The sequence below is a fragment of the Leptosomus discolor genome, chromosome 14 (assembly GCF_034619465.1).
Source record: "Leptosomus discolor isolate bLepDis1 chromosome 14, bLepDis1.hap2, whole genome shotgun sequence".
In the NCBI taxonomy this organism is placed as follows: Eukaryota; Metazoa; Chordata; class Aves; order Leptosomiformes; family Leptosomidae; genus Leptosomus; species Leptosomus discolor.
Genome location: NC_141404.1, coordinates 5,677,109 through 5,746,919, shown reverse-complemented (window position 1 = coordinate 5,746,919; position 69,811 = coordinate 5,677,109). Strand labels below are relative to the sequence as shown.

General features: G+C 47.1%; 4 protein-coding genes across 4 annotated transcripts in view; 3 read left to right on the top strand and 1 right to left on the bottom strand.

The window, feature by feature from the left end:
* Nucleotides 1-7,021, top strand: part of EIF3B (eukaryotic translation initiation factor 3 subunit B) — a 19,552-nt gene extending 12,531 nt beyond the window's left edge. The window contains exons 11-19 of the mRNA XM_086472779.1: nt 509-581; nt 1,033-1,155; nt 1,674-1,752; nt 2,590-2,728; nt 3,367-3,492; nt 3,979-4,056; nt 4,559-4,667; nt 5,191-5,308; nt 6,447-7,021. Coding sequence (XP_086328905.1) covers nt 509-581; nt 1,033-1,155; nt 1,674-1,752; nt 2,590-2,728; nt 3,367-3,492; nt 3,979-4,056; nt 4,559-4,667; nt 5,191-5,294 — 831 coding nt within the window. The 3' untranslated portion in view covers nt 5,295-5,308; nt 6,447-7,021. The remainder of the gene's footprint in view (nt 1-508; nt 582-1,032; nt 1,156-1,673; nt 1,753-2,589; nt 2,729-3,366; nt 3,493-3,978; nt 4,057-4,558; nt 4,668-5,190; nt 5,309-6,446) is intronic.
* A 7,051-nt stretch (nt 7,022-14,072) lies between these two features.
* On the top strand, nt 14,073-31,664 carry LOC104354484 (kinesin-like protein KIF19). Its single transcript, XM_086472825.1, is given in 18 exon segments — nt 14,073-14,174; nt 15,095-15,182; nt 15,773-15,909; nt 16,058-16,192; nt 16,812-16,997; nt 17,785-17,812; nt 17,815-17,841; nt 17,844-17,884; nt 17,887-17,934; nt 18,835-18,907; nt 18,910-18,956; nt 19,639-19,792; nt 20,754-20,928; nt 22,401-22,428; nt 22,692-22,962; nt 23,134-23,255; nt 30,674-31,025; nt 31,585-31,664. Coding segments are annotated over 18 exon segments (2,091 nt in total). The 5' UTR covers nt 14,073-14,075.
* Nucleotides 31,665-36,648: 4,984 nt separating this feature from the next.
* On the top strand, nt 36,649-37,908 carry CHST12 (carbohydrate sulfotransferase 12). The gene has a single exon (XM_009949235.2). The coding sequence runs from the start codon at nt 36,649-36,651 to the stop codon at nt 37,906-37,908; it is 1,260 nt and encodes a 419-aa protein (XP_009947537.1).
* Nucleotides 37,909-69,165: 31,257 nt separating this feature from the next.
* The window catches only part of LOC104352630 (galanin receptor type 1), a 1,329-nt gene continuing 683 nt past the window's right edge, over nt 69,166-69,811 (bottom strand). Inside the window, exon 1 of the mRNA XM_009959016.2 lies at nt 69,166-69,811. This exon is cut by the window's right edge and continues 683 nt beyond it. Coding sequence (XP_009957318.2) covers nt 69,166-69,811 — 646 coding nt within the window.

Sequence of the window (69,811 nt, the reverse complement as noted above, 5' to 3'; positions counted from 1 at the left end):
CACCTCATTGTTTTACAGTACTGCCTTTTAATATAGCCAGTGTAAATTATGTGATGTCAAAGCTATTTTTCATTTTTCCATTTGGATTTGAGGCATGTGGAGAGCGAAACGTACGTAACGTTTGTGTCCAAGGTTGACTTTAGAGGCGTCTGGGACTTGGGTGAGAGCTGCAGGCCTCACCTCTCTTCCTACTCCCTGATAAACAGTTGTTGAACAACCCGTAGGTCATGTGGCTCAATGTGCCATATGTCTGTCTGCCTTAATTAAATTCTATCATAGTCTGAAAAGAAACAAATGCTTCAGTTATTTATTTTTTTTTTCCAGAATAGAAAAATTTAGAATGTGTTGGGTAATGAGGTATACTGTATTTATCTGCTCTCATTAAAGACACAAATGTTGACTGTCATCCTGACAGGCTAATTGTGTAGTTGTCCTTCTATGCCTAGTGATAAAATTGTTTGCTCACCTGCTTCTGTGCTGGATAATGAGCTGACGTTGGCCTTTGCAGGGAGTAGTGACCAACTTTGAAATATTCCGAATGAGAGAGAAACAGGTGCCAGTGGATGTGGTGGAAATGAAAGGTAATGCCAAGTATTTCCTTATTTTTGAACTTTAACTTTGAGTAGGGACTTGTGTGTTTCTTAGAAATTCCTGTCAACATGTGACATGATTGGGAAATTAACTCTTTTGATAGGGGCTGTAGTATTCATGTTGCAGGCCATCTAATGTAAAAATGAGAAATCAAAACTTCTGTTGCTGTTCATGCTTGTGATGGACTCGAAAAATGATAGAGGTGAAAATCTGTTATTAATAAAGATGGTAGGGCTGATAATGTGAGTGTATTTGGAGCTATTGTTTGAAACACTCCCTGCATTTGCCTTATCAACCTGTGTTTTAAAAGATAGTCTGTACAGCAGAGTCTGACTGATGGGTTCCCTCTCTTCAGCATCTTGGTTTTCTTTTGTAACTGCTTGAAATCAAACCTTTTTTATTGGCTTGAGTAGAGTTTTGACCCATCTCTTGTTGTTACAGAAAGCATCATAGCCTTTGCTTGGGAACCAAATGGAAGCAAGTTTGCTGTGTTGCATGGAGAAACTCCACGAATTTCAGTTTCCTTTTACCATGTTAAAAACAATGGGAAAATAGAACTCATAAGTAAGTGACTGAAAAACAAGTGAAAAGTGCGGATACTAAGCATTTTGCATGGCAATAGATGCCGTAAACACAAAATTGTGGCTGTTTGTGGTGGATAGTATGGCAATAGGTGCTATGCCTGCCACGGTGTTCTAGAAGTGTAGCTTTCTGGTGACAGCTAAGCTGTTCTCACTTCGAATCGGTCCAGGGTCTGGGAATAAAAGGCCTACAAGCCAGAATAATTTTGTGGCCTTGGGAAGTTCCTGTAAGGTGATAGCACAGACTTGGCTCACTGTAGATAAAATGTATTTCCAAGTGGATGTTGGGCTCCCCTGATCTCCCTCCCTTTCTTTAGCTAGCTTTGGATGTTCTGGTGCTACGGGGTTTTGTCTTTAGAAGTGTAGAGCTAAGGGCTGCTGTTAGGACTTGTTTGCAGAGCTCAGAAACATCTTGAGGAGTGGATGGAGTTGATAGCTTGTAAGCTGATTGATGGCATGGGATTGAGATCTTTTTCTCATTTTTATCTTGTTTCTTTCCAGAAACGTTTGATAAACAGCAGGCAAACACGATATTCTGGAGTCCTCAAGGGCAATTTGTAGTGTTGGCTGGCCTCAGAAGGTGAGTATTGCACAGGTTACTGAAAGCTACGTTCATTTTAAGGAGGAAAAAGGCTGGAGTATCTCATCAAGAAGTGTTTGGTATCTCAAGGAATGTTGCGTTGTTGTGTAATCTTGGTACAGCTTTGCAAAAGCAAAGGAAAAGCAGAGATGCACATTCATGATGTAACTTAGTCCTTTGTAACTTTTACTTGCTATTTTCCACATCAAATGAAGAATGCATTTTTCAACAGAAAAGTGGATATTTAGAAACACTCCTCGGCTGTTTAGGTTAAATGCTGATGCTCAGCTAATCCAGTTTGCATGGTGCATGTGCCTTCTCATGCGCAATACCTCTTGATGACAAAGCTGTTCTGTAAAAGAGTTAGTACCAAGAAAGTTTCATATTAGAGCAAGGGAAAATAATTTTTATTAACTAGATGAGTAGTATTTGCCTTTACATGCTTTCAGACAAGCACTGCTGTTCTGTTTTTCTTCTTTAATCTTGTCTTCACTACTTAAATATGTCTAAGCGTATGATTGTTAAGCTTTGGCTGTAACTCGCCTATAGTATGTTTTCACTGTTACTTTAAGAACAGAAATAAAATGGGTTAAGGGCCACTGAACATAGAAACAGAAGTGTCATTCTTGGATTCTTCTGGTTTTATTCATTGCATTGCTTTCTAGCCACGGAGACTGATACAAGCCTGTCTCTTGGTTGCTGTGAAAATTTATAGTAGTTTATATATAGAAATTTGTAGTGAGGAGTTGTAAAGATGCAGCTTGTGAAATGCTTTTTAAAAAAAAAAAACAGGCTGTACTAGAGTGTAAATCAATCTGTCTTGTTTTGTCTTTGCAGCATGAACGGTGCCTTAGCGTTTGTTGATACATCTGACTGCACCATGATGAACATTGCCGAACACTACACGGCTTCAGATGTGGAGTGGGATCCTACGGGCAGATACATTGTGACTTCTGTGTCTTGGTGGAGCCACAAGGTACTAATGCTTTCTTTTTTCTTCTTCTTTCTCTTCCAGAGGTGTTGGAAAGGGCTGTTGGTTAGGGAGAGAAAATGGACACCTGTCACTGGCTGTATGACCTAAAACCTGCACCATAGTTTTAGACGTTAATTTCTGAACATCAGTATTTATTTGGGCTGTTAGCTTCACTGGTTGTCCAAAATAAGTTCTGGAGGGGCAGTTCATGAGTCTAAACTGAGTGTCCTCTTTCTGAATTTTCATTATGTCTTTAGCAGTCTGAAACTTGATCTCCTTATGGTCCGCACAGAACAGCAGGATTTATTGTTGCTGTCACTACTCGTGCATGGTTCCAGCTGTTGCACTGTAATCCTTTCCTGTACAAGCATAGAATCTGAGACTTAAGAATATAATAGAAGGGCTGGCTTAGTTTCAAACTGTTGTGATCCTCCAGAAAGTAACTTATTGCAAAGCTTCAGTGGAACAAAGATTTTGCTGAGGAATTTGACTTGTGCAAGGAAGGCACTAACAAAAAGAGCACCCTGGTTCTGTTGACTAATGATGTTTGAGTTTATAAAAAACACCCTTAAGACATGGAGTCAGGACTGGAGTGTTAAGTTATAGCTCCTCTTGACTGAGATGGTGCACTGCTCTTCCAGGTGGACAATGCATATTGGTTATGGACCTTCCAAGGCCGTCTACTTCAGAAGAACAATAAAGACAGGTTCTGTCAGCTTCTCTGGAGACCACGACCAGCTACCTTGCTCAGTGAGGATCAGATAAAGGTAGTGTATTCCAGACTCTTTCGGCTGACGTGGATTTGGTGTATAAGTGTACTTGGTTTGTTTCCTCTTCTTGAGGATGAAGCTTGAGCTGTTGCAGAGTTACACAACTGCCTTTCACCCTGAATTTGTGGGAAAAACATGTGGCCTTAGGGGACCTCACTTCCGGGAAGGACTGTAAATATTAACTGTTCTTTAAGCTCAGAATAGAAATGGTTACCAGCTGTTCTTACAGTTAGAGTACAGTGAAAGAGTATAAAGAATAATAAAAATGAATTTAGCTGTCCAGACTTCACTGACTGCATGTGTACAGAAGCATTTACATGATCTGTAAGCCAGGAAGAACAAACAAAACTATAGCAAAGGGAAATGGCCTAGAAGAGAGACGTTTTTAAAAAATCCATAGCCTGCTTAGGAGTTCTTACAGAGTACAATGGTTGTGATTGCTAGTCTGATGTCCCAGTTGAAATAAAATTCCCTGGTTTACAGCAAATCAAGAAGGACCTGAAGAAATACTCCAAGATATTTGAGCAGAAGGATCGCCTGAGCCAGTCCAAAGCTTCAAAGGCAAGACACTTTTGGAATACAATAATGTAGACAAAACTCTTGTAACCTGGTCTTAGTTACTTTGTCATGGTGTTAAGGTAAGGTCAGTTAAACTTCTTTTATAACAAACATCTGTGTTCATTTGAATCCAGATGGTTGGAGTTAATTCCAGTAGGTGGTTTAGACAGATGCTACTAAGCTGTCAGGTTAAACAGTAATGAATCTGGAGAGGCACTGGTGTTACCTCATTAAGCAAAGGTGGTAAAATTTTGGAGTTCTTAGTGAGCTGCTGCATGAGCGGGTCTTTAAATTAAGAAAAACTTTTTTTTAAAAAAAAAAAAACAAAACCCACAACCAAAAACCTCACCAAAGTGGCTTTTTGGTTATGTAAGAGAAAGATCTTCCTTCTTTTGTTTAAGTCAGTAGAAAATATGTTCGTGAGAAAGTGTGACTTGCTAACAAATGCATTGCATGTGGATTTGACTTCCTGAGGAGGTTTAATGACCTCTTCCTGCCTCCGCAGGAGCTAGTGGAAAGGAGACGTACAATGATGGAAGAGTTCAGAAAGTACCGCAAGATGGCACAAGAGTTGTACATGGAGCAGAGGAACGAGCGTTTGGAGCTTCGAGGAGGTAAGCCCCACGCTACTCGTAAGGGCTTGCTGCCAGATAACTGCTGCTTCTCACCAAGTAACTACCCTGTTCTGGGGATTCTTCCGCTGCTTTTCTCGTTCCATTTCCTGTCAAATCTAGTCCCTTGTTTTCTGAAGGTTTATACTTTTTGTCCTGTATCAAAACAGGATTTTTCTATTTTTATTTTAATGTGAGAAAGCTCAAATATTTCTGGCTGACAGAAATCTGGTATCTGTGTTTTACCTCACCTCTTCATGCTTCAAGGCAAGCATTAGCTTGACCTTGGGATAAGACTGTGAAGGGTTCTGGGTGTTGCATTTAACCAGAAAATCCGCAGAAGCCCTGTGGTGGGAGACAGTGATGCCTTGGCTGTCCCTTTATGGATTTAGCACGTACTTATTATGATTTAAAGCACCAAATACCTCTTCACTGCTGGTTTAAGGACTGTTTCTGCCAAGAGCATCGAATCTTTCCATTGCTGCCTTTTTTGATGCATTCGGTGTTAATGTTTTCTCTGTTCCAGGGGTAGACACAGATGAGCTGGACAGCAATGTTGATGACTGGGAGGAGGAGACTGTTGAATTTTTTATCAATGAAGAAATTATTACCCTTGCAGAACCAGAGTAATTAATAAAACTGTGGTAAGATAGCATACCTCTTGGTAGAGAGAAACTTTTGCTTTCAGCTATTGCTGTAGATTTAATAATTGCTTGAGAAAGTTAGGTCTGTTTGTGCATGGAATGTGGTGTTCTCTGAGTTGGTTTGTTTTCTCTGTGGCTAGCGGGGACAGAAGCTTTTTTAAAAAGTAATGGCAGATGGTCAGGTTTATGAGTTGCACTGAGCAGAATACCGCGTATGTCCTGTCTTGCCAGAGTGATCAAACCCCCAACAGAGCCAGGGCCAACTTCTAAACACAGTGTATTGCGGGCTCTGAAATTCCTGTCAGTAGGAGGAATTGTAGTTACTGTGAGAGAGGAGTGTTGCCTTTTGGAAGAATTGCATGTTAGTTCAAGGCTGGACGGAGTTTCAATACTGTACTAAAGATGATACAGCAAGTTGACTGTGGGCTGATAAAACTTTGAGTAGATGTTTAAATAGCCACGTGAACTCTGCTATCGCTTCCTAGAAATGCTGAGTAGAATGCAGGTAGCAGCAGATTTTTGTGTACTGACTGCCACTGCTTGTTACTGAAATCTTCTATTTAATGCGGTGCTTTTCCCAGTTCCTTTTTGTGAATTCATATTGTATATTTATACGTTGACAATAGAGGCTACTTTCAGCCCCTGATGTAGGAAATGTCCTTTAGGGAGCTTGATGTTGTATTGAGGAGGGAAAAGGTATTTTGATAGTGAAGGCACTCACATAGAACTTAAAACCTGTAATGGGTTCCTGCTCTGTCCTAAACGTGACTTCATTTAAGGAAGAGGAGACTGGAAGTGTGCCTTTTGCAGCTGTAAGTTGCCCTACAGCTCTTTAGCCTCCAAATATCTAAGGAGCTCAAGTAAAACATGAGCAGTATACCTCTTGGACCAGTCTAGCCTCGATACTTTTTAATATATTTGGATCTGGCTGATCTCTGTCCCATACATGGGAGATCATTTTATGGAAGAAAGAGACAGAGAGAGGCTGCTTAGGGGTGGTGGATTTAGACAAACACCGGTTTAAGAACAGGTGAAACGCACGTCTGTGCAGCCTTTCACCCGCTACCATCTGTGGTGGGGTTGAGCTGTTGGTATAAAAGCACGGTGACTAACTCGCCTCTCTTGTCCTTTTCTGCAGCACCACCGTATCTTGTGCCGAAAAGAAGTTCCTTCATTTTCAGAAAGCCTACATCAGCTTCGGAGTTTTTAATCCATATTCTTACACTCTGGAAGGGTGGATGCACCAGATTTTCTCCATTCTGACATACTGTAGTGCCTTTAAGTCTTGCTGCCTGCTGCAGTGAGATACTGGAAAGGCGCTGCTTTTAAATTTTTATTCTTTTTTTTTTCCAGGATTTAACTATTATTTTGTTTTTCCTTTTTAAACCCACTACTACCAGTATTTACTTCCTGATCCCCGTGCAGTTCTTACCAACTGGCAGTTCTTGACTATTGCCAGTGAGGTGAGGTTCATCAGTGCACCCCTCTCTCACACACGCACGATGTTTCTGTTTCAGGACTCTTTCTATGTCCCGAGTGCATGGACAGGTGTTCATTTTGTGTGGGGAAAAGTCAACGAAACCATTTTTCGTATGATGTGTTTTAGTGTGCTGAAGCAGCACTACAGTGGGCTATACCCTCCTCCTTTCAGATTGTGAAAGGATGTCTCCCTCAAAGAGCTGAATATGGAAATAAAAGCAGACCTATACTAAACCCAGGCTGGCTACGCGTTGTTTGTAGGGAATCTTTCCCTCGATGAAAATCGAAGATATCCACAGTAGTAAGAGTGTGTTTGCTATATTGACTATATGGTTCCTCTGAATTATTATTTTTTTTGATCTCAGTTCCTCATGGCTCTTCTGGTTTTGTGTTGTGGTTGGTTTGTTTGTCACAGTGATGGTACGGCTCATTAATCTGACAAGTTGACCTTTTCACTAAAGCGGAGTGACTAGAAAATGAGTGGGTTTCTTAAACGAGTTGGAAAGTGATACTAGCCTCAGGAATTACTGGATTAGTCTCAAGTCTTAGAGTGAACATTGCAAACTTTCAGAGAAGTGCTCTGTATACCCATGCCTTATGCTCCCTGTTAAGAGTACCTAGTCTCATTTCTAAAGCCCTCTGTGCTCCGAGGGGAAAAGTGTACTTGAAGCTGGTGAAGCAACTTCTCTGTATTTGTGAGTAGAAACTATTTTCTGTCTGTTGTCAGAGCAGTGAGAGAGATTGGCCTGCTGCTTGCCCTTTGAGGGCCAGAGGACAATGAGGATGTTCTGTCTCCTCTCCATATATACAGATATATAGATGATTAAAGTGTTGTCCACAGTATTTACCGAGCTTGTCTCTCAGCTGTACTGGAAAAAAGACACTTTCTGGCAAAACAATGCAGAAGAACTTCTACCACATCAAAGTTCTCCAGTAATGGCTTGAACTTCTTCTATAGCAGTAATCATTGTATTTGCCCTTCGATTGTGAAGAGCTGACTTACTGCTTCCTTGCTATGAATTGAGTTGAAAAGTTTTTCGCATGTTTCCATGCAACAAAGTTTTAATAGGCTGCTGTGTTTTATTCCTGGCCGTTGTCAGAGTAAAGAAATGTAATGCCAATGTTAAACGATTTGAGTTCTCTTCTAAGGTGCTTCTCTCCGTGGGGAGAAAAAACAACAAACAACAAAAAAACCCCACCCAAAACATGATGCTTCTGTAGGAGCTTTGGAAGCTGGCAAGATACTGTCCTGACCAGCAGCTAAGGCCTCTTCTCATCTGTAGTGCTGGCATTTCTGACACTGCTCCCTTCAGTTACTGTGTCTTTTCTGTAGTGTTTCTTTCTTCAAATGCTTTTTGCAAATTATGTGCTACTGGAATTGCTTTATGGGTACCTATGTGGTAATTGGGCTGTTTGGCATATTTCGGAGTAACGCTAGGAGTTGTAGTAGGGAGGAAGGGTCTTGCTGGATTTAATCTGTGTTGGTGTGTAGCTTCGAGTCCTGTGACACTGGTTTTCAGCCTGTGGTCCTGGTAAGGGCTTCTGAAGGATGGTCAGAACAGAAGTAGGTGGGGGAAAAGGCTTCCAAGAGCAGTTGTAGCTCCACTGAATGCCTTCAAGGAATACCTTGGGTGGAGGAGGGAAACAAACCTTAAGCATTAAGTAGGATAGTATCTCTCATTGTGTTTGTTAAAGTATTAAGTATTTTTAATGATCGCTTTTAAATAGCAAGTAACTGGAACAATTCATACAATCCTGGGCTAGTCTTCACTTTCACAGTTTTTATTTTGAATTTGTAATAAATTCTCATGACCTTTTAACCATCTGCAGTCCTTATGAAGACTTCATGGAACAAGTTTTGTTCGCTTGCTAGACTTAAGTTTTAACTTCTTAAATTCTAATATTTTTTAATAAAGCCTTACTGTAACTTTTATGAGCTTTGACTCGTTTACTGTAAATAAATAATGAAGACAAAAGGTGATCTTGTGGGGTTTTTAATAGGCTGTTGTAATGCATGGACTGACACTGGATTGCCTTTCTGAGCATAGGGTCCTGAAATGCCACTGTGGGAAGTGACAATGCAGTGGAAATGTGCTCTCGGAGGTGGCAAACAGTGTCCTGACTGCCTCGGCGGCTGTTGTCAGGTCTTGGGCGAGACGGGAGGGGCCAGGGGGCTCCTTGCTCAGCTTTGGGTGGAGCTGTGGGCTCCTGTGCCTGGTCGTGCTGCATGTTCGATCCTCGGGGAAGGAGAAACCTGGTGTCCTAGAGGGTGGAAAATGAAGGCTGCTCGCCAAGGGTGCGTGCAGATGGATTTGCATGTCAAGAGCTGATTTGGGCTTGCAGGTGGGTCATTTTGCTTATCCTGACCCCTTTCACTGTGTCCTGTGCAAGGTGCAGTGGTGGCAACCTGCTGCCTGGAGTAGCAGGGAGCTGCTGCAGCCCCTTCCTGCCCTGGGGCTCGTATTTCACAGCTCCTGCCTCCTGCAGTCATCTCCCCCCGGAGCAGCGCAGGGGTTGCCTCTCTCTTCCTTCCCTGGGGTGATTGCTGCTGCCTCTGAACTCTTCAGTCTCCTGGAGGGCTCCAACTTGCTGTGCACCTCCCTGGGCAGATCACCCAGCCCTGACCTGGTGGTGTCTTGGCTCGTCCATGAAGGAGCAGCAGCTTAGAGTGAGTCCCCTTGTTTAGGGGGAGGGCATGATATGGGGAGGAGCAGCTGGTTGTACCCAGCCCCAGCATCCTTCCTGTCGTGTTTGCCGGCTGTCTTCGGATGTTCTGGGCCGCTGTGGCCCAGCTGGAGCAAAAAAACCCAGACTTGCTCTCTCTGTGCAAAGCTCTGCGTGATTTAAAGCAGAAGTTGGGTATAAGGATCCTACAGAAGGGAAGAAATGTACAGTAGGGGAGCTGAGGGTGAGTGACCTGGCACATGGTGGTGGTAGTCCTTGAAGGGTGATTTTCAGCGTGCCCATCTCTGGGATCTGAGTGACAGATTCATAGTAAGCAGCTGAAGCCAGCTGGGCTTGTAGTCCTGCCTGAGTCTGCACCATTGCTCTAGCACCTTGGCGTCTCTGTTGATCAGAGGGTAAGGGGAGTGCTTTGAAAAGGTAATCCTTTCCCAAGTTTCAACCTTCAACCCCGTGGCTCTGTTAAACTGAAGCATTGCCCTTACCTTGTGCTGAAACATGACAGAGGCGGACACAGAAACCTCTGCTCAGAGTGGAATCACTTAAAGTCAATAATACCTGGAATACCTTGCATTCCTCTCTAATGCAAGAAAAATCCTTAGTAGTTGGTTTGACCTGTCTCCACATGCTGCTTGTTTGGGTTTGTTTCCTTACCCTCAGTGGCCAGGGCTACCAAATACAGTGATTAACGGGGCCGTTCCAGAGGTTAAGGCTGTCTAAGAGAGACTTGCACTATCCCCTCCTCCTGCTGCAGGACTTGGGATTATGGTGTGCAGCATAATATTTTCAGATACTTCGAAGATGAGTTCAGCCCAAGGGAATGAGATGGTTCTAACAGCGTCACTCAGATGTGTGTAGATGATGAAGCTAAATTAATTGTTGCATTCTTGTGAATATTAAAAGCTATTCAAAGCCAAGGAGCTCACCTTGTATCCGGAGATACTTGGAGTGAAGAAATGTTCCTTTGCTGTTGCTGGAACTACTGAAAAATGTTGACTACAGTGCTCAAGACTGGGAGCTGTTCTTGAAACCCTCATTAAATTGACAGGTAGCTTGACTTGTTATTGTGGAAATAAATCTGGTTCCTATAGAAACGGGTTGCTTGTGACTGGTGGGGCCGTAGAACAAGTCTGTTTCGATAATTGCACACCCTCCTGATGAGGCATCATTTCTGTGCATTATGCAGTGTTTTACCAGCATCAGCTCTCCTGTCAGGGGCTGCTAAGGGGATGCTGCTGTATTTTACAAAAGAGAAAACAGCTATGGAAAGGTGAGAATAGGATTTTTCAAGTATCTGTTATTAGCTGAGATGCCAAGGGCAGCTTTTAGGTAGAATTTTGAATTGGTCATCTCTGGAGACCCTCCACCAGGCACACAGGTTTGGGATGTGGGACTGTGCAACTCGCCTACAGCTGCAGTGAGTCAGGGCCAGAGCAGGACCCCAGCTTCAGGGGGCCCAATTAATCCCACAACTGATCCATGACTCCACGCTTTCTCTACCGCTTCACCTGCGGATTAAACAGGCTGAAATACGTGTGCTCTTGTTCGTTATTAATACTGACAAGTGCAGCCTGTGTGTTTTAAATCTTCGAGTCAAATTATTGTATTTCTGACTGGCTTGTGGCACAAGGTGCTGGCAGTTAATTGCTGCTTTGTAATCGCTCCAGTCCTGTGATGAATTCCAGCTTCCAAGGAACCCCGCGGGACCAGCAGAGATCAGGGCCGACTTGCTCTGATCCGATTGAACAGGCTCATAACGATTGCTACCTGGGACTAAACGAAATGGGTACTTGGCGAAATGCAATTCCCTTTCTCTGTCACGAATAACTTTAATCAGTGTTCAGGAGCACTAGGGGCATCTGTAAGCACACTCAGCTCTGTAGCTGTTGGTACCATGGTCCCAGACCTCCAAAGGTTCCCGCTGGCGGCAGCAATGACACGGCTGAGTTCATTCAGCCGCCTTCTCTGTCGGTCTGTTGAAGTCTTGCTGGGTTAGAGACAGAGAAAGGGAAAGAGGGAGGAAGAATTTGTCAAGATAAAAGTGCAAATCATGGGAGAATTAACTGGTTTAAACTTTATAAATTTCCTTAAACTCTCCAGGCCCTAAGCTGAAGGTTTTAAGATTGGTCAGCAGAGGAGTTGCAGCCCGAAGCTGTAGGTATCGCCGGTGCTTGCACAGAGCTGAGCCCTGTGGCAGGTCAGCCTGGGTGGCCTCGGCACACACGGGCCCCATGCGTGAGCTGTGTGTGCAGGTGCCCCTTCGCGTCCGTCCCATCAACGCAGCACAAGCGGAGAGGCGGGAGCTGCCTCGCTGCCCGCAGAGGGGGCGAGCTGGGGGGGTTGTGCCTGGGCTGCAGGAGAGACCCTGAGATGGGGACCGGGGACCACCACGAGACTGGCTTTTCTGGTTCACTTGCTTTCAAACCCTGCAGAACTCCTGGCCTTGCTGGGACCCAGCAGGGATGCAGCGGCCTGTGCAAACGGCACCTCTTCTCTCCAGTGCCGCGTCCTTCACCTCTTGCTCCTCTTCTTAAGAGGCAGGGATTGCAGGAGGTCCCCACTGACCTTTTCTACATCGCTACACCTATTCACATATTTTACTGTGCCCTTGTTATTTACCTTCTTTTCCAATGTAAATCCCATTATTTTCTATCATGCTTCAGCTGATCTTTCTCTGAACCCTTCCTGACTGCACGCTAATTCTGTAATATATCTTGTCTCTTGTCTCCATGCAATAGTCAAGTGATAGCAGCCCTCACAAGCAAAGAGAGCGTGAATCTGTCTTTCCTCTTCAGGGATTGTCTTACAAATGCAATTTTCGTTTTGCACCTTCCTGGTGAAACATCCTTCTCCCCACCCCTTTTCTTTTTTTTTTTTTAAAGCAGCCATTAACCTCACAAGGATATCAACTTCATTTTTATACGGCTTATTCAGACTTGCAACATTTGCCCTGAGATCTATTTTCTGTAATGGAAATCTGGGAAGGAAATGTGCATTACATTAGTCTGGGTAACTTCTATCTATGAGAATGAGATTCTCCTAATAATGTAAATAACTGTAATTATGAAAGCAAATTAATTGACTGGGCAGTTGAAGTACTTCGATTTCTTGGTGTATTTGGATTTACATCATGTTCCCTGCTATTTTTACTCCCAGCCTAACTCATTTAGAGCTGCTTCTGCCGGCTTATTAATCCTAACTCACAATTTACTCTGTTAGCGTCTTGTTATGTTTTAATGCTTCCGTGCAATGGCAGAAGATTTATGCTTTTAGAATACTGCTGGATAGACAAGGTGTTAGCCCCAGACTGGAAGAGGACTCTTTTGGATGCGTGGGTACGCTGAGAGCAAAATTTGGACATTACAAGGACTTGGTAAAAGGGGCCTGAAAGTGTTACAGAAAAAAACTTATAAAGGAAACATGCTGACCTCATTCTCCAAGCTCTGCTCTTGGCTGGCACACTGGTGTGTGCACATGATCCCGTGTCAGCCCACCTTTCGCAGGCAACTGCCACCGCCAAGGATAAACCAGGAGTTCCCTTCGAAGTTTTGTTCTTGTGTTGCTTTGGGTTTTAAGGCCTGAGCTGGACCAGTGAAAACTAGAAGAATTTTTTAAAAAATGTTGTTCTGGTAATTGAAAACTTGCAGATCAAAACTAGAGATACTCACTGGAGACTTGGAATTTAGCAGGAAATGCAAAAGAAAAAACAGTCTTGACGTTTCCTGAACACCCATGGGCACTTGTCCCTAGCTACTTGTCTCTCTTCCGTGCCTGGCACCCCAATGCAGTTATTCTGTAGGTCAAAGAGTGGTTCATTTATGCTTTAATTGCTTATCTAACGATCTGTTTACCTGAGAGAGGATGAAAGCTGCTCTGGAGTAGGAGGCACAGGGTTCTCTATCCCTTCCCTTGAGGCTTGAGCATCTCCTTATGAGCCGTTTCAGTGGAGGAGAAGGAATATCGTTCTCCACAGTAATTACATACTGTGATAATTATGTACTGAAATAGATTGTAAGGGACTGAAAAGAAACAGAACCAGTTCTGTAACCTGCTGCAACTCCTCTCCCACCTTTGGCTTTTCCTTAATAAAAGCCAGAAATTGAATGGTCTCCATCCTTGTGTAATGGAGATATTTCTATGAGTCCTTCTGCAGGAAAGGCTCTGGAAGATGACTTTGGGCACTTTTGCTCCCCAGGAACTTAACCATTTTCTTTCCCAGCTCCTCTGTCTGAATCTTGGCTGGAAATGGAGGTAAGAGGTCCTGTGCCCCCCCGGCTTGGATGGGGGTTGGTTGGGTGTCACGTCCCTGCAACCCTGCTATTACCCAATGCCAGCGACTGTTTCGCTGCACAAGGGACCTTCAAAGCATTTTGCAGGAGCTACTGGTTCTCTAAATTACAGAAGTTGCAACATCAGTTACAAAACATAGCTTGTTGGCCCTGGCATTGTGCATGTAAGCATGTTTTCCACGCAAAGCTGTAGTGTGGTGTTCGTTTGGCCAAGAGACACAATGGTGACAGTGCTGCAAGAAATCCCAACAGGCCGTTAACCGAACCCAGACATAACAGTGGTTCTTCTGACTATTTTATAACAGAGGGTGGTCCTGATGGATCCAAGTGAAGATCCAGATGACATCTTGCAAGCTAACAGATCCCAAGAAAAAACACTTGTATTTGACATGGGTTTTGATCACAGACCAACCCAGGTAACATCCTTCCCTTTTTTTTAACAGAAAGGCTTAAGATTAGAATTGTTTTCCCTGCTTAGACAAATGTTTTCGGCAGGTGAGTAGAACTGCCCATCCCAGAGGCTACCTGTCACCCGGATAAAAGATGACAGTGCTGAAGGTGAGAGGACTGTGAGGGTTTTCCTTTGGTCAGAGGAGTGGGGAGACACGTGCAGTATTCAATCTGCCTCTGCCTCCCTCATCGGGACTCCCCAGGTGCAACACACCTGGGCAGAGATGAAGAGCTTTGTCTCCCAAGGTTTCCAGTGAATAAGATCATTGACACGTTATTTGGCTCTGTTGCTCACACACTTCTTTCCTGTGGCTCTGTTGTTCTGCAGTGAGCTCTGGTGCCCTTACTGAGCTGTGTTTTGCAGACAGAGGCGAGGTGCAGTACGAGGATTTCATCAGCACCTGCATTTTGAGATCACCATGATGTGACTGCAGCCTTGCTTCTCACAAGCAATGCAGTCATCCATGTTCTCTTTCACGCGAAACGTCAGCGTAGCACCCTTGTATGCTACCTGAGACTTTTTTTGGAGGCCCGGTGGCACTTCTCAATAAAGGATAAGGTCAGGGAGAGAATTTACTCCCTTCTTCAGCAGACACAAAGGAAAAACAAAGCATTCCACGTTCAGAGTCCAGGAAAATAATGATATTTAGGGACATTTATTTCAGTAAGCTTCTGCATCTTGCCTACCTTTAGAAAATTCAATAAACCTCTGTGCTTTTCTGCTCATTTTGATGATGTGTCAAAATCTAAGTGTCTCATGAATCGTTCCAAAGCCCACGGAATTTGTAAAACATAGCGAGAAAATCATTGGGAATGCAATTAGGTATAGATCATTTGGACAGCTGTTGTGCCTGACCAAAAATTTAAGCTTTTTTGACTGAATTAGGAGGAAGGATATGTGTCCACTACCAAAAGCCTGGTAGGAGGAGTCATTTCTGGCTACAGTGCAACCATTTTTGCATGTGGTCCAACAGGTGAAGTAGTCCCTGTAGCTGTACTGTGCCAGAGGAATAAAATGTATCTGTACAAACCAGAAATTAATCAAATGTTAATTAACTGCTTACTGTGAGGACAAGACTGAAGCATTAAAATACTATTCTTATCAGGAAGCGTGAGTCTTCCTTTAATGCTACAGTAACAGTGAAGCTGCTCTGTTTGGGCTGTCACTCAACTGGAGCAGAGTTCAATGGAGACAAATCTTCCCATTAAAATGGAGGAGGTGGTGAGGGCAGCTGTGTAACACTGGAGACTGATCTCAGGAGAACAGATAAAGCTGTAGAAAGTACCTATAGAGTACAGACTAGGTAAAAATACATTTTTACCCTAGCTCTGAGCACCTAGGTGAGCAGTTAACCTACCTGTCTGCCCATCTGCAAGTCCTCTTCCTACCCATTTCGGATGGCACGTGCCATGTCTTTCCTGCAGCTGTGTCATCGTGGGATGAGCAACTGGAGGAAGTCAGGGGATGAAGGACAGAAATCAGTAGGACACCAGGCTTTATCTGTTGTGGAAACTTGCTCGCATGGAAGTCGGTCTTTACTGCTCTTCTTTCTGTCTTTAACAGGAGCAGGAAAAACCTACGTGACGCTGGGGACAGACTGTGAACCAGGGATTTACATCCGTGCTCTTGATGACCTCTTTAAGGCCCTCGAAGCTACCACGGAGGAGATGGATTACACAGTCTCCATGTCCTACCTGGAGGTGAAGTGTCTGTTTTGCCTTGGATCCAACCTCTGTGGAGCAGGTGTAATGGGAAGTGGGGAGTCTGAGACTGTATCAACTCAACCCTTTTTGCAGATCTAAGGACCCAGTGCTAGTCTTACACCAGCCCCTCATTTCTTACCCTCAGATCTATAACAAAGTGATCCGTGACCTCCTGAACCCATCCTTGGGGTTCTTAGACATGAGAGAGGACCCCAGAGGCAGCATCCAGATAGCAGGAATTATGGAAGTCTCCACCATGAATGCTCAGGAGGTACCTTGGGCTATGGGCCACAGTGAGGGGAAAGGGAGGGGGTTTGTGTTTCATGCATCGGTACGTTAAACTTTCTTGACGCTTTCCTATTGCCTGTGCCTTACTTGGTAGCAAGGACCTTTTGTAGCAGGGCCTTGGTGGAACTGGATTAATGGGATAAATTGTATGGAAAGGGCTCATCATGGAGCCGTGTGAGTGGTAGAAACCAGGCTAAAATCCTCAGCTAACCTCCTGCTAGCTCTGCTTCTCCAGGGTGCAGGCTGCTCTCCTGGAAGGACAAGAGTGCTTTGATTTGTGTACATGTGTCAACAAACAATTTGGAGAAGGAGAAGAAATAATGAAACCCCTTTGAGGTACAGTGATGTGCACTTCTATATGTGCCTTCAACACGAGACAAACAGGCCTCCCAGGAAAACGGCCCCAACCCCAAAAAACCCCTCACTTCCAAGTTTACAAGCCAAAGGGAGAGATCTGAGGAAAACCACCAGCAAAACCCCTGCTAGCATGAGCAGCACCAGAGTTTGCCTGCGCCCTGGGTGAGGGGTGCAGTCCATGGGGAAGGCCACGCCACGGCTCAGGCAGAGCTGTACGTCTCTGCGGGCTCTTCTGTACCGCTCGGATCACGCAGCGGTTCATGAAAGGAAAGGAGCGACGCACGCGGGAACCCGCTGCTGCCAACCAGCCGTCCCGCCGCTCGCACGCAGTGCTGCAGGTGACGGTGACGCAGACAAGCCGAAGGAAAGCGATCGGCGAGGATGCGCGCATCGGAAAGCTTCTCGTGGTCGGCTCGGCAGGGTCAGAGAGAGCAGCCCAGGTACGGCTGGAGCTCGGCAGCTTTGGATGAGAGCAGTTGGATTCCCCGGCTTGCCAGGCAGGGTGTGCATGCCTGCCCTTCTCCCTGGGGACACCAGCACTGTGTGCTCCTCTGTTGCTTTAGAGCAGTAGTTTGTGCCTGGGATAGCCTGAAAATAAAGACAGAGTTTGATGATATTGGTAATATCTTTTATTAGACCTAGTATAATGGGGAAAATGTTAACTAGCTTTTCGGTGCAGCCTTTTCTCAGGTCTGAAAAAGCAGCAGCGAGTTTCACATCTAAAGAGAAGCTGAGGTCTGTTAGGCAGGGATCAGCTGGGCTGTCAGAGAAAAAGCTGGTACCAGTGGAACAGAGGGATGCTGGTGGGTGGAAAATAAGGCAGCAGGCTCCTACGGGAAGGAAGAAACCTTGGAACTTGGGGAGGTGATTTGAGGGAGAGAGATTTTACATACCCAGTATTTCTACCGAGATCAGGAGTTCTGGAGTGATGCAGTTATGCATCTTAATTTCTGAAAGAATCTTTAGAAGATAATTAATAGCTATCTTTTAAGAACCAAAAGGTCAGAGCTGAGTTATCTGTTCCAAGAAAAGTACTCTGAGCAGCACCTCTGCGCCTCAGAGTGGGGTTTAACCCTGCACTTTCAGGTAGATTTTGCAGGAGGCATTGCTTTGACGTCCAAACCTTGGCCCTGGTGATGCCACACGTCTTCCCCAGGCACAGACCCACTGTTCTGAAGCATGTGCTTTGTCTGTCTGTTCCCCCCTCCCTCCCTCCTCTCCCAACAGACTCAGAACTGGGGCAAGAGGATGAAAGAAGAGCCCACATCAACTGCTCACTGCTGGCTTTGGCAACTGCATCAACGCTTTGAGCAAGAAGGGGGGAGTCGGGCCCAGTTTGTCAATTTTTGAGACAGTAAACTCACATGTCTGCTGAAGGTACTGTACGCTGCGGTTCAGCAAGGAGCTTGGTGTGTCTGTTGCTGGTATCACCACTCAAACCAGACAAGGCTTGAGAGCTGATCCTTGGATAGCTCTGTGCATTGTCTTTATCCAGCTTTCAACGCTTCTCCGGGGTCTTGCATGAGCTTTGCAATGCAATCAGGGCTTGATTTGGACAGTGCTGTCTCTGTTACAAGCATGTTGTCGTGTGATCTCTGCAGTTAAGAAGGGACCTCCTACAGGGTAAAGGAAATCCTATAGATTCGAGCCATATGTCTCTAAGCTCACAGGCGACCGGTGATTTTTTAAATTAACTTACTGCCTTTGAATGTCTCACCCCTTCTACAAGATTTGGCTGAAATTGGCCAATAAATTTGGATGTTGAGGCAGGAGGAAGAAAGACTGAGGGTGTCTGTGTGCTGTCATAAGTTGTCCCTCCCTTAGGAAATCAGAAAGGTTGCAGTAGTAGCTCTTTGCTACACTGGTTATTTGATGGATACTTTACAACTTCATTTATGAACCTCACCTCGAGCCTTGGTGCTGAGCACCACTGTCACTGCCTGACAGATGTGTTTTCTAGAGGATAGTGGGGAGGGAAAGGGATGGAGAAAAGGGCAGGCTTCTGTGTGAGCAGCACTGAGAAGCTGCCAGCCCCGTTTGTGGAAACTGCAATTTTCTCGTAAAAATTCTTCTTTTGTAGAAAGTTAATTACTTATTGATCTTGCTGTTGATGGAGAGAGGGCCTAATGAATGGTCTTTTACCACCATTTCCTTCACTCCTAATTTGGGTTCTCCACTAGAATCTCAATGAACCGCAGGGGTACCCAGCCACAGTGGTTACCTCCAAGCAGCAAGCCCGTGGTGTCCACTGAACACATCAGTGCTGCATCCCTCTAGGACTCGTTAGGGGGCAACAGCAGGCCTGTTATGATGGCACATATCAGCCTAGCCAGCACCTCCTCTGCAGAATCTTGAATGACCTTATCTATGCCTAATGAGCAAAAAACATCAAGACACAAGTAAATGTGCAAACAACTCGCCAAGAGGTGGGGGGTAGGGATGAAAAGCTTGCAGAGTGGTAATAGGAGATGTAGTGGATGAAGGGAGAACAAACTTCAGGAGGGGGCAGTGCAGGGTGGTGTAAAGGCTGAGTGTGAGTGATAGAAGAAAAGCAGCTGAAGGGAACAGTGGAAAGCAAATTGTGTGGGTCATGGATGAGAAGAGCAATATGGCGGTCAAAACAAGGGAGCAGAATAATGGAAAGGCAGAGGATGATGAGCCTAGCATGGACCTGAGTGCAGAACATAAGGAATGATGGTTGGAAGATGACTATTGGGAGGTCAATGTATGTGGAATGTTCCAGTGGGGATGCTGGGCCTGGAAGAGGAACCAAAGGGCTGCAGAAAGGAGGAATAAAATGGAGAGGCTTGTGGTGTGAAGCAAGATGAACAACTATCTACACAGGGCTTTCACTCTTTGTGGATCTCTGTGTTTTCCCCGTGGACACAGGGTCCCTGGCTTTTCTCTGTTACCTTCCCAGAATTAGGGAAGATCACTAATTTACTGTTTCCTGACTCATGAGGGAAAATTCTTCCCTGTCACAGGACTCAGTGCCCCTCCAACTGAAAGCATAGCTTTGTTTGCAGCCATTGCACCAATAACGGACCAGGGGAAAAATGCTCTCACATTCTGGCTCACCAGGTAAAATGTAACCTGCAGAACATCTCCTGCCACATCGATCGATGCACCAGCATTATTGCAGACCTCTGCAGGGAGACTGAGTGTCTGAAGCCAAGGGTTGAAAACAAGGAGAAGGAGAAAAGTGCAGTCAGCTCTGACCTCGGGGTTCTGCAAGGTAGAGCCAGGAGCAAGAACTGTTCTGGGGTATCTGGAGGGAAGAGAGTGGGGAGAGGAGCTGTGCGGACAGGTTGTGGTAGTGCTTGATCAGCCTCCGTGCAGATGTAGCTGGGGGAAGCTGGTTCAGCAATGCTTGTAGAGAAGCAGAGAAGAGAACAGAGTCTGATGGGCAGTGGGGGCAGACAGGGGAGCTGAAGTTGTTTTTCCGTGTGAGCCTGTCTATGATGTAGGTTGTGATGCTGTGCAACACATTCAACCTTCTCAGCATCTTCCCCAACATTAAATTGTGTTAAATTTCACAAACCTGCCCTTGAAAACAGCTTTGACATCAAGTGGCAGCATTTGCTGTGGGAAGTCCTGACTGTTACGGAGAGGTGCCCGAGTTTGTAGCCTGCGTCATCACGGGCTCTGAGGCTGTGTCAGGACACGGAGCTCTGTTGTATGGTTCGTTGCACTTAATTAAAAAAAATAAAATAGGGAGTGGGGCAGGGTGAAGCTTTTAAAACATTGATTGTTCTGCCCTGGGGATTGTTCCTTTTGTCAGTGAATCTGGCAAAGAATGAAATAAAAATAGTCAAGTTCTCTGACAGACGAGACACAAGGTATAATAGGTCTCTGCTACCAATACCCAAGGTCATTTCTAGATAACAAGCACAGAAAACCGATACTTTTTCTTTTTGACGGGTGGAAAGGGGGAAGAGATGTCCCTGCAATGCAGTATCCTCTTAATGCTCACAAAAGCAGCAGCAATGAAACCTATTTATTGCTAATAATACAATCATAAAGGTATATCAGGTTTCTTAAGCACATGATTAACTTCAAGAGACTGCAGAATGAAGCAGAGCTATAAACGAACGCCTTGTAACATGTGGACCGAGCGGCTTCATCCCAGAGTAGTCTTGTCGGGGCTTGGCAGAAGTTTAGCTGGCTTAACGTGAGATCAGAAGTGTCTTCTGCAGCAGAGGGGCACCAAGGCTTTGAGGCACACAGTGGCCAAGTAACGAACACCTTGCGGGCACAGCTGATGGGGGCTTTCAGGGGGCAAATGGAGATGTGTGGCAGCCCAATGGAGCTGGAAAACAGCAACTTGGAGCTGCATGTTGATACCTGCAGGCACCTTCTAACAGTCACAGAGTGAGCAGCTCCTTAGCTTTAAGCACAGTTTATACGTGGACCTCCAAACTCACCATGAGAAATGCTAATATCCCATGGTCCCCCCAACAAAAATGACAAAAAGATGGTTAAAGAGAGTATTTAATTGCTCAAGCAGAAAGATGGAGGGCAGGTTTGAGATTGACCTGTGTGATGAGGAAAAATGTAGGAGGGTGGTGTCTGCAAAAGGTACCCAGGGATTTAAGTCCGTACGAGACGGTGCCTTAGGTTAAGGTGCTATATTTGCAATGGGGTGATTTCTGCTATTGAGAAACACATCCCTAATCCCTCCTGGTGCTTGTAAGGAGACTGCAGCCTGCACATGGTGCTGCTCTGTAAGGCAACCAGCTATCCCTATCATAAAGTTTAAACTCAAGACTGAAAGTACAAGTGGTAGTATTAATGGAAAAACTGGTGGCAGCACAGATGGGGATTGTTGGTCCTTCCACGTTCCAGTCACCTGTGTTTGTGAAGTGTTTTCCATCCAGATGCACTGCATCTGGGCATAATTTCATACCAGAGAAAGCAGCAGCATCCCTTTCTTTCGGATAAACTATCAGTAGGTGTCAGTTCCCTCTCATTATCACTAGTCACCCACTTAATGCCTCTGTAAACTTTACAGCCCCTTAGGATTTGGGTCATTTGTAGTTAAAACAGTCTTCAGGACATTAAAGATCTTCAACAAGTACCTGTGAACAGGCAACAATTTGTGATGAGGTTGGGAAATGCACTATTCTCCTTGCCATGGAAAGATCACATAGGAGGCCTCTTTTGTAGACTTCCAACCAGGAGGAAGTTAATTGTGCTCTTCTGCACGGTTTGTCCAGCTCCAGAACAGCCGGGACTAATTAGTTCTGCTGCTGTCATGGAAGAAGAAGTTGGACAGATACAATAAAGGTCTATGCATGCATTGTTAGAGTTATGTCACTGCGTCCCAGAAGTTCCTTTCTTTTTTTTTTTTTTTTGCTGGCAGCTGGGAATGACAGAAGGCTCAGGGTGCATGTAAGTGTGACAAGCCAGCAAAGGAAGAGAAAGATGAAAACACAGAGGAGAAAGACAGGGAAGTGGATATCGTAGATCCACCTGAACCTCATGAAGTTACAGTAGCAAGAGAAGAGATCAACCTGCTGCTGGCAGAAGGTGGCCGTGAGGGTAAGGAGGTGAAGGTGCCCTTATGGTCACAAGTCTGACCTCTGTCCAGCAGAGGCTTGGAGGCAGGATGGCAGCAGCATAACTCAGAGAGATTCTTGTGCCTTTGGGCTAGCACTGCAAAAACAGTGTGGCACCTGTACTGCAGCTGGACTCCTAAATATCTTGGGCTGCTGAAGGAATCAGCGTGGGAACACTGATGTTTGCATCCTGCCTCTGTCCCTGTGTTTTTTAGGATGAGGGAAAAGCACCCACTGGGCTTGTCCACCCATAAATGAGCTAATTCTTCCCATTTCCCCTTTCAGGGACATTTTGAGGGTTTGTCACTCACCGGTTAGTCAGTGTTTTGGTAATAAATTTTGGTGATTATTTTTGGTAGCCAACGTTAATGTTTGTGAGTTCCTCTAGGCAGGGACTGTGCATCTGGATGTATCTGCCATGAGTGAAACATGGTGGCTGCTAGTGGAACAAGCAAAATACTTTTTGTAGATGTTATTTTAATCTCAGCATGAAGGACACAGCACCGATTTGCTCAGATGCCTTTGCTACCCCAAGAAGCTAAGCTTCCTTGACAAACCTCTATCTGTCTTTTTCAGACAGAGCTGGAGCAGCACTCAGCAACTGCCAAGGAAAAAGCTTCCCAGATGGAGGAGTTTTTCCCCAGACAAATCACCAGTGAGGATCAGCAGGAGGTGCAAAGGCTCCTCTGCAGAGCCCACGAGCTTGAGCTTGGCAACACAGAGCTGCAGGCAAATACACTGCACAAGGAGAATCCATTGTGCCAGAAGGATTTTGCGATCCAGCACCTGCAGCAGCATATGCTACTCTGTGAAGAAATTATTCAGCAGCAGCAGATGCTGATAAAAGGTAAAGCAGCACATTTGCCCCTGCTCTATCATTATCTCCAAGTTTTGTTTTCTGATGGCAAACTGGAGAACAATCCACCCAGAAAACCTTGTCTTGGATGTCATGACTCCACAGCTCTCAGCCTTTTCTCTAGAAGTGATCTTTAACTCTTCCTCCCCATGTCTTCTCCAGCCCAGAACATTCTTGTCCCAGAGGCACTGGTGAGGTTACACCACCTGCACCTCTCTGAGTTGGAGGAGGGGACATTGAACCACTTGCTTCTGCTACATTCAAAGATGTCCAGCGTGCTCAGGGTAAGGCAGAGCTGACCTTTGTGCTGGGGAATCCATGCTGTCCCATGATCTTGTGTCATGGCCATAGATTCATCCACACCCAAAGCCTGGCTGGGACCTGGTGCCAGTCAGGGGCTGTGCAGAGCTTTGTCTTATGAATGTGTTGTCTCCCTAGAGCTCCGCTCTCCTTCCCTCCTTCCCTTCGACTCAGAGAATTAATAAGGCTTTTAGAGACAGAAAAGGACCCAGGCAGGGCTGTGCATGAGTCGGTGTGTTCATCCTCCCGGCTGCTACTGTGTTAAGCTTCAAGAGAGAGAACTGGCTTGGTGGTAGAGACCATCTTCCCTGGAGCCCTCTCTTTGCTCATGGCACAGTCGTTATTGAGGTCTTCAGGTCTTTCCTACAAGAAAGGAAAGATGCTGCTGGCCCCTTTGTCTTTGGAAAACTTGTGCGTGTTTTGAGACAGTAAGGAGCTGCCAGGAAATTGCCAGTCTTCAGCAGGGAGTCCAAGCAGCACCATCTCCTGTTTATTATGATTGCCTAGAATGAATGGGGCAAGGAGTTGGGTTTCACCTGGAATAATAAACTTAATGCTAGTGATGTCGTTGTATGAGAGATTAAACTACTTCGGGTGCCCTTCCACAGAAGGGGAGCAAATAGCAGGTGGCTGGAACTATGGAAAAGCACATGAAGTATCAAGAGTGTCTTTGTGACCGCAGGCTGGGAGCCAGGGCTAGAGGAGGGGCTTTACAGTGAGAAAAATCTGCTGCGGATTTCATTCTTCCCTCTTCCTGCAGCCCCGTAATAGCCCTTCCCTGGATGTAGGTCAGCATCTGGATCTAAATAAAGATGAAGTCAGAAAGGGTCTACCTGGGAACACGAAGGATCTTCCCTGGGGGGGTGAAGTTTGTCATTCCCTTCATCACTCTTGAGTCAGACAGGTAATGCGAATCTTTCTCATTATTAGACTTATTCTGTAGGGCATGGGGACCTGGCAGCTCCCAGCTAAGTCCCCAAAGCTGGGAGATATCAAACTGGATAAACCTCTAGAAACTGGAATCTGTTAGAAAGGAGTTTCCTGGTATACTGCTCTTGCAAAGTAGCTCTGTTTTAACAGAATCTTCTCTGTAGAGAGGGCTATGGGGGAAATGTTTGGATTTGCCTCTGTTGACTGGCAAGCATTTAAACCAAATAAAGTAGCAAAATTTGTGAGGATCAGGGGACAAAAGCTCTCTCCTTCATGAATCCTGAACCTTCCTTGTTGTGTTCTTTATCACCATGTTTACCGGGTTTCTGGCTTTCCTCACAGCTTGAGAGCTCTCATCTAGACGTGTTTCATCTCTCCCTGTTGATAAACGGCCCATGCTTTTATCTGTTAACATCTTGGCATATTCTTTTCACAGTGGCAGTTGCAGATCATCTACAACAACACCCTGTAAGAAGAAGGGGTCTCTGGAGACCCATCTGTCACAGTCCACTCAGTGGACTCATGATGGTTCATTTGCCGTGATCTTGAAGTGCAAAATTAAGGTGACCACGCCAAAGCGGTTTGCTTCAATCAAACAGTGAAACTTTATTGTTCACCCATAAAGTGGCGTGTGATAGGTAAAGAGGGTGAAAGGAAAGGGAAAAGTAAAGTGAAAAGAGATCGATAGCTACCACCACGGGTCCAAGACATCCCTATGGTCCCAGGTCCAGGCAGCGTCCCGCCGGTCCTAACGATCGTTGTGATCCTTGGTGGGGAAAGTTTCCAAGGTTCGGTTGCTGAGGAGCCATCTTCTACACCAAGTAACACACCTTGCTGCTCCTCTGTACCTCCGCCTCTTCTTGGCTCCGTCGATGCTGATCAACCTTTCTTGACAGCAGTTATGTGGTCCACCTTACCAGCTCAGGATCATCCCTGGTACCGGAGAACGGCATGGCACTCCTTGTATCATGCAGCTCTCCATCCCTGGGTGTTTGTACATGGCACTCTTCAGCCAAAACAGAGCCGTCTTGCCTCCGCAAGGCTCCCTCTTTCAGCTGTTATCTCCCCTCACAAGGTTTCCAGAAGGGAGAAGCAGACACCAGCACTCTTATCTTTTGGCTGTTTTTTGCCAGATGAACAAGTTGCTCAGCTCTCGTCTTTGCTCTGTGCAGGGCATAATGACCTTACAAGCCTGGCATTCCAGTCTCGGGATCAGCAACTTCGTCTCAGGCAGGCCGTTGCAGGTTCATGTCAAGATGTTAGCCTAACTTTTGGGGTACCTTATTGTCCATATCCCTGATGACAAGATTGAGACAGTGCTGTTCTTCGGACTGACTCTTACACCATCTCAGCCCAACTTTCTCTGCTTTTCCAAAAAGCCCAGTTCAGCGGGTCAGTATGGCAGGACCTGAATTCAAGGCACGTTTGCCATGGATAGCACCTTCCTCTTATGATGACAGAACATGAACGGCAGCTAAATCTATTGCATGTGAGGCAGGTAAACCTTGGCAGGCAATAAAATCACTCCTGGAGCGCTGGCCTTGGGTTTAAAGCCTGGCATTTACTTAAGAGGCCAAGGCTTAGCTGCCTCCTCTAATTTGGGCTCTCCCTGTGTAAATCACCCTGTCTCCAGCGTGTCCAGTGGAGTGATGGGAGTTGTAAATAGCGATGCCCCATGTGATCTGGTGTGAGGGGACCTGTGCTGTCCAGGATGATCACCTCCTTTTATGGCATTAATTGATCTGCTAGACCCTGATTTGATGACTATCTGGTGAAACTGATTTCACTCAGCACCCTGGAACAGGAGGGAGACTTAGAAGCTCAACAGTTTCTTGCTCGCCGGCTGACTCGTTTTGTAGCAACGGCTCTGTATGGGAGACACACAGCCAAAAAGCTTTGCCTTTGTTTCTCTCTACCTAGAAGTTACTATAAAAATATTTCAGGTGAGATTTACTGTCTTCCAAATGTTTGAAAGTGCTTTGAAGGGGAAAAGTATAAAAGCTTTGAATGAAAAGCAAATTATGCTGCAATTGCTTTGATGTTTAGCAGAAACCAACAGGTGTGCCTGCAGGAAAGATGACTCCCAGGCTGTGTTCCCCCACCTCTCTAGACTTTCATGGGAAAAAGTCACCTGCAGACGTTGCTGCTGTTCCACTGAGTCTGGAGACTTTGGAGGAAATTGCTGCCAACACCAAAAGCGTCTCCCTCATTGCAGCCAGTCACCGTTCCAGAGCCCAGCACAGAGACCCTGGGAGCAAAGACTTCTCAGCCCACTTCTCTGAGGAGGACATGCTTGAGCTGAGGTATCTGGAGGCTGATTCCACCCCAGATTGTCAGACGAGAGACAGTGCATGTACTGGGGGTTTGCCATCGGAGCCTGCAGCTGTGAGCCAGCTGTACTCCCCAGCCAGGGGAGCGCTGAAGAACAGGACAGACCAGGAGATACCTGCTGAGAGGACAGCCAGAAGGAAAAGAGCTTGCTCTCTCAAACCGAACTTCCACAGGGTAGGTCCTTTATGTGTCTTTCTGAAGGGGACGGGTTGAGCAGAAGACCCAGTGGAGCTAGGGAGGTTTGAGTAAGAGAAGAATAGTAAGAGAAGAATAGTATAAACTGCATGAGGAAATAATTCAATGTTTTTATTCTTCTGTAATGCCCCTGACCTCCTGCCTTAACAGCAAGCCAAGCCAGTCAGGTGGGAAGGGAATCTTTTTGGTACAATGTGGCAACAGTCAGAGGTGAGAGACATCACCGCTGAGGTCAACTCAACTTGGTGTCTTTCAGATCTCGAAAGCTAAGCATTGGACTCCCTCAAGCCCCAGTACAGACAAAGCTTGTGACAACCACCCGTGCCGAGCTAGACTCTCCCATCAGCCAAAAGCTGCAGGCAGAATATCCATTGCCAGAAAGCTCAAGGTTCCTATCAGCCACCATTCAGGCAGGGGCCAAAGAGCCACTGGTGACATCCTGCATCACCTCTTTTGGAAAAGATGGATTGTCATGTGAGAAATAAGCCAGAGTAAAGGCTAATGATCAGAAGTATTAGTAATCAGATCTTGATTTTTTTTTTATATGGTCTAATTTGGTTTTGATGGGTAAGAAAGCATATCCTTTGCAGACCACTGCCTCAACTATGCTGGAGGAATTAGTGTTCAGTTGGGTTCACGTGCACCAAGTCACTGACCTCGGTCTAGTCATTCAGGCAGTTTCACATCCAAACCAAGCCTCAGCAAGGAGACCAAGACATGACAGGCTGCACTGACCAGCTGTCAGCGTCAGTTGTTTTGCTTTGTGCAGACACACAAGGCCAGGATGAGGTTAGGGGAACTGGACACCCAAATCCTACTGAAATGTAGCCAGAATCCTTCCCCATTCTGGCAAGAGGTGCTTACTGATGCTAATTGTTTTTTATTTATTTATTTTTTTAACTAAAAAATGGTTAACTTTTTATTTACAATGCCATAATTTATTTTGGCTAGCTATTAGTGACTCATGCATTGCAAAATGTTTTTAAACTGTGCTCTGCTCCCACCATTTAAAATGAAGCTCTCCCTGCCTTTCATAGAGGGGACTCCCCTGGAAGTGCTGCCAAAAGACGATGCTCCTGCAAGCACCATCCAGCAGAGCAACACTGATGGCATCAAAGGACGGGTCCTACAGAAGCAAGTCAAGGGTGAGCACACGAAATACCGGGTTGGCTGGCTCAGGAGGCACTACTATATTCTTCAACACTTGCTCTGTTTCAGTCTGAACCTGAAGAGCTGAAAATGCAACACAAACAGGCCAGTTGGGAAAGCAGGCACATGGTAAGGGTTTTCCAGCCAAGTTTTAAGCCTTTTTGGTTTGTTTTTTTTTTTTTTGCAACAGATGACATGGGCAATGTTCCAGAATGAGTTACACTCCATCTCCCTCTTAGCCAAAAAGAACCTCTTAGGAAGAGGAAATAACATTTTCAGAAGTGTTCATAATCCTAGTCTAATCCATATGTGAATGACAAAGTTTAATCTGAGTTAGCCATGTGACAACACACTGCTTCCACTGAAAGTGTCACCCTGGGATTTTCTTAAGGCAGCGAAGTGCAGATCTAGTGCCTTTGCCAAACTCGCCCCTCCACAGCCCATGGCAATCTGTCTCTTCCCCATTTTGACTGGCAATGAGACTCAAATCGAAGCGTGAGAAACTTGACCGAGTACTTCATCCTCCCTCACTTGCAGGGCCTGCAGATGGTGCCAGCAGTCGGCAAAAGCAGCAGCCAGCTGCCCGCTTGGGGAACCAGCCACTAAATAGAAGTCACTGGGGGAGCAGGACTCTCTGTGGCCCCAAGGGATTGCAATTTCAAGACTGCTGGAAATCGAGGAAGCAGATGCAGGGGGATGTGCCTTAAAATGTATTTTAGCTTCTGTGTTGTGATGCTGAAAAGCAGAGGGAAAGCCAGCAGGAGGGAGAGGGACGTTGTTGTAGATGACTTTTTCCATATCCCTACCACAAGTCTTTCCTCTGTACTGTGCGCTCTAGCTGTTAGCTTCAGTTTAAGACAAGCAGGGTGTTAACAGAGTCCAAAAGAGGAAAACCTCATTTTCCCAGCAGTGTTCGCCTCCCAGAAGATGTCAGCATGGAGCCCAAGCTGCCTTTTTCTCCCAGGGCAAAAGTGTGGATGCCACCCATGCATCCAAAAGGCTCCCTGACTATTAAAACCAAATGTAAATGCCTGAGAAATAGTTTCCTCGTTTTTCCCTGCTGTCCCTGTGTGTTGCTGTGAGGCTGGGAGGTGTAACGCACGCCTGGAATGCTGTTTGGGTGAGCAGATGTTTGGCTGTGAGAGCAGCCAGAGATTGCTCTAAGCTGTTTTTCCATCTACAGAGCATTTCAGATCTGACTGCAGCCTGGAGAAGTAGCATGGTGATAGGTGAAGACCCTGATAAGATCTAGCCCGGAGGTAAACCATGGGATTGCGTTTTTCTTTTCGGAACAAACGTCTCCAGCCATCAGCCTTCTCCATAAGGGTCTTTTTTAAAGTGTTTTGCCTGCTTTATAAATATGCTGCAAATAAAGTGGTTCTGGTCATGGCGCTGAGTAAACAGTGACTCCTTGCCCCAAACACAAGTGGCTTCCCTCCTAGGTCTGCTGAAGTATCTAAGATGACAATCTCAGGTACGTTCGTGCATTTTTCAAATGGATGAAGAACCTTCTTTACAGCTGCGGCACTTGCAAAGAATTCTCCTACCTGCTCTTTCTGACTTGCGTGACACCGCGTACACTCCCTATTCCTCTGTGCCTCTTGCTTTGCTCTCTGTCAGGAAGATGAGGGATGGTTCACTCCACGGATGTGGCAGTTTAGATTAGTTTTATTTATAAAATGCCATAAACCCCTGAAGAGGGGATGCAATGCAAGTGTGTAAGCTGGTATAGCAAGCAGCTGATTTTCCTTATGAAACAGAAGCAGGAAGAGGTACAATGGCAAAGCAGAAGGTCGGGAACACTTGTCCAGATAAACAAAGATATAAAAAAAGGACACACAGATAAAATAAGCACAGACTGTGTGTAAAACAAGCCTGTGCCAGCAGGTCTTGAGCCAAGCCTGTATTTACAGGACCTCACGTGACCTGCAAACACTGAAGCACCGAAGTGAGGGGAAAATGTTTTCCAAGCATATACATCTCCACAAAATACTTTTGGGCTGAATCACCATGAAAAGTCACAAAGAGTGGGATATTTGAGCCGAATGCATCAGTTTGAGGCTGAATCTCTGAAGGGAGGTTGTGTAAGTTTGATAATTTGCCATGATTGTTGTGAAGAGTAGGGAGCCATGTCATGTGATAATTTCCCTGTTTGTAAAATCTCCATTTCAAGTCTGCTAAAAAATGTAAAAGTTGGGGATTGAAATCTCGGAGATGGAATCTGTAAATTATCATCTGTTCTTTGACAATTGCTGGAGGTGAGGCTGCAGCTCATCTCCTGTGCAAAGCGGGACCACGCTCATTCTCAGTGCTGGGCTAATGGCTTTTTGTTTTGATTCTTCTCCATCACAAATGGTAAGAGTAGCAAAGGGAGCTTAAACTGTTCTGGGCTTTTCAAGCAGCATTTTCTAGCCTTGCTCTATCTAGTTATCTATACTTTGCTCCTAATAAAAGACTGCTGGGCTAGAACCCAAAAAGCTGGGCTTTCTTCCACAAAACAGCTTGAAACTGGCTACATCTGTGAGCGCCAGCAAGCAGCGATGTTGGGTCTTGGGATGGTGCATCCATCTCAGGCCGAGGGCTGTTGCATCCATTGCTGGCTCTTCCGATTCCTCGTCCTGTCCCTGGGGCAGGAGCTGGAGGGGGGCTCTTATCTCTGCAGCCCCCGAGTCCCCAGTCTGCAGGGACATTAAATACCCACACAGGGTTACAGCGTGGCGCGAGTCCCTCCACGCAACCCGTAACCCATTTAAAAACGAGTTTTTGGTTAAACTTTCCTTGTGTCGATCGCTCGAAGGGCAAGGCAGCCCCACCTCAGAGAGCTCTGAGGAGAGAGTCACCTCTTCGGCCTGCGCTGCCCCTGGTTCTCCCGGTCTCGCTCCGGCTGCGGGAAGGAGCCCGGGGGCTGCTGCCCGCCGGTGCCGGGGCAGCCCCTCCGCTCCCGCCCCGGCCTACGCGCCCTCCTGCCCGCATCGACAGCGCCCGAACCCCCGCGGCCCCCCGCGTTGCGGAGCCGCCGCCAGGCCGCGGGAGGGGAGCAGGGCGGGCCGGGGCCTCCCGCCGGCGGGCGGAGCGGCGCCTGCGCTGCGGCCCCGCGGGGGGGCTCCGGGGCCCGGCGTCTCGCGAGAGGCGGCGGCGGCGGCGCCCGGGTAGCGGCGGGACGGGCAGCAGCAGGAGGAGGAGGAGGAGGAGGAGGAGGAGGAGGAGGAGAGGAAGGCTCCGCTGCTCGGGCGGGAGGTGAGCGCGGGGCCGCCCCCGGCGGGGTGGGAACGGCCTCTGCCTGTGGACGGGGCAGGGTCCGGGGGTCGGCGCCTGAGGGGATGGGTTGGGTGGCGGCGGCGGGGCGCGGGTGAGGCGGTGCCGGCGGGGGGTGCCGCCCCGCGGCGGGGCCGGGCGAGCTCCGGTGATGAGCTGAAGCCGGCATCCCCTCGGCGTTTCCCTCCGCTCTCCGCGGAGTGCCAGGTAGGGCGGGCACGGCTCTGTCGGGACGCGGGGCGTCGGGTGCCGGGCCGGGCTGGGCGGCGTTGCCCACCCTCACGCCTCGGCGGTGGCGAGGAGGCGGTTGGGTCCGTGGGGTGGCGGGCGGCTCTGCGGGGCAGTTCCTGTTCTGCAAGCCGTGAAACGTTGGTGTTCCCCCCTCTGCCGCCGGTGCTGGGCCTGAGGCTGGGTAACAGCTCACTTGTGCGGTTTTCCTGTGTTGCTCTGCAGTCCGCCTTGCTCCTGGAGTCGCCGAGCGGCTACAAAAGCAAACCCAGGGGACAGTCTCCTCGGCGGAGGGTTTCTGTTGACGGTAGAGCACGGCTTTTAATGTTGCTTTACAGAGAGGGCTGTTAACGTGGTTAATCCTGCTTGAACTTTGTGCACAAAACTTCACTGCAGAGCTGAACCCTGTGCAGCAGAAAGCTGTGCTGGAATCAGGTGTTCGAGAGGCAAACGCGGGCAGTGCAAGTAGCAGGGTCTGATTTCTGGCCCCAGGGTTGATACACAACAAGCGTTCTGGGGTTTTGTTGGGCTATAGGCACCAAGGCTTGCTGAGATTCTTCTTGTGTTTGCAAAGCCAGGAGTGATGCGTGTGCTTGAAGTTTCCAACAAGTTAATGAATGAACAGAACATGCTGCCTTTTGGGAGTTTCCTTCTGGAAATGTTAGAAATGTGGTTATTGAGACAATTTCCAAGTATGGATATTTAAAAAGAGGTGGCCAGTGCTGCCAAGCCTGTGCAAGTCAGGCTTTGTGGCAGCGATGGGAGGGAAGGCACCTGGGATAGGTATGTAGATCAGGATGTTCTTTTGCTGCTCTCTGGCATGTATTTGCCAAATTGGGGTAGAACATGCAATGCAAGCCCTATTTTTTTCTTACACTATACATTTATACTAATGTAACCACTTATATCTTTACATGGGTTAAAACTTCCCTGCTCTGCAGAGGGCACTAGATTTTTGGAAACCTGGGGAAAGCAATTTATTGAGTGATGGCCAAGCGGATGAAATTTGTTTCTAGTTACTGGTACAGTGTCCATCTGCTTTGGCTGATGGGAGCTTCTCCTGCATGTGCGGGAGGTTAAATTGGTTCCACTTCCCTAGAGGCTGCTTATTCCCTAAGTGTAACTGGTAGCAGGTGTGTACCATGATATGTGGGTAAAGGCGGCTGCAGAGGTGGAGCAATTGCTGATGAATGCAGCTGCTCTAAGTATGGGAAGGTATCCATTTGATTTGGTTGGTTTGTTTTTTAATGTTTTTAACAGTTCTCGTTCCACCTCTTTTCATCTTCAAGAAGCAGGCAAAGCCCAAGCAAGCTACCTGAAATCCCATATCTTCTCACATTAGAACGAGTGGGTTCTGGAGGAGGTGAGCTGGCGCTTAGCGCCTGACCTGTGCCTTGTGCTTCCCCACAGGGAGTTAGGAGCAGTGGGAAAGGGACAAGCCTGGGGAAACACAAAGCAAGAAGAGGTGGAATCTGCACCCAAGCGTTGCCTCCGCTCTCTCCGGTACATAGCTGTAAGTGCCTTTATTTTCCATAGGCCTTACTGCTCCTGTAAGTGAAGTGGAGTTACTTATTTTTGCAAAGAGAGGCTGTGAGAGAATGTAGTCCTTGCACAAAGCTGAGAGAGAGGAAGAAAGAGACAGGAATTACTTAAGCTGCTGTTTGCCCAGAGAACAAACAGTTACAGTCACGCTGTGAAGTGCAAATAAGGGTTCCAAATCCCTGAGGAGTTGCATCTGCAATAGCTTTTGCAATAAGAGCGCTGGGGACACATCCCTCCTTTCTGGTTTTAAATGAGGATTTGAGAGGTAGCTATTTGACATGGAAGCTGGTGATAGGAAAGGATGGGACAGTGACGTCGGACCTCAGTGTCTTTCTTAGGCCTGGGATGAGGAGAAGAGTCCTTGGTTTGCACCGAGGCCAGGTTTGGGTCGGAGATGATCACGGGATGGCTGCTCAGGGGACTCTGCAGCATGATTATAGCACTTGGTCCGTTTCCCGGTTTGCCAGCATCATGTCACAGAAGCAGCTTTGTGCAGATCGTGGTGCACGTTCTTGTTGGCTGGTGACTTTGGGTTAAACTTGAATGTAAATTCTTGGCTCCTCCTGGAGGCTTTTCCTTTTAATTCTGGCAAGGGGAGGATGGAGGCGCGTTCCCTCCGATGTGCACGGAGACCTCTAATTTGTGCTTTCAGTCTGGCATCTTTTATGAAGTGTTCAGGAAGAGGATGTATCGTAGTCAACAGAGTAACTGTTTTCTGCAGCATTTTTCTCGTGAGGGGGAGTTAAGTTGTGTGTTAGCTCTTTTCCAGGGTTCCTCTCTGGCGCTGATAGAGTTAATAGATGTGGAGTCATTTCGATTCTGTGCTGCTTGCTGCTGTGTGTCTTGGAAAAGCCAAACGCTCTGGCAGGCCAGCGTGCTGCATCCTGGAAAGCAGGCTCCAGCCCTTGGGGTGCGCTCGGTAAAGCTCCACGATGGGGGTGGCTTTGACGAAGAGCCCTCCTTCCGTTGGCCCGAGGAATGCGTGTGCCACACGCGGTGTCTCGTTTGCTTCTGTCGCTGCTGCTGAGAGGGTGATCTGTCCGCGCCGGGGTGGGACAGCTTGGCAGAAATGCTCGCAGGCTGCCACACTGCCTGAAGCTGTGTCAGCTGCTGGATGTAGGGGTGGCAGCAAGGGATGCTCTGGGCAGCTTTCTGGGCTTGCTGCATTCCGGACAGCCTGAAGGTCTCAAGCAGTGTTGGAAGCCTGGTGTGCTAGGGATTATGTGCGCAGTGGGCACCCTATTCATCCAGAATAGGAAGCAGTCCCTGCCCTGAGCAGCTAACCGGCCCAAAAGCAAGAACAGATTCAGGCAAAACACAAACCCAGAAGTGTGCCAAGCAGTAGGCTTGGCAGCGTCACTCCATTATCTTCTGCTGTTGGACCGAGGTGCTTGGCCTGAAGTGCTGACGCACATATGTAATTTGCCCCTTCTTTAACTCCAGGCTCATCTCTCTGGGTGTCTCTTCTTAGATCTGCTTCATCCTCAGTCTTGACTAGCTCAACGTAGAGAATTACTGCTGAGTAATACCTGCTTCTTGCTCCACAGAGTGCAAGGTGTCATGTCTGCAGTTCCTGCTGCTCCTCTTCACATGTGGAATAAGAGCCTGGCTCCAGGAAACACAGCGTTTGGTGTTGCAGTGCAAAGCCGCATGTTAGGCTACAGCTACACTGAATTTCTGGCTCTCCCTGCCTCCAAAGCGTAAATAAATACACCAAGGTGGAAACCCCCTAAACCTTCTTTTCAGGGTTTTGTGTCTTTTGGGACAAGATGAGCTAATGCTTTGATATGTAACTGTATCTGGTATTGTTCATGTTTGTTATTAAATTCTGGTCTAATGTGTTTGGTCTAGTGTTGGAACCAGGACTTGGATTGTTAGAATCTGGCATCCCTGAGGCATAAGCACAGACATGCAGATGGGTCCTTAGACAAGTCGTTCAGTGCAAGGCTGCAGTGGGCTTCGAAGGTGCAGAGCCCATTTCCTCTGGGAATGACAAGAGCTCAGCACTTTGGCATATCTGGACTGTCAGGTTGTTTGCCTCTCTGTACCGGGTGCTGTTGGTGCTGTTTAAGGGTGGCGTGTGAGCTGGCAGGGGAGCAACCTCTGTGTTTCCAGAGGAAGACAGACCAAGTCTTTGCTTTGAAAAACTTCAGGGCAGCTTGCCCTGAAGGGGTTTTGCTTTCAGAGATGGTGTTTGTGGGGTTTGTTCTGAAGTCATTAGATTGAATGGGGATGTCTGCAGAAAGGGCGGCTCTTGTTTTCTACCTGTAGGTGCTGTTCTGTGTTTATCATCAGGGCTTGGAGGGGAGGAGGAGATTGGAGTGACTACTTTTTGCTCGTCTTTTGATGTTAAACCTTGCAGAGAGAGGCTGTAAAACATCAAACCTTAGTTTCTCTCTCAAAATATCAGTTAACTGCTCCTCGCTTTACTACTGTGATGTTCTTCCGCTGTAGGCACTGGCTCCTTGATCACTTGGGGAGAGAGCAAGGCTGGTTTGCCAGCCTGCCTCTGTGCAGAGCCTTGGACCAGAATACAGGCAGCAGGGTGGGGAGATGGGTCTCCCTTGAAGAGCTTGCTGGTGGAAAGGGGCTGGGAGTCAGCAGGGAAGCAGGCAGCAGTGAAAAGATGGGACTGGTTGAATGAAAAAACACAAACCTGCTGCACCCTCCAGAAAAGGTCTTCTGAGCTGCCCTTTTAACAGTGATTTCTTGCCTGTCTTTGGTGATCAAGAGTTGTTAGGGATGAGTGTGACAGAAATATATATTGCGTTAAACCAGGCAAAGAGGTCCTGACTCAGCAGAGTCCAGACATGGACAAAGATTTACCAGAGCATTCTTAATCTTGGAAATCATTCAGTTAAAAGTAATCATTCCTTTAGATTTTTATTGATGCGTGGCTCTTATCAGGGCCGTGTCCCTTTGGGGGTTTTTGTAGGAAAACTGTTTGTCTAATCTCTGTTCGTGATGAAATGATGTAGCTACCAAGAAAGATCGTGGAGGTGACACCTACTGGGTGCCTTCACACAGATTAGATAAGATGGTGTGTTCAGGTCAGTCATGTTCTCTCAACAGGGACTTGCTTTAGCCACTGGGGCAATGGCATCTTCAGCTCTGTATTTATAACTCCAATAAGGCCTTTGTTTTCAGCACAGTGGTACAAAGCATCTTCATAGGGGGTTGAGACCACAGTGTGATACCACGAGCTAAAATCGTGTGTCAAGCGCTCTTTCTTCCTGTTGTCTGTTAGATATGTTTAAAAATCAAGGAGGTCTGAAAGGTAGTTCTGCATACTTTCTGTATGCCATTGTATTTTTTAGCACTCTCAAACTTCCCTCTGTAAACTCTAGGCCTGAAATCTTTATTTTTTTAAATTAAAACACAGCTTCTCTTGAAATCACATGACTCTAGAAGCTTGAGATTGATTAAAACCCAGTGATTTCTATGGAAACTGGTAAAATTGCAACACATTATGTCTCCTTTTGGCCAGTCAGCTCTTCTCCAAGGGTCTCTATGGGTACCTCAGACTTGCACTGCTCTCCCCATGTGGAGATGGATGGTCAGCCCCACAACGAGTCGTGATTGTGCCAGGTCATTCCCTCCAAACCAGAGTGATTAAGAGTTTAACTTAACTTCTTTTCTTGTACCTTTCCAGGCTCCTGCTCTGCAGCACCATGCTAGATCCCAAGCCTCACTCTGCAAACCGGAGGTGAATTCAGGTGAAAGCCAGCTATCACAGTAGGTGTCAGGATGACCAAAGCACGGCTTCTCCGTCTCTCTGTGGTGCTGGTCTCCATCTTCATGATCCTCCTGATCATCGTGTACTGGGACAACGTGGGAACGGCTCACTTCTACCTGCATACATCCTTCTCCAGGCCTCATTCCCCAGGAGCTATTCCTGGTATCACAGCAGGTGAAGACTGGGAAGCCTTGCCAGATGTGGATGATTTTTTGGCAAAGCTTCTTAGTTCAAGCCTGAAACAGAATAGCTCCATCCCCCACAAGGCAGAGCAGCTACTCGTCCCGGGCTCCAGCAAGCCTGTGGTGAGCAATTTGGAAGAGAATGTGCGAGGCTATGACTGGTCTACGCACAACGACAGAAACAGCTTGGACCAAGAGAAACTGCAGACAGAGCGGCAGAGAACGTTGCGGGAGTTTTGTGCCAATTCCAGCTTCACCTTCCCCACCAAGGAGCGCTCCTTTGATGACATTCCAAACTATGAGCTCAACCACCTGATCGTGGATGACCGCCATGGCATCATCTACTGTTACGTCCCCAAGGTGGCCTGCACCAACTGGAAACGGGTGATGATTGTGCTAAGCGAGAGCCTGCTGGACCAGGGGGTCCCATACCGGAACCCTCTGGATATCCCCCGGGAACATGTCCACAACACCAGCACCCACTTGACCTTCAACAAATTCTGGCGCCGTTACGGGAAGTTCTCCCGGCACCTCATGAAGATCAAGCTGAAGAAGTACACGAAGTTCCTCTTTGTGCGAGACCCTTTTGTCCGCCTCATCTCTGCCTTTCGCAGCAAATTTGAGCTGGAGAATGAGGAGTTCTACCGGCGTTTTGCTGTCCCCATGCTAAAGCTGTACTCCAACCATACCAACCTTCCCACCTCTGTTAGTGAGGCCTTCGGGGCAGGCCTCAAAGTCTCCTTTTCTGACTTCATCCAGTACTTACTGGATCCCAGGACAGAGAAGATGGCCCCCTTCAATGAGCACTGGAGGCAGGTTTACCGTCTCTGCCATCCGTGCCAGATAGACTACGATTTCATCGGGAAGTTGGAGACGCTGGATGAGGACGCTGCGTATCTATTGCAGCTTCTCAAAGTGGACAGGCTGCTTCGCTTCCCCCCCAGCTACCGGAACAGGACTGCCAGCAGCTGGGAAGATAACTGGTTTGCCAAAATCCCACTGGCTTGGAGACAGCAGCTCTATAAGCTCTATGAAGCAGATTTTGTACTCTTTGGCTACCCCAAGCCAGAAAACTTGCTTAAAGACTAAAAGTGATTGGGCGGGGGGTGTGGGAGGGAATATCTGAAATACCAAAAATGTTTAAAACCTCCTCATTTTTGCTCTTAACTCCTTTCCCCATACAGGTTGGTACAATGGAATATATTTTTTCTACCGCTTCCCCTTCCGTTTTTGCAATAATGCCAGAGTCCAGGGTATTCCAGCCAGCTGTGCACATGCAAAAGCAAAAAATACCATTTTTTTTTGGTTATAATTTGTTTTCTGTTTTTTTGAAATATCCCCATGTTTTGCAGTGGGTCACTGCCCTTGGTCACTCTGCCAGCTGTGTCCTTCAGTATCTTTTTATTAATACTTTTTAAAAATTAATATATTTAAGATATTTAATACAAAGTGTGTGTTGTGGCAAAGGGAGGGAAGGAATAAAAAAAAAAAGTAAAAGAAAACCCCAAGAAATGATGCACCTGCCTCTGTGTGTTGTCTCAGGGCTGCTGTTTCATAGGTCTGAGGTTTGCAGAGCACTCAGATCTCTTTGGGAGCTGGATTTGGTGGTGGTGCCTTCACCAGCCATGTCTACTGGTGGTCGCTTTGAGCTGGGCTCCAGGCAAATCCCATGGGTCAGTGCCTGACTCTACCAAATAGCCCTGGAAGAATACCAGTGCTCTGGTGATGTTGGCTGCTCCTAGCTGGTGAGCATGATGCCAGGTCACAGGAAGGAAATGGCGGCTGGGAACAGTGATGCCAAGCCCCGTGGGGTGTTTCGGGACATGCAGGTGGCCAAGACAGTACCTCTGCGCTGCTTCATCTTTTGGAAGAGTAGTGACAGGACTCTGCTCTGGAAAAAGCTGAAGTTCCTCAGCCCCTGTCTACCTTGCTAGTGTGGAGCATCTCCCATGACGTGTCCCATTCCAGGGCAGTGCCTGAAGTTCTTGGAGGTTGGGGCCAACCTGGCTTGGCAGAGCGTGCTCTTGGATGGACGTGCTGCCGGGAGATTGGCATCCAGGCCTCGCGCTGCAGCAGCTTGGGCAGAAGCGCGGGTCACCATATTGCAGCCCATCACAGGGTGGGGACGTGGTGCTGCTCCGAGGCCTGGTCACTGCTGCGTACGGTGCAGGTCCCTTGCCCTGTGCTATGTCCTCGTTCCTGTGCACGCTTTGAGGGGACGTGGCAGCAATGCAGATGCTTAATCCTGGAAGAAGAAGGTCCGAAAGGTTTCTTACACTGAGCAGGCATCAAGGTGAATCGAAGTTCACTTGTTTTCAGAGTGCCAGCTACTGCTCGTGATGCTGCATCCCCATCCGCTGCCTTTCTGTTTATACCAAGTGGCTGATGCAGATTTAATCATCTGCCTTGCTAGGACCTGCTGCAGGAGTGATGGTTGCCCACTGTGCTAGGAGCATGTGGGCTGCTTCCCAAAGGAAATTAATGCTTCTAGAGAGACTCTTTGCGTCTCGTCAGCTGAATCTGCTTCTCTTTTTCTCTCTGAATTGCTCTGCAAAAACTGTCTGCTTAGCAGATTGGGCAGGCAACTCTTTTAGAGCTGAAATGCTTAATTATTTCCCTGGGCTACGGATGGTATTGGTTTTATAAGGTCTAGGGTTGGGCCTTGGGTTGCAGCCTTGTGTTTTGGGCAGATTTCTTTATATTGGCCTTTGACGCAGTTTCTCTCCAAGGTCATCAGCAGGCATGACTTTTCCCCTCTCTCTCCGTGCTTCCCCAACCTCTGTACACATACATTTTCTTGGCATTGCATGCTCTTCCTAGCGAATAAGCTGTATCAAGCTTTTTAACCTATAAATGAAAGCTAATTGCTAGTAGTTATGTTCAAAACAAAGGGTTTGTTTCTCATTGTATTCACACCACTCTCCTGTAATTTCTGCAGAGATATTTGCAGTTCAAATGAGCCTGAAGCCATGATCAGGGTCTTGGTGCTTAGCTCTTCACAGCTTGAGGAAAAAGGAAGTGCCTGTTTCTGAGTCATTTAAAACTAATAATAGAAAAGTGTTGATCTATTCAATTTTTTTCTCCAGTTACCAGCTAATTGCTGCAAAACAGAAAGATGTTGAGAATCTCGTCTCCTGTAATGAGTAATCCCGGGAGTCACTTGGTTCCTGCTACATTTACATTTCTTCAGGGTGGGTTCATCTCGCTCTCCAAAGATACAGCATGGATGTTTTCATCTCTTGTCTTTCAAAGTGTTTGTTTTTCTCTCTTTTAATTTAAATTTAATTGATGTTTAGTATGTGTAGATGTGGGCGGCTGGGACCGTAGCGCAGATGCCGTGCAAACTTCCTTCCAGCTGCTTCCCCTGAACCTCTTGATCTGGTCCTGTCTCTTCCTGCCCCTCTGACCAGTGCTTGGCCGATGTACCCCCATGACGCTGGCTCACCCTGCGAACAAGCTGCTCCCGCCTCAGTCGCAGTTGTCCTGTGATTCATGGCCATGGCTTGTCCCAGGCAAGAGCCCAGGAGCATCTTCCCAAGGTCACCAGCTGTCAGTCAGTCGTCCGAGGCAGAGGAGGAATGGGTTGCAGAATGTTACCATCATTTCTGGCAGCAAGGTGCTGGTTGTGCAATTGGCAGAGAAGGTGCAAAAACGGCTGCACAGCAGCTGCTCTGTGTGATGAGAGGGTGTATCCTCTCCTTCGGGCTGCCTTGTAATTTAACCGCAATAGAAGAAAAAGCCCTCCCTTCCCTTGTGGTATTGGCTGGAGAGGGGGAGGCTTTGAACGCACTGACTTCTGTCCTCTCTCCCCATCCAAAGCTGGATTAAGGGGGTAAATTCCAGCACTATTTGCTAATACCTCCCTGCATCACACTAAGGCCCACAGCACCTCATGTGCAAGGTTCAGTGAGCTGCCTGCAGCCCAATGGCTTCATCAGCCTCCCCAAGAGCTGCAGTCGGGAGAACATATGGATGGCGTAAGGCCACTGAGGGCTCTGTCTTCTGTACTTTCCCTCTTTCGCCCTGTCACATCCAGCCTTCGTTGACATACAGGGCATTTTAGTATTCATAGACCCACAGAGCCACCCCGCGTGCTGGGTGCTGTTGGCCCTTGCCTCGTTTCCCGGCGCCACGCTTCAAAGCGCTTGCCGGGAGGAGCAGTAAAGCCCAGATGGAGACGGTTCACATTGCAGTGGATGGCTTCTGTGTTCAAAACAGCTTGTTCCTTCCTGCTCTTCTCTTTTGAAGCCCTCCTTCCCCACCCTTCCACCACTGCGAATGCATTGTTAGGAAGTCAAAGGGGATCCAGGCTGTGCTGAGCTTTGTGGTAAGACCGCTGGGTTGCTAGAAACTGGGACGTAGCCTCCAGCTTTGGGATTGTGCATTTTTTGTGGGTTTCTTGCTCTGTTCTGATGATGTAAAAGTAGGGGGGGAGGGTGGAGAAGGGGACAAAGAGTTCAACCAGCCGTGCTTCCTTCCCCCCTGGTTTCCTAAAGGAGCTGGAATTTGGTATTTGACAAATAATGGCAGAATGACTGGAAAGGGCAGACGGTATGCATCCGTGCTGGCCTGAAGTCAGAAGAGGGCTAAAAATCCTGGAGTGTAGATGGTTGTGATGCTAGTACTGATTCTATAAGGGGTGGAAAAATGCTTTGAAGCAGCCCCTTTGTGTCTGAATAAACCTGGCTTTGTCATTTCTCACTCAGCCTGCAAAATTACATCCTGTTCGCCTCCTGGCTTGCTTTTCCCTGGGGCTGACCACTTGGCCAAAGTCAGCACAGAGTCTCTAACCAGGCAGAACCGATGCGCAGATGCAAAAATAACCTGGGGTTTGACCAAGATGTTTCCAGCTGGGTAGAACTGAGACCAGCTTTAGTGCTCGCTCAGCGTCAGAACCAAAGTCTTTACACGACCATCGAATGGAGTTGGGCACCTGCTGTTTGATGCCGGATTCACCTCTGCAGTGGGACGCATGTGACCTGGCCCTCCAGGGAAGGACTGTCAGGCCTCAGAGCTCTTTGCTTTTTGAGCAGTGACATGGCTTTGCCAGGGTACTGAGCGTCCTTAACACATGGGTACCTTTGCATCTCAGTAGTTTTTGCTGTAACCCTTTAATTCACTTGTGGTTTAGGGGGGCGAAACTGGAGACCCATTACCCATGGGCAACAAAAATTTGCCCTAGGACAACTTGTGAGATGAAGTGTTTTGGCTGTGTGTTTTGCATCCCTCAAGGTGGCACTGGGAGGATGGAGGGCAGGGGATGAATGGCAGCATTGAAAGGGTGACGAAGAAAAGCTAGTTTGTTCCTTCTTATGTAAGCCGGACCTTTGCGGCAGCCCGCGGGGAAAGCCGGTGACTTGGCAGGGTGCTGTGTGACTGTGGTGCGAAACGGTGCCAGGGAGGGTGCGGGGTGTGGTGACTTACAAGTAAGTTGTGTTGCTTGAATTTAAGGGCTTGCCCATGTTGGTCTTGCTCTTAAACCCCATAGTCAAGGGCAGGAGGGGAAAAGAAGGGAAAGCAGAATTTAATGAAGCTGTTGATACCTGGCTGTTTAGGGAAGAGATGGGGAGGGTGGGTGGCACTGCGTCTGGATTAGGCATAATGCAACTCTTCTGCTCTCTCCTTGAATAAATCAATTCATGGATCTAGCTTGGACTGTGGAGGTTGAGGTTTGTCCTTGCAGGAGCTGGGTAGCTGTTGGTCTGGGTGCCGTGGGAGAGCCCTGTGCCGGAATGGGTGCGATGCAGGAGAGCCCTGTGCCGGGACAGGAGCGATGCTCAGTAGCGTGGTGGGGCTGGCTGAGCCTCTCGCTGCGGTCGCTGTGCCTGTGCGAGGCACCAGGGCCATGCAGCCGCTCTGCAGTGGCCCATCTGAAACCCATTTTCTGTTCCTGGGCTCTGACAAATGCCACTGCCGTTCCCCCCAGCCTGGCTCCCGCGGCAGCGGGGGTCCGTCTCTTCCACCCGCTGTCAGTGGTAATTCCCATCACGTGTGCCCTCTGAAATGATGGAGCAAAGCACAACCGAAACCTGCAGGCAGGCTGTTGCGCTCAGCAGGAGCTTTTATTTGTGCAACCTGTGTTGCAGGCAGTGCCCAGCCTTTGGGTCACAAAGGGCTGAAGTATGGGGGGGTGCAAATGCACTTTAAAAGCAGTGACACCCCCCCCTCCCCCCCACCCCCTCCTCCTGCCCGCTGGCTCACTGCTGGAGCTGGAGATCAGGACTTGCTGTCTTTTCCCTGCAAGACACGAAGCTCCTTTCCTTTTGTCTCTTTCTAGTGTCCCCTCAAGCATCCCAACGTGCTGTGTTGGCTTCCCGTGGGGCTGGCTGCGGTGGCCTTGTGTCCTTGCAGCCCCGCTTTGTCTTCGGTTTTTGTGGTTTTGCCTCATGCAAGGATGGCTTAAAATAAAATATTAAAAAAAAAAAAAAAGTGGAGAAGTTGTAGCAGCTGGTTCCTGTGGGGGGGGAGGTTTAAGATTGGCAACCTGACCCTTGACGAGGAGGGAGGGAAGTTCCCACACCAAAACCTGGCTATGGGTTTGGGCACCCTGAGCCAAATTTCTTTGAACTTGGGCCTTTCTTGCTCTTTCATGCTCAGAAAACCCAGCTGCCCCACCTGAAGATGGTGTTTCCTTGCCTTGAGAGGCTTTGGGTTGTGACCTCAGCTTCTCTCTTGTGTCTTGTTTCTGCCTGGGGGGCAGCGCCTGCCAGCAGCTGGCAGGGTGATGGATCTGTTTACTGGTAGCAGGGTGCAAGGGTTTGGGTTCTCACCATCGACAGGCCAGCAGAAACATGGTGAATTCAGGAGCAAACCTGACATTTTTGGGCCTGGAGGCCCCTCAAGAAAGTTGCTGTGATGTTCAATAGGAAACAATCACCTTTCTGCAGGATTTTTGTTTCTTTGTGAGCCTTTCCCTGAGACTGGAGAATTAGTTGCTGCCGAAGAACACCAAAGGCTCCGGAAAGCCACATGGAAGGAGATGATTTAAAAAATAATCTATAGGTGCCAATGGAGAATGGCACAGTAATTTTAGCAGACTGCCCCAGAGGCAAAGAGGGGCAGGTGAACAGGGCTGTTCAGCAGTCTTTGCTCACCATTTATCTCTTAAGACTATTGCTTTTTATTTCTTTGGCTTTTCGGGTGTTGGTGTCCTTGCAGTCTGAACCGTGAGGTTTGGACACTGCTGGGAGGGTCCATTGCATCTGGAGAGAGACGGTGACCCCCAGGCTGTGGCGGGATGCAGGGTGGCCGGAGTTTCCCTTGCAGCGGCCGATGTGAATACAGGTGTTAGAAACCCAGGGACTCATGCAATAGACCGTGTTCTCCTCCTCAAACCACAAGGCAGAGCTGAGGAGTGTGTTTTTAATTAGCAGTGCTGCTAATTGTTTGCTGTAAGCCCTTCAGCTAGTTACTCAAGTTGTCATCTGTTTGTCCCCCATAAAGGGGGAGTGGGAAGTACCTGTTTTCTGGAGGGCTCCTGGGTGTGAGCTGTGTCCACGGGCAGTTTGGAAGTCTCCGGGAGGAGCGTTGCCTTGGGCAGGGGTGTCGGAAGACAGGGCTGCAGCACTTGGCAGTGAAAGCCATGCAAAACTGCCTCAGTCCAGACTTTTGCCACAGGGTGTGTCTGGAAGCTGTTGGCATGAAAACTGTATTGATTCAGAAAGCACGTACCCTTCAGAGAGCTCAAGGGTTGTACGGGTCAATGAGCAAAACTCTGCTGCAGAAATGCACAGAGGTCACGGCTCACTGCCCTGCTGCATCCCTGGATGGCTTCTAGGCAGCTCGGGATGCAGGGGAGACACAGAGTGTGCCATACCTCCGAACAAAATGTCTGGTTTTATCTTGGAAAGTGCTGGGCATCCTTGAGCAGAGGGTGCTCGGCCAACTGAGGTGGCAGGGACCATTAGCAGGGCTGTTGCTTTTCACCTATTGAAGGTGTTCATAATTTTGCCTCAGGTTCTCCTCCTCAGACTGTGCCAAATCTGGGTGTCAGACTGTGCCAGTATCAAAATAGTCCCGGCCTTGCACAAGCCACCACAAACAAATGAGGGAGACTTTTCCTGACCCACCAGGCAGTGCCCTCACGAATCCCATGTTTTATCCCCCAGGCAGATGGATCACACGCAGCTTTGGCAAAGCCACATTTTGTGGAAGAGAAGCTGCAGTTTCAGTGTTTATTTCTCTGTCGTTGCAGGAATTCAAAATGGATGGAAGAAAATGCCATCGGAATTGACTCTTGTTTTGTTTGGACCCTGGACAGGTCTCTGTGGAAAACATGGGAGGAGTGCAGGAGACAGAGAAGAGCCAAGAAGACGTGTCAAAAAGACAGTGGCAGCCAAAAGAGTGGTCAGCAGGGAGAGGAGCAGGGCTGGGGATGTGTTTCTGAAGGATAAAAAAGGGTGAGGGGAGTTGAGGGCATCTACAAACAAAATGAGGATGCTACGGAGTGGGCAAATGAGCCTGAGGGGCTGCTGAGAAACCAAGTATTATCTGTTGCAGCATGGAGACCTACCCTGTTTGCTTTTCCAGGGGTGGGAGCAGGGGCCAAAGTAGAGGAGAAAAGAAATAATTGAACAATTAACCGATGAAAGCTTGTCAGAATACAGTGGGCAAAATCCAAGGGGTTCTGATACATGATGCGGGGTCAGATTATCTGAAATAGATGAATGGTGGTGGGATTTGTAGGCTTGGACTGAACAAGCAGTCATTTAGAAGCAGACTGAAAATAGCAGTGGGCTAAGGTGCTCCTTGCCTGTGCTGGGAGAGGAAGGCTTGCAGCTTCACCAGCTGCCGGGCTCTGCAAGCAGGGCAATGTCCACAGGGGCTGGAAGCACAGGAGAGGTGGTGCCAATGACCTTTCACATGCTATTGGGCAGCTCTGTCTGTCTCCAGTTTTTCTCTCTCTCAACCTTTACATGCCTTATCGATTTCAGATTCTGTGTATTTTGGCTCTTGGGTAAATCAGAAGTATTTGTCACCTAGAATGGTCATGCTGAGAGTATAAAGCTTTTTACAAAGCCTTCAGTGACCTTTAGCTAATGGGAAATCAATGAACTGAGTGTATATAAGCATTTCCCAAGTGCTGGGTAATGCTGTGCGCAGTGGGGACCCACCTTGGCGTAAGACAGGTACCCAATAGTAGTCCAGGCATGCAGGTCTTTGGATAAAGGTTCTTGCATCAGGTCAGGATAACCTAGACTAACGTTTCTTGGTTATCTTTACTTGTGTCTTATATATTGTGAGTGTGAATGTACGTGTGTATGTAAAGTCAGGTGTTGGAATCAATCCGCTGTCCTGGGCAGGTGGACACATTTGAAATGTTTAAACAAACATAGATGAGTTTTTGATAGGGTGAAATACGTGCCAGTTATGGCCTTCTGTTTTCTATAAGCAGAGGATCATTTTTGCAATTACAATTAGTATGTAGCAATGGATTGTCGTGTCTAGGATGGTCACCCCTCCCTGTTAACGCAGTTCCGTTCTTCAGTTCTCCTAAGCAAGTCCCTGTTGTGTGCCAGGGATGCTTGTGCTATGCAACCAAAAAGAGGGTGTTGCGCTGGGTGTGGGACATTCAGGCCCTAACAGCGGCTGTGGACATCCCTCTGGCTGGACATTCTGGAGCTTGCTTGCAGTTTTCCTGTTCCAGCTACCATTAGCAGCCAAAGAGTGAACCCAGCACACGCAGACACGGCTGCTGTGTGCACTGGCCAGTTTTCACTGTGTGATTATAGCAAGTGCCTGGTTAGTGGGGCTGGGAGCTAATCCCTGCTTCAAAATGGTGGAATCAGGATTGTGGGGTTTTTTTCCTCTTCTCATTCAGATGCCTCAAATCTGAGCTTTCTGGATTTCTTGGATTTTCAAAATAGCATCAGGTTTCCTTCTGACAGCTGCAACAGGAGAAAGAGGATAGTGTATGGTGCACGGTGAAACCCGTAGCGTTATTCCTCAGGTACTACCAAATCAGGGCAATTCTCAGATTGATTTTACACCATATACACAGGTTTTCCTGGGGAAAGTGAGGGTGCTAGGAGCCAGCCTGAAAACAAAAGCGCTTTGTAAGACCGGGACAAGCTGTGTTTCTGTTCTACCCCACAGCACTAGGTAGAGGCAGAGAAGCAAGATGAAGCTGGTGCGTGGTGAGGTCCCCTTCACATACCAAAACTGGGTCAGGTTGGGACCAGGTACCCCAGGCTCCAGGTTGTGACATGATTTCTGGCAGCAAATCTGTTTAAAATAAGATGCAAAGGGTCTTTCATCAGCAAGTGAGAATGTGAATTCAAGATGTCGGGGCAGGTTCCAAATGCCGTTGCACTTTGCATTTATTACATTTTTTTAAAGCTTAGCAAAAGGTCAGTGTGCTTGGATGCAGTTCCCGACTTTTGGAAAGTCTGCAGGTTTGGGAGTAATGCTTTTAATTGTATTTGTAATAGGAAAACAGCTTGCTTGCAGAGTTTGCCCTTGGAATTGAGGTGCTAGCTTTGAGTTTATCAGTTTAGGCTAAAAAGACAACTAAGGACAAGGGGGTTTTATTGGTTTTTTTTTTTTTTCTTTCTTTCTTGTTTTTTTCCTTCAATGTACAGGAAGAGGCTTTCAGTATAGATTAGGTTGCTGTTGTCAGTGTTAGCTTTGTTTTCTGGCCGTGCTGATTGAAAGGAAATTTCCAATACAGCATGGTTGCCAGAAACAGATTCTTTGCTGGAACATTTTGATTAAAATATTCTGACTTGCTCCTTGCAGTGATGCCGTTTAGGATGAGAACACATGGCAATTGGCTGCTTTGTTCTTAACTCTGAGCTTGACATTTTCTTTACTTCTGTTGGGTGTTTTTTGCTGATGTTCGCTTTGGACAAGCCTGTTACTATGCTATAAAGATCATGATGCCACTTGAATGTCCAGAAGCAAAGTCTTTCTGTAGGATCCTTTCTTGGCCCTTCTATAGACCTGTGTAGTGCTGGGAGTTGAGAGCAGTGGCAGGAGGAATCCCATCAGGATGGAGTTAATATGCTGGTGAAGGACCAACATGTGGGCAAGGTGTTGAAGACAACCTGGTTTTTTCTCCTCTTCTGCTCTTCTTCCTTCCTATATATTTGCCTCCAGGATCTCATTTGGTGCCTTCCCAGTTAAAATGGGGAAACTACACATGTTTGGCTTGATCTGCCCGACCCTGGCAAGGCATTTCTGAGGCCGTTGTGCTACTGCAGCTCACTGCCCCGCAGCTGCAAGGCTTGACAACGTGGTGCTGAGACATCTCCCTTCTCAGCCCTTTTTAGACAGTTACCCAAAGATAGCATGAGCTGGATTTGTTTTTCTTCTTCTCTTGTTTCGTCAAAAGCACCGGGGGATATTTCCCTCCTGAAAGAACAGCAGTGTTTGGTTTGAGAAAGGATGAGGTCAAGAAAAGGCAGGAAAAGGCTGTCTCATTGTGTTTTTGGTTACTCGATTGCTTTTTTGCACCTGCACCAGACTTCAGCTGGTGAGAACTGGGGCTTTCCTGGGCTCCCAGGACGGTGCTGTCAGAGAGGAAACGTCTTCCACTCCCCAGTTGCATCCTGTGTTTTCCTTCTCACTCTGTCATCACTTTGCAGAGTAAAATCCCAAGCTCACATCAAACCCTCCAAGGTTGCTGGAGCAGCTCAGAGTGGGCGGCTGTGTCTGCAGAGCCCACCATAGTGCTGGGCAGGCACCAGCTCCATCCCAAAAGAGATGGACCTGAAATTAGCTCCTCAGCAGGATTTTTCTGGCTCAGAGCTGTATCACGGCTATACCATTTCCATTTCTGCAGTTAGCCTGGAGATGGTTTTACCTCGTGAGCTGTAAAACTGCCTTTAGGATCACAGCATTGACGTAAGCAACTGGGGTTGAATTTGCAGGAAGGTAAAGCTGTGTCTTCTTCAGCAAATGCAGCCACCACCTGGCACACACTGTGCCTTGCTAAACACACTGCGGCACGGAAAGGGAAGAAAAACCCAGGATTAGTTGTGCCAAATCTTTGAGTTTCTCGACTCATGTCAATGGGACTTTGTTCCCCATGTCTGGGAAAGTGCTGGTTTTCATGCCTTTCATTTCTTAACATGAGCAGAACAGAAAAGAGCTGGGGTGAGGGACAGAGAATGGTTTTCCCTTCATTCCCTGCTAGGGATGTGGATGAGATTAGCACATGTGCAAGGGCTCAGGCCAGGCTGCAGAGGAGGTCAGCTCTGGGATTTGTGTCCATGCAATGTCAGCCCCATCCCCTGTGAGCTGCTGCTTTCTGACGGACAGGCAGGGCAGCCGGGTGCCGTAACAGCATCGTGTTTTTCTTGCTGTGCAGCACAGGCTTATCAGGAGTTTGTGCTGGAAGGCTGCAAGGCTTTTAATGCTTTGACATGTACGCAGCCGTCCACCCTTGTGTTCCTGGCTGTCATCAGGCCAGGAGAGTGGAAATCACTGGCAGCGAAGGGATTAACGGGCAGGTGATTTTAAGGGCTCCCTTCCCATTAGGGACATAGACCTCCTGTTGTTGTCTAGTGCAAATAAAGAGAGATTTTGCAAAGTGAGAGGTTTAATTACAAAAAAATGAAGGAAGAAAGAATAAAAGAATTTTAAGAATAAAATATTTCTTTTAAGAAATGAAGCAAAATATTTTAAGAATAAAAAAGAAGGAAGAAGGAAACAGAATTGACAGGTCATGTTTCTGGGCTGTTTCAATAGCAGTTTAATACGAATAAATTCATGTGTGTAAATGTCTTGGAGCTGCCCTTGCGTTGCCTTTCCTGAGAGCAGAGAGCACCGGGAACGCGGCTGTATCCCAGGGCTGGCATATATGACTAAGAGGTCCAGGCGAAGGGTTTTCCTTTCTTAGTTCTGCAACTGGGTCGCGCTCTGATCTTCAGTGAGTCACTTATCTGCTTGATGCCTTCAGTTTTCCTGAGGTTACAACTACTGACTTGTTTCTAAGGATTTGAAAATGCTCTGGGGCCAGACAGATACAGAGAACAGGAGAAAACACGATTTAGGTTTATGGCTGCAACAATGGAATGGTTTCAGTTCTTTACTACCCCAGGCTGTGGTTACATGGCAAGTTAAGCAAACAATTAAGTTACTGCTGCGGTGCCTGTAGGGAGGTACTGACCCATTAAAAATCTTAGTTTGCCCGACACCTTGTACAGAGGGTTTATTTTATGGTAGTTATTCTTAGTCTAAATCATGCGTATTGGATAGTTTAGTGTGCTGCAGTTGAATCCTTTCCTGTTGTGTTTTTCTGGGCTGTGTGGTACGTGCCTTGTATTAGCTCCAGAGTGCTGTACACAAGATTTTCTACATGCAATAGTCTCTGGATTTTAATAACTTACTGGGCAGGTCAATGGTAAGTTGACATCTGTTCTAGGCCTATTGGTACCTCCTTGGTTTTATTTTGGCTTGGGAAACTGCAGTGTGAAGCAGGCTTTTTTCCTGCCAAATAATTTTTTTCCTAGGTTGTTTTTTTTTTTTTTTCTTTTCATGCTTTAACTTTGCCTGCTCAGCCTCTTTTAAAGGATAAATTAGGCTCTCCCCTGTTCTCCTTCGCTGCTCCCACACAGGCACCTTGCGAAGAGTACCACAGCCTCAATTTTGCAGTCTGTGCAGTTTGAGCGTGTTAGATACTCTGGTCTCTAACACCAGCTATTAGGACTGTGTTTAGTTTAGCAGTATTTGAGATTATATTTAAGTTGGTGAAGCTGGGAGAGGACTTCAGAGACGCTGGAGAAGAAAAGTTATTCCAGGAAACTGATAGACTCTCAGGAGCCCCAGAGGCAGCAAAAGAGAGAATAGAAATAGGTTATCTAAAGCCCAGGCAAATAAAATATTCTTATTATAACTCCATGGGCACTATGCCAGCTCTCTGTAAGCAATATTTCGCTTTGCCAGTTAATTGGACAGCTATTATTTCATGATTTCAGCAGGAAGCATAGCCTGAGTGATGACTTTGGTACCCAGCTCAGTGCTACTGTGCACTTTCTGAGCCCTGAATTGTGGAAATGCTTCCAGTCCGTCTCTGCTCCTTCTCCAAATGTGTACGTGAATTGTCAGTGCTGCTTGGTGACGTTTTCTAGGGACGGTGGTTCTGCGACATGCTCCTCCAGCGGACAACTCTTTCCGTGATGTTCAGAGCCCTGCAAGGATGGAGGGTGGAGGCAGCTCCTCCTTCCCCATCTCCTGCTCCTCTCCTTGCCCTGCCTGGGGACCAGTTTTGCTGCTCCCTTGGGGACATGGGGCAGCTGGAGAACAGAGCCATACACCATGTGCAGGGATGTGGCAGCCCAGGGCCAGTCCCCCAATGCCCAGTCTCTGCCAGACCATTTCAGCCACAGTTACGTCTAGAAGCGTCGGTGGGAGCAGCTAATTTTAAGCCAATACAATTTCTTTAATTTTTTTTCAAGATCCATCCTGATTTTGTAAACAAGATTATTTACTCTTCCTGCCAGTCTCTGGGGTTATCCACACGCAGCCAGGGAACGCAGACCAGAGTCTGAGCACAGTTATAGCTGCCTGCCCGGATGCTGCTAATGAATTGTTTGCAGACAAGCTTCAGACCTGCAATTACTCACAGAAATTATTCAGCAAATAGTTTTGAATAATGAATTCCTTTGAGAAATTTGAGTTGTTTTGCAGGCAGATTCCAGAGAGAGAACATGCTCAGAAGTCATAGCTTTTAACACATTTTCCCCTCTATTTGCCAAGCTGTGGAGTTGGCATAGCATCCCTCTCCAATACCTCCACGTAGGATTAAACCGCTCCCCAAGACACGCATGATGCAGACTGAGTGCCCACTCCAGAGTCTCCTGCTCTGGTAGAGCTACAGGCACCCTGTGCCCCCAAGTCCCCCCACATCCCCTCCTCCATGGGGGTCTTGGTTGCTTTTTTTCCAGTCCAGCTTCCCTGGAGCAAGGCACTGGGGATGTCTTCACCCATAGTTGCTACCAGCAGTGCAGAGCACCAAGGGCTGGCAAGCTGGACCCTGCCTGGTGTCACCCCTTTTGGCTAATGTTGCCTCTATGATCTGCCAAATCTGCAGCTTAAATTGCTGTGGGGCCTTTGAGCAAAGGTGCTGTAGAATGTGTAGCCAGAAGAGGTCTGTGTGAGAAGTTGACATCCTGAGAGCTAAAAGAGGAGGAAAAAGCAGCTTGTGAGGTCAAGTTTCTGTGGGTTTGTTCCAGCTTCCACCTTCCAGACATGTTTTATAGCTGGAGGATGGAGAGCTTTTGGCAGGGAAGCTGAGGCCGCTTTGTCCCTGAGTCCCATCGAGGGACTGATTACTGTGGAATAAGAAGATGGCACTTGCCAGCAAGGAATCACGAGGGCAAGGAATCATGAGGGCAAGGAGCTGAGGACCTGACTTTTTTGAGGCTTTTTTTCGATCATGAGCTCTGGACCCTGCAAAGTGGTGGATGCTATAGGAGGGACAGGGCAGAACGTGGTGAGGGAAGGACACAGGTCCTGGGGGGAAGAGGAGAGTTCAGCCTGGTGGCACAATAACCTGATGGTTAAATATTGGGGCCTGTCACTCACATGGCCCTAAATCTTCTGTATCCACTTCTACAGACCAGGGAAATGCTGTGGCACCAAAGGGGAGAGGAGAGGTGATTCCCACCAAAAGATCAACTCAAGCCTAGTTGGGAGGTGCATTTGGGGTAAGGCTCGGGCTGTGGTTCTGATGACCCCCCTGCCCATGCAACAAGGAGCAGTGGGAATCTCCCCTTCATGAGACAAACTCTGCAGGGGTCAGGCTGCATCCATGGGGCTGGGGACCCTTCAGGGTGAAGGAGAAAGATTTGGGAAGCTGTGATGGGTGTCCTGTCCTCCACACATGGTCCTGTCCCCTGCAGTCAAGGAAGAGGGCTCCATAAAAACAGGGCTTGTGCATCCTCACTCAGTGCCCCACAGGACAGATCTCCAGGTTATCCTCCACTTACCTGTGAGCTCCCACTGAACCGGGGCTGATTTCCAGCTCCCCAGGGATTCGCCTTGGCGAACACAGCCGCTGCCCCTTTTCTGCTCCAAAGGAGGAGGAGAAGGGAAAGTCACAGATGGCGTGGAGAGGTGTGGGGGAACCACGCTGCCAACATGGTCTGTTCTTCATTTTGGGGTTGATATAAAGGGAGAGGCCGGCAGTGCTGATGTGCAAAAGGCTTGCAGACGTCCATGGGCCACGTGCTGCACGTACGTTTGTCCCGTGCCTGTTGCAAGGAGCCAGCATATCTTTGTAAAGAGATGGGCTCTGCGCTAATCGGGGGCCGTTGTTTGCGTATTTGAAGTACTATGGCCACAGTCTGTCAGTGGGAGAGCGGCGGCGAAGAAAACAGCTTTAGACGCTCGCACGCAAATACCTCCGCCCGAAGGTAGGACAGGAATGCAAATTGGCTCCTGTCTGTTGGGCTCTATGAATTCAGATTTGCAAATTCTGCATTTTCAGCCGCGTTTGAAAAACACCCCAAAGCTCTCACAGCCCTTTCCAAAGGGGCCGAGGTGGGAAATTCCCTTTCTCAGGATATTTTGCCACCTAGTGCCCAGCTGGGAAATCTCAGCCGGCAGCCTGCTGCGGGCAAAGCCGGGGCATTGTGGAGGCAAAAACAGCAGGGATGACTTTTTTTAGGAGAGCATAAATATTTAAGGAGGACAAGGTGATGCAGGAGCCTAGATTTAGGGACTTCTGTGGGTGAGACTCGTTGGCAGCCGACAGTGCTCACTGGTATCTTGTTTCTGACAGTAGACTTCAAAATCTTAAATTGTTCCACTGCTGTCATTTGTGTTGCATCTCTGAAAAGATGGTGGTAAAAAGAGCAAAGAAAGGAGAGGAGCAAATAAGTGCTGACCTGGGGGATGAGTAGCGATAGAGTTGGATGTGAAGAGAAATGGCAGAAAGGACAGGAATGACCTGGGAGAATATCAGGCAAGGAAACAATTTGCACGAGTCACTGGTCTATGTCTGTCTTGGTTCCCTCATCCTTCATCCAGCAGCTTGCTCTTGCTGTCCAAGTGTTTTGTAGATCTGGAGCTGGTGGTGGGGCTGAAGCTCTGAAGAGGAAGCCCTCTGCCTTGTTTTCAGCTGGCCAAGAGCACGTCTCATTGCTGCTCCCCTGCTGCTCAGGAGATGCTTGAAGAGATGCTAGTGATGGACAAAGAGTGTGAAGGCAGAAGATAGAGATGGAGCTGAAGAATCACAGGTAAGCAAAGCCTGCCAGAGCATCCAATTTGTCCGTTAGTCAATGTGTCAGCTCTTGCACTTGCCACGTCTCCCATAGGCAGGGCAGGAGCAGCACATACAGCTGTTTCTGACATGGGGATTTGGTATCTCTCGCCATCATCAGGTTTCACTGGGAAAGGGGGACTTGGAGAGCTGCTGTCAGGGGTGAATTCCTGCTGCTGTGAGATGCAGCCTTAAGATGGTACTTGGAAACTGCTGAGGAACTTCACGGTGCCTGGGCAATGCTTGGTGCTTTTCCTAGCCAGGAGCTGACTTAGGAGAGAAAGTCCTGTCCTAAAGAAGACTCCCACAAGCATCCCGCCTGCAACTGGAGAATGGTCCTGGAGAGATGTGCACCCAGGGTGGGTGCTTTGCCATCTGGGGGACCAGTCTGTCCGACTCTGGCATTTGCTAGCATCATCACAGCATTGAGCACTGTGGCTGGTTCGACAGCAAGGATGGGCAATTGCGTGCGTGTCCTTCTGCCACTTTGTATTTGTGCTGCCAAGTAATCTGGTGCTGCATGCATCTGATATGACCAAACACTTTGTGCTCACAAGGATCAGATTTTCAAAGCTATTAGCCTCCGAAATATGCCATAGGTCACTAATGGCTTCTAAGTGGACTATGCTCTGACAAACCTGGGACATACAAAGGGACTGAGAAAAGACAGGAGAAAGCTCAGGGCTTTGTATCATTTTAAAAAAAGCCACAACTCTAAAGTGTTTTCAAAGAATATGTTTTATGTCTAACATTCATTTCTAATGAAAAGAAAAACCTGAATGATGTACCTGAAATCTTTTGATTACTTTATTGATTGGTATTATAAAGTATATGCCACTAAACTGTGTTCTGTTGTGGTTTGCCGCAACTGACAAACAGCATCCTTGGCAAGTGTTTTCACAAACCTCTAGTTTGCAAAATGCAGCTCTGTGGAGTTCAGCTTACACCTATCTATTTATCTTAAAAGCAAAGTACCAAAATATCACTGTAGCAGATATGTGAATTGTCTCAAGTAGTATCCTTCTGATGGTCTTAAAAATGGAACTAAAAAATTGCAAAACATAGTCATCATCAGTGGCTGGAACAAAAATAGAACCATTGCTACACGCCTTTTTTGTTTCCTAGTTATTTTGCAGGTTTAAAGGTCATACAAAATCCAGTTTTGCTGGATTGGCTTTGAACACTCAGGTATCAGAGGAGTCTAAGTCAGAGCAGAGATAAGACCTTTCTCCCCATAAATGAAAGCTGATGTAACAAGATCTGTGTCTCTGACCTGTGAGAGGCACCAAGGTGGTGCATGGGGAAGAAGCTACAGTTCAAAGTCGCCATGAAGTAATTAGAAAATCTTTTCCAAATTGTTTTTATATCCAGCTGGAAATGTGGTGAAATCTAGACTTTCCTCATGCCTTGCAAAAATTGGTGCTTGAAGTAGCTCATCTATAAATAATTTAAATTCCATTTATATGGAATGAAGATTCCAGTATCTCATCAGGTCATAAAGATAATCATCAACTTGTGTCCTATTTCATCACAAATCCCTGCGGAAATCCCCTTTTCTTTCCTTGAGACATGGTGCTCTAGCCTTGATGCAAGCAGGCGTGGGATGCAAGGCAGGAATTCTGCTGAGGCATCAACTAGATTTCAAAGCTGAATTCTAAAAAAAAAAAAAAAAATAAATCCTCTCAATTTGTGTATCTGATATATGTTACAGAAGCATGGGAATTAAATTTAATGGCCTTTCTTTGTAGAGTCCAGTGACTCAGTAATTTTAGTGCTGGATTCTTTTCAAACTGATTTTTAATCTGATGTTACATTTTAGATCAGGTTGCTTACAGAATGGCTGCATGGTGCAATTCAGGGATGGGCTAGGAAGCCTGGGCTGTTTCCTACAGAGCTGGAACAAGACAAAATACAATGAACCACCATTTAGATATGCCAGAATTCTCTCTCAGGACACTGGAGTGTCTCTAGGGCACAGTGACATGGCCAACCATCGTGGAGAACTGGGTCATAAAAGTACTAATAGCTTAGCAGTAGGTCTAACAAGGTATCGCATTGCAGCAGCAGCAGAGCTAGGAAAACGCGTGACTTCCTGTTCATTTCATATCATCTTAAGGATCTCTGGACTAGCTATGTCATGGAGAAGTTTATTACTTCTTCAAGAGACGCAGAATCTGTGATGGTGGAGATTAAATCCAGGTATCAAGTGTTCCAGGCACTTTGAGGTATGCTCAAAGCAGTCTTGTGAAAAGCTTGGATTAGCTTCCAGCAATTTAACAGAGGACAATACCAAAATGGCATGTCGTTGTTACAATTGCTTGTAACTTTATCTTACTCAGTGACTAGCACAGTACATAATTCTCTAGGACCAAGGTGCAAGTGTTTGGGAAATCTTCGTATAGTCTATGAAACGTGGAAGGAAAAGATTAAGGATGTGCATTCTTTACAAGAATGGGGTCTGCTGCTGTTGAAGGAAGCTGCCTTTGAGAAGAGCAGAGGCAACCTCCATGACCTGCAGAGCTGGGGTGCCTGGGAGATCAGGGCTTGGGAGGAGGACTTTTGTTGAAAATCCATGCTGACCTTGGGGACGTGGGGCAGCAAGGGCATGGGAGGCCACCTCCGTGACATGGCGGAGGGACTGGGTGCTTTTGTGCACACTGAAGATGAGGCCTGCAGATACCAAAGAGCACAAGAATTAGTCAGGTTGGAAGCCAAGCACATCAACTGAGGGTGAGTCCAGCAGTGAGGCTTTTATAAAGGTGTTGTGCATACTGTATACTTTAATTCAAATCCTTCTTCGCAGTTGGCTTCACACCCTTTCCACTGTGTGGACTGAAAGAGAGCTAGTTCAAAAGCAGTTACTTAACGTTTCTGTTGGATGTTCTCTTAGGTTTACATTTCTTGGATGAGGGAGGAGAAATGTGCACATAGCATTTCTGAGTTGAAAGTTATCGTGTGGTTCATGTGTTCTCACCAGAAAGAGAATACGTATAACCTACTTTGCTATTTTCTTTGAAGACTACAGAAAGAAAGAGCCTGTGGAGGAGGGTCTCTCACCCGTTTGCACGATGGTAGGGAAGACTGTCTGAGATGGAGCCAGTAGCTCTTCTGGATTTTGCAGATGTTTTTGTGCATTCTGCACGTTAACAGTCCCACGTTACAGCCCAACCCTGTTCTGCATTTCCCAAGACATCATTCGCTTGTGTCTGTTGCATACAACAAATTACTCCAGTTTCAATTCCTCCATTTCTCAGCTGTTTCTGTTGACACCCAGTAGATGGTGCCACCATGTAGCACATTTGTTTGAGCGGTTTCTTATCGGAGGATTTTTATGTTTACTTCAAGGACTGCACATGTCTTACAATCCAGCAGAATTCCTTCCTTCCCATGCTATAAAGTATTTTTTCCCCAGGTCTTGCATATTACCACAGAAGGCATTTATACTTTCAAATTTGCCCTATTTTCCTCATGCCATCTAATTAGCATCATTTTTATAGTGCAAGTATGTGGAAAAATAAACCCAAATTGTGATAATTAAGTTTGGGATTTATATAATTTCCCTGTCTTTTCGTATTTTTTGAGTAAAATTCAGTGTGCAGATTTTGTATTGGTCCAGAATCTACTGTTAGAAAAACCCTATGAAGCCAGTAGTTCTGGAGAAGAAATGTGAGTGGAGGCTCGGCATCCTCGGTCACGTCTTGAGGAGAGTCTTAGCTCTCCATTTTCAGACTCCTTGGCAGCATATTTGCAAGCACTGAGAGATTCACCGCTGGTTTTATCTCTAGCCAGGCTGGAAGTCATAGTAGCTAATTTCTTGTAACCAGAGCTGACAGCAAAGAAACAAATGGTGACCTCCATTTCTGGCTTAGGTATCTTCTGCTGCATCAGCCCCAAAATGAGAATACCTTCTGTGTAGCACAAATAATTCGATAATTCAGGCTGTCAACTTGTCTGCAAAAGCCAGAAAAAAAGATATGAGAGAAGGCTTCCCTGTGGCCAAAAGGCAATACTTCATTCCTGATCTTTTGTTTGCTTTTTTGTTGGAAGTTTCACCTGCGGAGCATTTGGTTTTCTGGGTCTCAAAGCATGGCTTTCCTTTAGCAGGCTGTTTAAATATTTACCTTCTCTGCCCTTCCCATCCCACCATACTTCAAACCGGGGAAGGGAACGTTTATCCATGTGCAGACTGGAAGATGCTTTGTCTGAGCTAGTAACAAATATTTGCAGTTTAATAAAGACTGGAGCTTTCAGTCTTTGGGAACATGTATTTCAGCCTCAATTTAGAATAGGTGATGAGGTGATTACTAAACTCTGGTTGCCATGGGGAAGGGAGGAGGGTGATTGCTTTTTGATTGAAGATACTGAGAGGTACCTACAGTAACTTATTACTAATACACACTCAAGGTGCACTTGGCATCAATGCATCTTGCAGGGAGCAGCAGTCAGTCTTACTAACGTCTGAGGAGACAGCTTTAGCAACATTAGTTATTGGCGCTGAAGGTCAGCTTTTCATGACTGGCCATTCCTTGTAACATCCCTCGAATTTTGTGCGACTGTGGGAGTGATTCCTGCAAGGGCGGTTGATTGAATTTGTGAGCGGTTCAGGGGTACTCACAAATCAAGCAGACAGCTGGCCACCTACAAACAGGCACTTTGGCGGCGCAAAGCATTGGTACAAAATGGAAACTGGAGGCTGAGGGCTGTCTTAGAAGTCAGATTATTGAGCCAGCGTGCTGGAGAGCTGCTCCAGCCTTGTAATTCAAAGATCTTAGAAGGAAGGCTTGTACAGCGTTAGGGCTGTTCATGGCGTTGCAAAGATGCCCCAGCTGGGTGGTGTGTGTCAGAAGGTTTGTGTCTGTGTTTTGGTGCTTGGAGCGCAAGGAAGAGGCTGGCTGCTCAATTAGATACACCAGGCTTGATTCTTCCCACCCTGGGATAAAGCTGCAGCAATCCCTCCCCAGGAAAAACAGAAAGGCAAGGGGAATATGAGAAGGGAGTGAGACTCAGGCGTAGCAGAGGTTATTTTCCATCACTTTGGTGATCACTTAGGGGGAGACCCCACAGGCTCCACAGCTGCTAGTGGCTGTGAGATGGTCTGCCACCATCTTGTGGCTATCAGGGAGGCATCCTGACACTGGTGCCTTGCCAGGGCACAGCTTGGTCCGTGAAAGCAGCACCAAATGGGCTGAGATGGGGCTGAGCACATCTTCAGAAGCTCAGGAGTGATGGAGGGGCTGGAGCGTGTAGTGGCTGCTCTATCTACTGATGCTGAGAAGCACTGAGCACCTTCATCCTTTCCTGCTCTTGTCTCCTGCAGAGTGTGGCTGAGGGCTGCTCTTGGTGTCCTGTTTCTCTCTGAAAATGGGAAGTATTTTGGGTGTAACCATTGAAAATACAGGCTAACTCCTGCCTTCTTTACCAGTTGTCCCCCCAGTATTGCTGGGGTGCTCCTGTGCTGTATACAGGTAACCAGCCAGCCTGTATTCCCTGGGTCACTGTGGTTTTTTCCACCTTGTTCTTTTTCACTGCTTAGAGCTTCTCAGGTTGGAAACAGCCCCCAGTAGCCAGAGTCTTTGGAATGACACTTAATTCTCTTATCATCGTCCTTAATGATCAGACAGCGGTGGAGACACATCGCCGTAATTGTGTTTGTCTCCTTCACTGGCTTTTCCTTGTAAATTTGTTCCTTGCATTTGTTTCTGGTTGGCAGATGTGTTAATGGCTAGGTAGTTTCAACGTGTTTATCTTTTGTGTGTTCTGTATTTTGGATATAGAAGCAGTGAGAAGAGATAAGCACGCAGAAACCACTTGTGCATTAATGCTAGTAATTCAGAGATTATAAATATATATGAGAGAGTTTCTGTGATTATATTTTAATGTTTTGTTTAATGCATTGACTCTCTGGGGACAAGACAAGAGAAAACCTCATTTGTTACATTTAAACGTCTAGCAATAAAAATAGGAGCAAAGAAAGGACAAATTAAATAACCATGCTTTCAAATGTGTGCAGATAGCATTTCCTCTGAGGACCCAGTCCTTGCAAGGAGTCTGTATGGCTCCAGGCCGTCTTCTCCTGGACCGAAGCCTTGGGCTGTGGAGCCTGCGGGACCAGGCTCCCGGCATCTCCTCAGGGATGGGAAGACTGAGGGAAGTCAAGTCCCAGCTTGTGCGGTGGTACGAGGGAGGCATGGGGAGAGTCACTTGGCATTTTCCATTTGAGGGGCCCATGGAAAGGATGACAGGAACTGCCAAAGCCGGTTGTCCTCCCCTCCCCCTGGGTGGATGGCAGACCATCACGTACTAAGGGGAAAGGCATATAGAATAAGACTAATTAATGTAGTCCCCATGTTGGCTGGTTCTTGAAGGAGTTCCTCCTAGCAGAGGAGGTGCAGATGTGTGCTCACCTAAGGTTACTTTATGTTCTTTCTTGCTGATTCTAAGCTGTTTTCAACTCTGTACAGTGTCCAGGGTCACACTCCATCATCTCACCCCCTTATTTGCAGATTTCTCTTATTCCAGCACAGAATGCCAAAGAATAAAAGAAGTAATGCTTAACTTTTCTCACAGTTGAGGAAGGACTTGGGGAAAAATAAACAAACCCATCAACAATCTATCAAAACGTTTCCCATGGGCAAAGGCTGCTTGACCGAACAGGCTCAGGCTTATCTGCAAAAATGAAATGCTACTTTTGTCTCTCGCTCCTTTTGAGTCCATCCTTCTCACCAGCAGCGCACTTCTCCCACAGGGTAGGATATGGACCTTCATCAGAAAGTGCCATGCCCTAAGGGCTTCCTCCAGTCACTTCCACTTGCCAGCATGAGGAGAGTCTATGGGTTACTGGCCATATTTCTGTGCTACGAAAGCAGGCAGCAAAGAATGCCTCTGGTTGCCTGTCTGGTTTAGTGCTTTGTTTAACAGCTTCGAATCTGCAGACAAGAAATGCAAGGTTTTGTTGTCCGGTTGCTTTGTGCCCAGGCAGCCAACTGGACGTGGAGCGAGGAGCTTTGCCCACGTCCTGGCGGTGTCTCTTGGCTTCCTTTGGCAGTGGGCATGGAGGAAGGGGAGATGCTCCATTACCACTGCCCAGACCCCTGCATCCATCACTGCCCCCCATTTTCCCAAGTTTCACTTTTTGCTTGATGGAGCAAAAGGCTGGGGAAAGTTGTTTGTTATGGCTAGTTCTGGCTTCCAGTTCTGGCACCGCGCCTTGCAAGAGAATCTTTGCTGTTTCCATGACAATTCTGGCAGCTTTCTGGCTTCTGGGCTGTCCTGCCTGGACTTCAGGAAGGGAATTAGGGAGATGAGATCAAGAAGAGTATTTTATTATTTTACTTGAGAACAAAGACTTTCCCACCATACACAGTCTTCCCACACTGTGCTTGCAGATGCAGACATGTGGCCACTGTAGATGTGTTTTTCTTCTGGGACATGTGTCTGTGTAGATCCATTTTACTCTCCTGCAGTCAGTCCTGTGTGACGTGATGTTGGTTAAGCCATAAATTTCACAGGCTGTGGTCACGCAGATATTCACTGATTTTTGGAGAGACCAGGGCATTTTGAACTTGACATGCCTACACCATTATTGGCTGGGGAGTATACTTATGTGTAAGTATTCCTTATTTCTGAAGTATACAAGAAAAACCCATATAGATGGAAAACTATTTATTCTTCATTATCTTAATTTTCACTGCAAGAGGCTGCACATCATCAGGATGCTGTGTTGTTCCCAGCAAAAGGCAGCCTCAGGAGGGAGCCTGATACACCTCACAGCAAATTGCTGGAGGACTCCCTGGACGATACATTTGCCCATTTTGGCCCTGTGTGGAGCAAGCAGATGGCTGAAAAATGTCCAGCCTTGAGACTTGAAGTTAACCTGAAAACATTAGTGAGATTTCACCTTTCTGCAGGGAGAAAAATGAATACATTGCAGCTCAGACCTCTTGGAAAGATCTAATGTGGTATTCATTTCAGATATAAATTTGACTATACAAAAATGACACCTTTGTACTCAGCCTCTGGTGCCAGATCCAGCTCTGACTTGTAAATTAGGAGTAGATCCATTAAGTCGGTGGAATTACGACAGCTGATGTGACAGCAGCCTCACCTTGACAGTATTTCATTCAGTGTGGGCTTCACTCTAATCTCCCGCTGGTATAAGTAAGAAGAAACTCTGCCGAAGACAACAGTGGTGAAGAGGGAATGAAAAAGAAGCCAGATCTGCATGTTTTGAGGCAGCAGATAACCTGTGCACACTCTCCTGCCACGGAGGAGGCAGCATCCCCACCGCCTCCCTGGGCACTTGGGAACCATGCTGGAGCAACAACATCAAAAATGTTTTTGCACAAGCTCTTGATCATCCTCTCATGTTGCTGCATGGATGCACTTCCTCTCTGATGTGCCAGGGTCACCACGTGGACCTTGCGGGGCTGTTCATCCCACCCCAGCCTGTTTCTCCTCCTGCTCACAGCAGAGCAGACTGCAGCTCTGCCCCTTCCGTGAGGATTTAGGAGGAGGATTTTTGATGCTTTTACCATTGCATATCGTTTTCTTGATGTCTTGCTGACAGAGGCCACGTTGTGTCATTAGCTTTTGAAGGAGAACATCCCAGCCTTCATGGAGACTTCATGAGTCAGCCCACTTCAAATACTGATCCATATTGTGAGGCTGTGCAAGAACTTCTTGTTTTCTCCTGTGCTACCCAGAGTCCAGAAGAACTGTCTGAAAAAGTGGAAGTGCTGGATGGAGCCTTAGGAAATCCTGGTTCAGTTCTCAGCTGAGGGAGGCAGTTAGGGAGGTTACTGAGTCACAGCCACTCAGCAATTATGCTGGCGTCTCAGGTGTAGGCACCGGTTAGCTGCTGTTGGTTGTGCATGTTCATGCTGGAAATGGCCTTCCTCCAGGCACCTGGCTTTGTGAGATCCTTGGGCTGCCTCTGGTAATGATTACTGCAGATTTAATAGCGTTATTAGTTTAGCCAGTCAGACCTTTATCAGAAGAGATTAGCAGGTGTGTGAGAGCTTTAATATCCTTGAGAGCTCTCTTTCTTCCCCAGTGATTGCCTTAAGATGGTTTTATTTCACTGTCTGGATTTTCTTTCATTCCCCTTTTTATTTTTTAGCTTATTTCCTGAATGTTTTGCCACATTTTCCTTCCTCACACCGAGAGATAGCAGCTCATGACTTGTAAGCACCAGGTAATGGGATACATCTGCCTAAAGACACATTCATACAGCTCTTTAGTTCAGCGGCTCCATTCTCAGGATGAATGGCTAAGGAGAGGAAAGCAGGGGTTGATGGAAAAAGCCTCGAGTGGAAAATGAAGGAATGTAAAGACTGTGTGGTCCTTGATGTTTGCAGGTGCAGAGCTGAGAGATCCAGCTTGGCCAGGCACCAAAGAGCCACCTCCTGCAGGGGCAGGGGAAGGCCGAGCTGCCAGGCAGAGAGGACAGCGAGAGCCAGCCCATCAGCAGTGCTGACTGCTCGCTTCTCAGCAAATTGGACCCAGGGAGCCTGGCGGAGCGCTGCGGCTGAGGAACGCCTGCCTGATTAAGGGATGATTAAAGTTTGGTGGTGAGTTTGTCCTATAGTGCACACAGCGTTTTGTGCTCCGCAGTATCTGCCTGTTATCATAAAAACTCATAGAGACATATGGGGACAAGCTGTTAATGCCTGGCTCTTTCAGGTGCAGAAATATATGTATTTTTAAAAATAAAGTCTCCTCGGATAATTTTGCCCCCCAAACTGCAACATAAACCAGCTGTCTTAGAATGCAATGAGGTAAGAGGGAAAAGGTTGGGCACAGAAAATATTTAAAATCAAGGGTCACACTGCAGCTCCATGAGACTTCCCCTTCCCCATGCAGTGAGGATAATCACAAGGTAATCAGTGCCCCCTGCTCTGGCAGTCCTGAGCTGGTGTGCTGCGGCACCGATTTCTTCAGGGGTTTTCTTGCAATCAGCAAGAGACATCAAACAGGAATACTCTAGTGTAGATTCCTCGCTTGAAAAAAATAATCTCTGCAAGCACGGCATTCATCTTTATTGCAGAAATATTTTTAAATTATTATTTGAATAAAATATTAATGAAATAACTGAATGATATGACTGCCTCGCAGCCTTTAGTGAGCAGGAACCCTTGTAAGGTAGAAGGCAGCTTCCTTCCTTCTCCAGATCAGGCACTTCTTCTCTGCCCCAGACCAGGTTTTCCCAGTTGTTTCAAGCTAAGAGTGAAAAAATCCCTAAATCAGGCCAGCCAGGAGCCTCCATCACAGGCTGGCAGGGAAGCTTGGGGGTGGGCAGTCGCAGGAGACTGCACTGACTTTGCAGCTGCATTATGTCAGTTCCGAGTCCTGGGACTTTGCCTAAAGATGTTTAGCAGGCAGAGAAAGCAACTGCTGCAATTCCTGTGCCCCTGGGGCTGGCCTAACCTGTAGTTATTCATTCCCAGAAAGTTTGGGAAAGTCTTATGCTATCCCCATATGTGCCAGGCAAGCAGTACTTTCCCGGAGGCTGACTTTCCCAGAGGGCTCCAGCGATCTCTTTGGTTGTACCTGCTCTTTTATTTGTTCTTCTAGCAGCCGCTGGTGATTTATTTTCATGCTGAATATAATCACAAAGGTAAACTGAGCTGTGCTGGTTATTCCTAGAAAATTCACAGTGATAGTTCTTTAGTTTTTTTGCAACAAGGGCATCACAATACACTGGAAACCCAGGCAAGTCCTGTGCTCTCCCCATATTTTTAGATATTTCAAGTCATTAAAGGTCATGTATTTGTGTATGGGATGTGCTGTGGTGGGGAGAATTGCTGGGGGCTGCTGGTGTTGCAGATAACTCACCAGCCAGCTTCCATCCTTGTTTGAATCCCAGCAGCAATAAGTATAATATGTAAAATACCAACAGGCAGGAGTTTCTGTTTGGAGGACATCCTTCTTTCTGGGGTGCTTAGGGTTGTTGCAGTGAAGATGCTGACCCACTGAGAGGGCTGATGACTATTAGAAGACGGACGGATCTGTTATTTCTGTTGCATTGCACTGGAGTGGGCACCATCCGCTGGGACTGCTCAGCTCTCGCTGCAAGTGACGGAGTGAGCATTTCTCAGCCTGCCCTGCGTCAGCGTTAACGTGTCCTACCTCCAGGTGATGGTGTCCTGCAAAGTTTTACTGTTGATCAAATTATGCCAGGTCTGAAATCAAGCTCTGCTCTCCCCCTACTCTTTAAAACAGGACTCAGGCTAATGTGAGGGGTTTTTTGCATAGGGACATGACCGATGCTTCGCCCAGCATCCTGCTCCCACTGGTGGCCAGTAGCACATGTCGTGGGAAGAACCAAGAATGGCAGTTATAGGTTATATACCCAATGCCCTCTAAGCCAGAAGTTGCATCGTTGTTTTTAATAGCCCTTGATGGCCCTTTCTGCTGTGAACAGTCTCCTCTTGAACTCTTTTTATTGCTTTCAGCCCTCACCACCTCCTCTGCCTGTGAGCTCAGCGGCTGCCATGGTGTGAGAAAAGGTGCTGCCTTGCCCCTACACATGCTGCCTAATCATTTCACTGGCTTCCCCTGAGTATTTTATTATAAGAAACAGTGATTCATCATTCTCCATACGAGGGCTACTTACCAGTCATGATTGTATGTACCAATACGACACCTCATACAAAAGATTATCTCTTTTTTTGTCTCTCCAGTGGTTCACAGGCAGAAAATAAACCTGTAGCATCTTCGAGACAATACTGACAGTACAAGAATAGATCATGGAATATTCCCAGAGAGAGTTACCGAACAGCAACTCTCTGTAAGCCCTTACTGCAGCAAAGGGATTCAAGTAAAGCTGTGTTAAACATCCTATTTTGGTAATGTGGTAAAATGCCTGTATTGATTCAAATGGCAAAGCAGAGAAGAAAGACCTGTGGGGGGAAGAGTGGAACTGAGATGCATTAGCAGCATTACTGTGGGAAAACATTGTCCTTGAGACATCTAAAATTCACATTTCCAGTCTGCCTGGGCACATTTAGAGAGGAAAACATTTCCTTAACCACACACTATGCGCAAGACTTTTGGCTTGAGCTGCTTTGAGGAGACCGTCTGTGTTCACCAGCCAGAGCCGTGTCTGCTCCCGATTGCTTGACGGGCCAGGAGTCCCTTGAATGCCTATCAAAGTGCCTGCCATCTGAAACAAAGAGTTTGTGTGGCCTGCAAGACCCTTGGATGTCTTCTCAGCCCCAAATAGACAGAGATGTTTTATCAGGTAGGAGGGGAAAAAAGTCACTTTCCCAAATGCTGAGGTTTCACTTCACTTGGAGCCAGTGTGAGTCACGCAGGCATTGCTGCGTTACACAGACCTGCTCAGGTTAATGAAACCCCTGCCGGAGCCTGGGCAGCTCACGGAATGCTGTGTGGCTTTCACATTGACGTCACTGCTTCTCATTTACCCTTGGGTGATACTGACCAAAATTCATTACGACCTGGCAGCCGTCGGGTAAGCTGTGCAAAATAAATCAGCGTTCTCCATAGCAAACAGGTGTCTGCAGCACGAAAGGAGCCATTCAAATCAGCAGGGCAGGAAGGGATTTTTTATCAGAGGAGTGAAGACATGAATGAGTCGTTAGAGTGAGGGGAATTCACAGGCAAAGAGTGATAACAGTGAGAGGCAGGGGGAGGTTTCACTATAGAGGAAGCAGTTGGAGCGTGGGGGATAGGGAGAGGGTAACAGAGGGAGGCAAAGAGGATTCAAAGTGAGCAATTCAACTTTATTATAGGAAAACAGGAACACTGAATGAAACTGGAAAATACATTTAAAAGTGTGAAGAAGAGATGACCTTGCCAAGTGGAAGTGGCCCTTGCCACAGGATATCTTGGTGGTCAGGAGTGCTGTGGGGCTGGAGAAAGGCATGGGCGTCTGCATCAGGAGGGGAAGGCATAGGCACGTTCAGGAGAACACAAAGTCCCTGGTATTTCTGCCTCCTTGAAGGTTACAGAGACTTTCAGGGCAGGACCCAGGCATCACCTCATGAACTGAGAGAAAAACTTTCTCCTCTGGGATGCTTTAAAATGTGGATTTCTTGCACCTTTGATTGTGTAACTTGATCTGGGCCGTTTTCAGAGCTGGGCCACCACATGGGACAGAGTTAGTCTGGCATCTCCATGGTCGTTTCATTGCAGTTTATTCAGGGCAGGATTAAATAGATTGTTCAGGGCAACATAGCGAAGTTTCAGTATTGTGTCACCTCTGATCTCAGGGTGGAGGACATCCGTTTGCAGGACCTGGAGTCCGTGGGCACTCAGAACAAGCTTTTCATGCCCCTCAGCCTGGTACATTTTGCCAGCCCTAAAAATATGCCTTGAAAAAGGAAATAAAATCTTCCCAGGCTTTTCTCCACAGGTACTAAAAGATCAGGCGGTAGGCACACTCCTATATCACCTGCAAAAATGCAGATCCCAGCACACATAAAAGCCATTTCTTACCCAGAGTAAATCTGGGTAGTTATAATTTCTTTCTCGTTCACACAAAAAGAGAATACAAATTGTGGATGGCACTTCCAGAATGAATCTTTTGGAGGACTCTTTTGTTTTCCAGGCAGATCATTGTTCACATAAAATGTTACTGAGCGACCGTTACAAAGGTGGGAATACTGTTGGGTTGAATGGCTATTTTTTCTCTCTCTTTTTTTTTTTTTTTTTTTTTTTTGATAAGCAAAAGGCTCCCTAGAAGGCAGGAGGATATAATCTGAAACTTAGATTTCCCAGAACATCATTCCCTTTTTCAGTAATAAAAAAAGGCCTCCAGTCACCTTAAGCCCGAGTTTCATGAAATGCAGAATCCTCTCCCAGGAAGGCTGCTGCATTCATTCCAGGGCTTGCTAAGAGGAGAACCCTGCTGCAGCGGGTGCTGGCACACAGGTAGCCAGGGCACGGGTTCTTCTGGCATCAGGAGGTGGTGTGCATGCCCTCACACCTAGCATTGAGCAGGCACAGGGAAGGGGCTGATCTCTAGTTTCATTCCAGCCTTTTGGGACTTTGTATTTTTTTTTTTTCTCCCACTTGTTGCCTGGTCTGATGTGTTTTCACTTAGATCTTTGGGAGAAAGGTTTCCTTTCTTTATGAATACAGATCCAATGCTCAGCACAACAGAATTCTCAAGCTTTAGTGGAGCCTTTTGATGCTAATGTAATAAAAATAAACAATTTATTTATCAAAGCCTCCTTTAAAGGAGATGATGGAAGAAACAGGTTTTAACCTACTTCTGATCCTCAGGAAAAGCAGGCACTTTGATTCTCTCCTTCCCAGACAAATAGCATTGCATTAGTTGATTCTGATTTTATTAGCTATAAACCACTTTCTATTTTTATTTTCACATGCCATTGACTTTGTTTGGTGCAGACGCAGCTGAACGAGGGTTGGTTTTTTAAGTGCAAATCATGTTAACAGATGCCCGGTTCTTTCCATTCCACCCGCAGGAACACAGCTGTAAGAAAGAGAGCTCATGCCCAAAGAATATTTTCCTATTGCATTTCCTAAATCACCTCCAAGGCCACGTTATCCCTTCTGAATTCCCAAATGTGGTGTGGTGATGGTTGCTTTAGTACTTCTGGCACTGTGTCTTCACATCAGGACAATTTATTTGCATGGAGGGGTGAAACAATACGATCAGACAATGAAATCTCAAGCGGTAAAGTGTGTGAAATTCTCCACTATTATTACTTTTTATGATGCTGTTTCTAGTGTTTCTTCACTGCTTGCAACAACAACAGATGGATTTGGAGCAAAGAGTGCCTCTTATCGCTGCTCTTTGTCAGCACAGGGTGAGCAGCAGCAGCAAGCAGTCAAATTGTTGCTGTATCCAAACCTCTCTGCATCCAGAGATGGAGCTGTGGGGAGAGATCACTTGTTGGGAAGCTGCTCTGTCTATGTGACTGTTGACTGGGCAACAGCTACACATCTAGTTGTCCCCAGTAAAAATCATTTGTCTTGAAACTTCATCTGAGTTAAAATACGTCATCTTTTCCTCTCATTATTTGCTTCTTTGAACTGGTGGTGGGAGTGAATAGAAGAAAGTTTTTTTCTATTATTAAAGTATCTGGTTCAGAAAGACCTCTAAAGAGTCGTCAAATGCAGATGAGGGTATGAGGTACACTTCCTGAGCAGAATTACAAGGAAGTGTTCTCACTGGAGACAGTGTTCAGAGGTGGATGCTGGCAGGAGTTCAAGCGTCCACACTTGTTCTTATGGCCATGACCTCCCTGACATCTCTTGCCCATAGTGGGGGTGACAGAGGGTCCTTTCCTTGCAGGGTCCATTGAATTCTGGTAAGTAAGCACCTCTGGGACCGAGGAACGTGTTGTCCCTTCAGACAGAGAGAAGTTAAAGAGAGAGACCATTCTTTGGTGGTATTTGCTCTTCATTTCCTTGGCTGACCTGTAGAGGTTCCCAACAAAGCAATAGCATATAGGGTTGAGGCTGGAATTTGTGAGGCCAAGCCACTGGGCAAAAGGTCTGAGCTGCAGGATCCAAGGAGAAGGAGTCACATCCTGCAAAGATTTGGGGATGTTGAAATCAATCCAGATGTCCATCAGGTAGACAGGCAGCCAGGAGATTGCGAACAGGAGGACCAGGGCCACGACCATCTGTGCTACCTTCTTCCGGATCTTCAGCCTGGAGGCTGGCAGAGATCGATTCAGGGCAGTGCTCTCCTTCAGCTGGCTGCTGCGGCTCCACAGCCGGCGCACCGTGAGGAAGCAGATGACCATGTTGAACAGGACCGGCAGGCAGTAGAGGGCACAGAAGAGCAGAAAG

What these genes read in the sequence shown, in the direction of transcription:
- CHST12 (XM_009949235.2), top strand. Translation starts at nt 36,649, where the DNA reads ATGACCAAAGCACGGCTTCTCCGTCTCTCTGTGGTGCTGGTCTCCATC.